Raw genomic sequence first — 72,089 nt, forward strand, 5'->3', positions numbered from 1 at the left:
CTTTCGAGACTGGTGCAAGTCAGCATCTGTGTCCTCTTCCAGTACCTCTGTAGCCCAAATCGCAGATTTTCTTTTACATCTGAGAAATGTTCGCTCCCTCTCAGCTCCCACGATTAAGGGCTACAGGAGCATGTTGGCTTCGGTCTTTCGTCATAGAGGCTTAGATCTTTCCAACAATAAAGATCTCCAAGATCTCCTTAAGTCTTTCGAGACCTCTAAGGAACGTCGTTTGGCAACTCCTGGATGGAACTTAGACGTGGTCCTAAGGTTCCTCATGTCAGACAGGTTTGAGCCATTACATTCAGCCTCCCTGAAGGATCTCACCCTCAAGACGCTTTTCCTAGTGTGCTTGGCTTCGGCTAAAAGGGTCAGTGAAATTCATGCCTTCAGTAAGAACATCGGCTTTTCTACAGAAAAAGCCACATGTTCACTTCAACTTGGTTTCCTGGCCAAAAATGAACTACCTTCTCGTCCTTGGCCTAAGTCCTTTGATATACCTTGCCTGTCAGAGATCGTAGGCAACGAACTTGAAAGAGTGCTGTGTCCAGTTAGAGCTCTTAAGTTCTACTTAGCTCGTACTAAGTCCTTACGAGGTAAATCTGAGGCATTATGGTGCTCAGTTAAGAAACCATCATTGCCTATGTCAAAGAATGCTTTGTCATATTTTATCAGATTTTTAATACGAGAGGCTCATTCTCACTTGAATGAAAAAGACCGATGCTTGCTTAAGGTTAAGACGCACGAAGTAAGAGCTATAGCAACTTCCGTGGCCTTTAAGCAAAATAGATCTCTGCAAAGTATTATGGACGCGACCTTTTGGAGAAGCAAGTCGGTATTCGCGTCATTTTACTTAAAGGATGTCCAGACTCTTTACGAGGACTGCTACACACTGGGTCCATTCGTTGCAGCGAGTGCAGTAGTGGGTGAGGGTTCTACCACTACATTCCCTTAATTCCAATATCCTTTTAATCTGCCTCTTGAAATGTTTTTAATCTTGTTTTTGGGTTGTACGGAAGGCTAAGAAGCCTTTCGCATCCTGGTTGATTTGGCGGGTGGTCAAATGTCATTTCTTGAGAGCGCCCAGATTAGGGGTTTGATGAGGTCCTGTTGTATGGGTTGCAGCCCTTGATACTTCAGCTCCTGGGAGTCTTTCAGCATCCTAAGAGGATCGCTGGGCTTCGTGAGGAAGACAGACTAACAAGGCAGAGTAATCGTCTAAGTCAACTTCCTTACCAGGTACCTATATATATTTGGGTTTTGTTATGATATAACTGTTAAAAACTCTAAGCATATACGCTGTAAACTTTATTAATTCTGGTCTCTACCCACCACCATGGGTGTGAATCAGCTATTATATATTCACCGGCTAAGTTAAATATTTAAAAATGATATTTTAATTATAAAATAAATTTTTGAATATACTTACTCGGTGAATATATAAATTAAAGGCCCCCCCCCCCCTTCCTCCCCGATAGAGACCCAGCGGGATGAGAAGAATTGGAGCTGTTTACATGTATATGCGGTATCTGGCCGATAGTTGGCGCTGGTGGGCACACCCGCAACCTTCATAGCGATCGCTCGCGAGTTTTTGTGTTTTTCTGTCGAGCCGCCGGAGACGTCAGCTATTAATTATTCACTGGATAAGTATATTCAAAAATTTATTTTATAATTAAAATATCATATTTGGTCTAACACTTGCTTAAATAGAGTGCGTGATGTCGCTGACTTCGGTTTTTGAGACCATCAGAGTCATCACAGCTGTTTACACTCACATCCTGCTATGTGTAAGTGTGTTCATCTCCAAGTGGTGTGTAGTTCCTCAAGTTCCTAGCTGGCTACGCAGATCCTCGTTACAGTAGATGGTATTACTACTAAGGTCAAGCATAGCATACATATCAATGTAGATGTCAGAGTTTCCACACCATACTCAAGCTGGTACGATTAGCATGGATGATTTGCAACCACAGGTACGAGGAAAATGGCACCTCTGGTTTGCCAAAACCAGTAAAGGTACGGCTGGTGTACTCTGCTCTGCTGGTTGGACTGGATTCACTGAAATGTCATTACTATTCATCAGTGGTCTTGTTGGCATATGTAGAAATTTGCCATGCTTGAGCCCACATCTTTCAGTGTTACATGTATAATTTATAGGGCGATTCTTGCTTGAATGTCCCTTTGCAAAGTTAAGACACAGAGCCTTTGACATGAAAAGGCTCCTACGAGCTTTGATTTTTCCTGCCTCCCATCATCGTCATATCTTATTTCGCCAATGTTGAGCACACAGAAGGGTGATGTCATTTTATTCGCTGAGGTTTTGATCTGAGAAATGACGGCCCAGTGGGGCCCCTCTTAGGATGTGTTCCATTGTTTATGGTGTTGCCCAACATGGCCATTCAGGGTTGGTGGCAAATCACCATTGATGGCTGTTATCTCCAGTTTTGTCCCCTTTTACTCTTTCTCTGTTTAAGGTTATCCAGACCATCCTGGTGAGGGATCTTCCACTGGCCAGAGCCTCGTTGGATGTCTATCAAAACTTTCCCACCACTTCTCTAGCTTGTGAGCATCTGGTGAGATTTGTCCCAGTCCATCCACTGTAGCGAAGCTTTTGCGGGATTTCAGTCTTTGCCTTGCATCCTGATGATTGTGGAGTGGATGCCAGGGGTCATTAATTTGTTTATTCTTTTCAGTGTTTGCTACCGTTTCTCTTCTAATATGGTGTGGTGGGGCACTGGCTATTTTATATAAAGAGGCCTCTGAACTGCGAACATTGAGTCATACAGTGCCCTTGTCCACACCAAGGGCATCCCTTCTCGTGTCTATTTCCTATTTTTCCGGTATAGGTGACGCCGTACTTATTGAGCGGGCTGTTACTTCGAAGTGACTAACTTGTTTCTTACCAGTTCCTTATTGGTCTATTTCCTTCTCTTACTTTGGATCACTGAAGGAGACTCTAGATAGGGTCAGGGGCTTCATGTGCCACATCCTCAACTAAGTCAACCAAATCCTTAAGCCAGGTCCTACCCTTTGTTTTTTCTTGATGATATGGTTCTCACGCAAACATCTTTCTTGCAGGTGCTGCGGCAATTTCTTCCAGATAGTCTATGGACCGGCTGCATGGTAAACCTCGCTCCCTTGGCCCATATTTTTTAAGGTCTGCTGACAGCCTTTCAGATCATCAGCAAAATCTCTTAGTTCCTATGGGCTCTTTAAGTACGTCCTGTGTGTGATGTTACGGATCCATTTCTGCGAGATTTCATAATTGCTTCCACATTTATCTTCCAAAATTTCCAATGACCGTACACATCCGTCTTCTTGGTCCGTGGTCCCGCAACAATTTGGTAGTCTCTTGACGCTACCCTTATGGTACAGTACTGTAACAGACAGGACAGTTTTGAGGCAGAGTCTGTCTGTGTTTTTGGTATGAAAACTTCTAATGAAGGACCAATATCACCAAGAATCATCATCAGATGTCTGTAACTCTTGGAAGGATAGCTGAAGTTGTTGTTCAACTTTTCTCCAACAACTGCAATTACTGAATTCACCCAACTCACATTTTCAAGTTCTTCTGATGATGCTACCCAAGGTTTCCATGACATTCTTGAAGTTCTGGTAAAGTTCTCGTGAGGGGTACTCTTAACAGGCATAGCTCCTCCACGATTGATGTGTCCCTGAGTAAACACAATGGGTTTATTCAAAGAGGTACCCTTGCTTTCGGTTTCAGAATAATCTGTCGTAAGTTGCTTCCAATCTCCTGACAGACGTATTTGTACTTCCCTCTGTAGCTGCCTTTCCTTCTGAACTTTTAGCTCCTGCAGTAGACCCTCTCTTTATTCTTCAGGATCTGAACAATTCTGTTGTAGCATTCCTGAAGCGATGTCAAATCAGGGGCCGTGTGAGGCACGTCACTGGCCAAAGTGTCATCATCCATTCTGGCAAAATCACCTACTTCTTCACCTTCACTCGTCTTTTCATCTCCTTCACCCGTCTCTTCTTCTACATCAATCCACATGTAGATAGCTTTTTCAAAGCTCTCAGCCTCAGTGAGAATGTTATTATTATTATTATATTATTATTATTACTATTAGCTAAGCTACAACCCTAGTTGGAAAAGCAGGATGCTATAAGCCCGAGGGTTCCAACGGGGAAAAATAGCCCTGTAGTGAGGAAAGGAAATAAGGAAATAAATCAACTACAAGAGAAGTAATAAACAATTAAAATATATTCTAAGAAAAGTAACAACAGTGAAATAAATCTCTCATATATAACTATAAAAACTTATAAAAAACAATTGAAAGAGAATAAGATAGAATGGTGTTCCTAAATTTACCCTCAAGCATGAGAATATTGCAGCCTCTTTAGGATGCCTTGAGCTTGGTCTCTGCGATTAGCGTTTCCTGTGAGACTTAGATCAATTACAGCAATCTGGAGTGTACGATAGTTTACTTGCGATTGAGAACCACGTGACCTGGGACAACAATCATAACTTACTGTTGTGCCTAAAGTGAACGTCACCTTCTAGTCACCAGGGAACTTCTATAGTGTTATTCGTCTGTTGCTGTTACCTGTTCCTTGCCAGCTCCTACTGCCTAAGAGAAGAAGGAAGGATTCACCAAAGAACAGGACAACCAATTTGGCAGTCTCCTGAGACTTCAACCGATTCCTCTTTATGATTTCGTGGGAGGAACAGCCTCCCTTTCCCTTCTCCTCTCCTGCAATGTTCCCAAAACGCTTTGGTGCCACCACCACACTAGATCTTACTCGCCAGTACAGCTCTTCAACCTACATCTTTCCGCACTCAGACACCGATCCATGACTGAGTTTTCCAGACATGAAAATCTTTTATCTCTGTCAGCTTGAAGAGTTGGAACAGGCAACTTCTCAAATCTCATCTCGGCACTCGTACAAACGCCAAGAGGCTATATTGTAGGCAAGGATCTTCTCCACCCCATTCTTATGTGTATTGGTATTGTCTTCATGGAGTAATAGTGGAAGAAGGTGTTAGATACAACCACATTTAGCTTAGTATGACAGTTCTGACTTCCTATGAGTAATGGAATTCCTTAAACTATTGATTGATAGGTTCCTGATTCATGGGCTTTTTGCAAACATCCTCCCCTTGTCGATCAAACTAGAAGAGTCTTCACGCTGATGGGTTGGGCCCTGGTGGAGACTCAAACACGAGGACACGACATCCCGACACCCGAATGAGCTTCCGTGGAAGCGGTTTCCAAGGGCATCCTCCAACCTACAGACATTTTCTATTATCATTATTATTATTATTATTATTATTATTATTATTATTATTATTATTATTATTCTTATTATTATTATTACTAGGTAAGCTACAACTCTAGTTGGAAAAGCGGGATGCTATAAACCCAAGGGCTCCAACAGGGAAAAATACCCTAGTAAGGAAAGGAAATAAGGAAATAAGTAAACGATATGGGAAATAATGAACATTTGAAATAAACGTATTTTGAGAGAATTAAAAAATCTATTTTTGGGTGAGATAGCCATGTCGTCCTGATGGAAGGTTCCTAGAAGTAGCTTTCTAAGGGATATTTGGCTACAGTGATATTCCCAGAGAATTTACCTTTAGGTCTCCAGAATTCTAACTCCTGGCGCAAATATCCTTAAAATTTCTCTTAAGGATATCGCATAATCAGGGGACGTATGCTTGATACGACACATAGCGATCTTCATCCCAAATAGCGTTTTCGTTTCGAGGGGGAAGAGTGGCTAGAATAGAAGGGAAGCCGTTATCAAGGTTACCCTTCCTCCCGTACTACTATTGAGTATCTAGATGGCGCTGTATCCAAGATGGAGCTCATTCCTTGTAGCATTGAGCATGGTGCTACAGATAAAGTAATTTCGGGAGGGATCCTGCCAAGGCCTCTTGGCGGGTCCATCAGGACGACATGGCTATCTCACCCAAAAATAGATTTCGCGTCGCTCAAAATCCGTTTTTTGGGCTCAAGCCTTGTCGCCCTGATGGAAGTTTACCAGAGAATTACTCAAAAGTACTGTAACTGTGGATTTTCATAGGTGCCTTAACCTTGGGGACAATTTTTTCTTTGGTCATCCGGACCATCGAGACAAATGACGTTACCGTTATCCGTCATCACCACTAATCATAGACAATGTTAGTGCTTCCTGCCCCCTGCAGGGAAGAGTCACACTAGACAGTAGAAAAGGGGCCTCAAGGTTTGCATATATTGTCTGAACAAACATAAGTATCCACCAGATATACAAAAGTCTCACGGTTTGTATATATTGTCGGAACAACTAGTGTCAACTATATCCATTGTTTGTAAGCATACAATAACATGAGGTTTACTTAAATAAATAAGTAAGAGAACTCTGGCATTTTTAAACACAAGACTTGCATGGTAGTTATGTATATAGCTTACGTCCCCGACGTCACGACAGAAAAATGAAAAAAAACTTGCGCCAATTGCCGATTGGATAGCCAGGTGTGCTACCGTGCGCCCCCTAGCGAGGTATCTAGAAACCATCCCATGGATATCCATATTTTCCCTGTCGTCTTAGAGACTCAAAATATTAAATTTTATTTGCTAATTTCATATAGTTAACTTTGACTACTTTTTCTATTTTATCATCTTTATTCAGACATAAAACAACGTAATCATCCTATTACAAAAAAGGCAGTCTAGTTATCTAAACCTGCGTCCTATTTCCAGGCATCCTAATATACGAGATGCTGGCCGGCTACCCTCCGTTCTTCGATGACAACCCCTTCGGCATCTACGAAAAAATTCTGGGCGGCGCGTCGAGTGGCCGAGACACCTTGACGCGACGGCGAAGGATCTCATCAAGAAGCTGCTGACGCAGGACCGCACAAAGCGGCTCGGGAACATAAAGGTAACTCGGCCGTCTCTGTACGGATCCACGACACGTCTCGTTTCAGAGAGGACGCTCGCTTTCGTAGACGGAGACATCGTGGGTTGTGTGAGGGTGGTTAGGTTAAATCCTCTCATTTGTATTTAGTCAAGTTATTTGAATTTCCAGGTTGTTTATCTAGGATATTTTTCTTATTAATTTTGAACGGTCGAGGCTTTTCGAAGGAGGCAGCCAGTGCGATTGCGAGAGCTAGGAGAGCTTCTACCATCAGAGTATACCAGTCGAAGTGGGAAGTCTTTCGAGACTGGTGCAAGTCAGCATCTGTGTCCTCTTCCAGTACCTCTGTAGCCCAAATCGCAGATTTTCTTTTACATCTGAGAAATGTTCGCTCCCTCTCAGCTCCCACGATTAAGGGCTACAGGAGCATGTTGGCTTCGGTCTTTCGTCATAGAGGCTTAGATCTTTCCAACAATAAAGATCTCCAAGATCTCCTTAAGTCTTTCGAGACCTCTAAGGAACGTCGTTTGGCAACTCCTGGATGGAACTTAGACGTGGTCCTAAGGTTCCTCATGTCAGACAGGTTTGAGCCATTACATTCAGCCTCCCTGAAGGATCTCACCCTCAAGACGCTTTTCCTAGTGTGCTTGGCTTCGGCTAAAAGGGTCAGTGAAATTCATGCCTTCAGTAAGAACATCGGCTTTTCTACAGAAAAAGCCACATGTTCACTTCAACTTGGTTTCCTGGCCAAAAATGAACTACCTTCTCGTCCTTGGCCTAAGTCCTTTGATATACCTTGCCTGTCAGAGATCGTAGGCAACGAACTTGAAAGAGTGCTGTGTCCAGTTAGAGCTCTTAAGTTCTACTTAGCTCGTACTAAGTCCTTACGAGGTAAATCTGAGGCATTATGGTGCTCAGTTAAGAAACCATCATTGCCTATGTCAAAGAATGCTTTGTCATATTTTATCAGATTTTTAATACGAGAGGCTCATTCTCACTTGAATGAAAAAGACCGATGCTTGCTTAAGGTTAAGACGCACGAAGTAAGAGCTATAGCAACTTCCGTGGCCTTTAAGCAAAATAGATCTCTGCAAAGTATTATGGACGCGACCTTTTGGAGAAGCAAGTCGGTATTCGCGTCATTTTACTTAAAGGATGTCCAGACTCTTTACGAGGACTGCTACACACTGGGTCCATTCGTTGCAGCGAGTGCAGTAGTGGGTGAGGGTTCTACCACTACATTCCCTTAATTCCAATATCCTTTTAATCTGCCTCTTGAAATGTTTTTAATCTTGTTTTTGGGTTGTACGGAAGGCTAAGAAGCCTTTCGCATCCTGGTTGATTTGGCGGGTGGTCAAATGTCATTTCTTGAGAGCGCCCAGATTAGGGGTTTGATGAGGTCCTGTTGTATGGGTTGCAGCCCTTGATACTTCAGCTCCTGGGAGTCTTTCAGCATCCTAAGAGGATCGCTGGGCTTCGTGAGGAAGACAGACTAACAAGGCAGAGTAATCGTCTAAGTCAACTTCCTTACCAGGTACCTATATATATTTGGGTTTTGTTATGATATAACTGTTAAAAACTCTAAGCATATACGCTGTAAACTTTATTAATTCTGGTCTCTACCCACCACCATGGGTGTGAATCAGCTATTATATATTCACCGGCTAAGTTAAATATTTAAAAATGATATTTTAATTATAAAATAAATTTTTGAATATACTTACTCGGTGAATATATAAATTAAAGGCCCCCCCCCCCCTTCCTCCCCGATAGAGACCCAGCGGGATGAGAAGAATTGGAGCTGTTTACATGTATATGCGGTATCTGGCCGATAGTTGGCGCTGGTGGGCACACCCGCAACCTTCATAGCGATCGCTCGCGAGTTTTTGTGTTTTTCTGTCGAGCCGCCGGAGACGTCAGCTATTAATTATTCACCGGGTAAGTATATTCAAAAATTTATTTTATAATTAAAATATCATATTTGGTCTAACACTTGCTTAAATAGAGTGCGTGATGTCGCTGACTTCGGTTTTTGAGACCATCAGAGTCATCACAGCTGTTTACACTCACATCCTGCTATGTGTAAGTGTGTTCATCTCCAAGTGGTGTGTAGTTCCTCAAGTTCCTAGCTGGCTACGCAGATCCTCGTTACAGTAGATGGTATTACTACTAAGGTCAAGCATAGCATACATATCAATGTAGATGTCAGAGTTTCCACACCATACTCAAGCTGGTACGATTAGCATGGATGATTTGCAACCACAGGTACGAGGAAAATGGCACCTCTGGTTTGCCAAAACCAGTAAAGGTACGGCTGGTGTACTCTGCTCTGCTGGTTGGACTGGATTCACTGAAATGTCATTACTATTCATCAGTGGTCTTGTTGGCATATGTAGAAATTTGCCATGCTTGAGCCCACATCTTTCAGTGTTACATGTATAATTTATAGGGCGATTCTTGCTTGAATGTCCCTTTGCAAAGTTAAGACACAGAGCCTTTGACATGAAAAGGCTCCTACGAGCTTTGATTTTTCCTGCCTCCCATCATCGTCATATCTTATTTCGCCAATGTTGAGCACACAGAAGGGTGATGTCATTTTATTCGCTGAGGTTTTGATCTGAGAAATGACGGCCCAGTGGGGCCCCTCTTAGGATGTGTTCCATTGTTTATGGTGTTGCCCAACATGGCCATTCAGGGTTGGTGGCAAATCACCATTGATGGCTGTTATCTCCAGTTTTGTCCCCTTTTACTCTTTCTCTGTTTAAGGTTATCCAGACCATCCTGGTGAGGGATCTTCCACTGGCCAGAGCCTCGTTGGATGTCTATCAAAACTTTCCCACCACTTCTCTAGCTTGTGAGCATCTGGTGAGATTTGTCCCAGTCCATCCACTGTAGCGAAGCTTTTGCGGGATTTCAGTCTTTGCCTTGCATCCTGATGATTGTGGAGTGGATGCCAGGGGTCATTAATTTGTTTATTCTTTTCAGTGTTTGCTACCGTTTCTCTTCTAATATGGTGTGGTGGGGCACTGGCTATTTTATATAAAGAGGCCTCTGAACTGCGAACATTGAGTCATACAGTGCCCTTGTCCACACCAAGGGCATCCCTTCTCGTGTCTATTTCCTATTTTTCCGGTATAGGTGACGCCGTACTTATTGAGCGGGCTGTTACTTCGAAGTGACTAACTTGTTTCTTACCAGTTCCTTATTGGTCTATTTCCTTCTCTTACTTTGGATCACTGAAGGAGACTCTAGATAGGGTCAGGGGCTTCATGTGCCACATCCTCAACTAAGTCAACCAAATCCTTAAGCCAGGTCCTACCCTTTGTTTTTTCTTGATGATATGGTTCTCACGCAAACATCTTTCTTGCAGGTGCTGCGGCAATTTCTTCCAGATAGTCTATGGACCGGCTGCATGGTAAACCTCGCTCCCTTGGCCCATATTTTTTAAGGTCTGCTGACAGCCTTTCAGATCATCAGCAAAATCTCTTAGTTCCTATGGGCTCTTTAAGTACGTCCTGTGTGTGATGTTACGGATCCATTTCTGCGAGATTTCATAATTGCTTCCACATTTATCTTCCAAAATTTCCAATGACCGTACACATCCGTCTTCTTGGTCCGTGGTCCCGCAACAATTTGGTAGTCTCTTGACGCTACCCTTATGGTACAGTACTGTAACAGACAGGACAGTTTTGAGGCAGAGTCTGTCTGTGTTTTTGGTATGAAAACTTCTAATGAAGGACCAATATCACCAAGAATCATCATCAGATGTCTGTAACTCTTGGAAGGATAGCTGAAGTTGTTGTTCAACTTTTCTCCAACAACTGCAATTACTGAATTCACCCAACTCACATTTTCAAGTTCTTCTGATGATGCTACCCAAGGTTTCCATGACATTCTTGAAGTTCTGGTAAAGTTCTCGTGAGGGGTACTCTTAACAGGCATAGCTCCTCCACGATTGATGTGTCCCTGAGTAAACACAATGGGTTTATTCAAAGAGGTACCCTTGCTTTCAGTTTCAGAATAATCTGTCGTAAGTTGCTTCCAATCTCCTGACAGACGTATTTGTACTTCCCTCTGTAGCTGCCTTTCCTTCTGAACTTTTAGCTCCTGCAGTAGACCCTCTCTTTATTCTTCAGGATCTGAACAATTCTGTTGTAGCATTCCTGAAGCGATGTCAAATCAGGGGCCGTGTGAGGCACGTCACTGGCCAAAGTGTCATCATCCATTCTGGCAAAATCACCTACTTCTTCACCTTCACTCGTCTTTTCATCTCCTTCACCCGTCTCTTCTTCTACATCAATCCACATGTAGATAGCTTTTTCAAAGCTCTCAGCCTCAGTGAGAATGTTATTATTATTATTATATTATTATTATTACTATTAGCTAAGCTACAACCCTAGTTGGAAAAGCAGGATGCTATAAGCCCGAGGGTTCCAACGGGGAAAAATAGCCCTGTAGTGAGGAAAGGAAATAAGGAAATAAATCAACTACAAGAGAAGTAATAAACAATTAAAATATATTCTAAGAAAAGTAACAACAGTGAAATAAATCTCTCATATATAACTATAAAAACTTATAAAAAACAATTGAAAGAGAATAAGATAGAATGGTGTTCCTAAATTTACCCTCAAGCATGAGAATATTGCAGCCTCTTTAGGATGCCTTGAGCTTGGTCTCTGCGATTAGCGTTTCCTGTGAGACTTAGATCAATTACAGCAATCTGGAGTGTACGATAGTTTACTTGCGATTGAGAACCACGTGACCTGGGACAACAATCATAACTTACTGTTGTGCCTAAAGTGAACGTCACCTTCTAGTCACCAGGGAACTTCTATAGTGTTATTCGTCTGTTGCTGTTACCTGTTCCTTGCCAGCTCCTACTGCCTAAGAGAAGAAGGAAGGATTCACCAAAGAACAGGACAACCAATTTGGCAGTCTCCTGAGACTTCAACCGATTCCTCTTTATGATTTCGTGGGAGGAACAGCCTCCCTTTCCCTTCTCCTCTCCTGCAATGTTCCCAAAACGCTTTGGTGCCACCACCACACTAGATCTTACTCGCCAGTACAGCTCTTCAACCTACATCTTTCCGCACTCAGACACCGATCCATGACTGAGTTTTCCAGACATGAAAATCTTTTATCTCTGTCAGCTTGAAGAGTTGGAACAGGCAACTTCTCAAATCTCATCTCGGCACTCGTACAAACGCCAAGAGGCTATATTGTAGGCAAGGATCTTCTCCACCCCATTCTTATGTGTATTGGTATTGTCTTCATGGAGTAATAGTGGAAGAAGGTGTTAGATACAACCACATTTAGCTTAGTATGACAGTTCTGACTTCCTATGAGTAATGGAATTCCTTAAACTATTGATTGATAGGTTCCTGATTCATGGGCTTTTTGCAAACATCCTCCCCTTGTCGATCAAACTAGAAGAGTCTTCACGCTGATGGGTTGGGCCCTGGTGGAGACTCAAACACGAGGACACGACATCCCGACACCCGAATGAGCTTCCGTGGAAGCGGTTTCCAAGGGCATCCTCCAACCTACAGACATTTTCTATTATCATTATTATTATTATTATTATTATTATTATTATTATTATTATTATTATTCTTATTATTATTATTACTAGGTAAGCTACAACTCTAGTTGGAAAAGCGGGATGCTATAAACCCAAGGGCTCCAACAGGGAAAAATACCCTAGTAAGGAAAGGAAATAAGGAAATAAGTAAACGATATGGGAAATAATGAACATTTGAAATAAACGTATTTTGAGAGAATTAAAAAATCTATTTTTGGGTGAGATAGCCATGTCGTCCTGATGGAAGGTTCCTAGAAGTAGCTTTCTAAGGGATATTTGGCTACAGTGATATTCCCAGAGAATTTACCTTTAGGTCTCCAGAATTCTAACTCCTGGCGCAAATATCCTAAAAATTTCTCTTAAGGATATCGCATAATCAGGGGACGTATGCTTGATACGACACATAGCGATCTTCATCCCAAATAGCGTTTTCGTTTCGAGGGGGAAGAGTGGCTAGAATAGAAGGGAAGCCGTTATCAAGGTTACCCTTCCTCCCGTACTACTATTGAGTATCTAGATGGCGCTGTATCCAAGATGGAGCTCATTCCTTGTAGCATTGAGCATGGTGCTACAGATAAAGTAATTTCAGGAGGGATCCTGCCAAGGCCTCTTGGCGGGTCCATCAGGACGACATGGCTATCTCACCCAAAAATAGATTTCGCGTCGCTCAAAATCCGTTTTTTGGGCTCAAGCCTTGTCGTCCTGATGGAAGTTTACCAGAGAATTACTCAAAAGTACTGTAACTGTGGATTTTCATAGGTGCCTTAACCTTGGGGACAATTTATTCTTTGGTCATCCGGACCATCGAGACAAATGACGTTACCGTTATCCGTCATCACCACTAATCATAGACAATGTTAGTGCTTCCTGCCCCCTGCAGGGAAGAGTCACACTAGACAGTAGAAAAGGGGCCTCAAGGTTTGCATATATTGTCTGAACAAACATAAGTATCCACCAGATATACAAAAGTCTCACGGTTTGTATATATTGTCGGAACAACTAGTGTCAACTATATCCATTGTTTGTAAGCATACAATAACATGAGGTTTACTTAAATAAATAAGTAAGAGAACTCTGGCATTTTTAAACACAAGACTTGCATGGTAGTTATGTATATAGCTTACGTCCCCGACGTCACGACAGAAAAATGAAAAAAAACTTGCGCCAATTGCCGATTGGATAGCCAGGTGTGCTACCGTGCGCCCCCTAGCGAGGTATCTAGAAACCATCCCATGGATATCCATATTTTCCCTGTCGTCTTAGAGACTGAAAATATTAAATTTTATTTGCTAATTTCATATAGTTAACTTTGACTACTTTTTCTATTTTATCATCTTTATTCAGACATAAAACAACGTAATCATCCTATTACAGAAAAGGCAGTCTAGTTATCTAAACCTGCGTCCTATTTCCAGGCATCCTAATATACGAGATGCTGGCCGGCTACCCTCCGTTCTTCGATGACAACCCCTTCGGCATCTACGAAAAAATTCTGGGCGGCGCGTCGAGTGGCCGAGACACCTTGACGCGACGGCGAAGGATCTCATCAAGAAGCTGCTGACGCAGGACCGCACAAAGCGGCTCGGGAACATAAAGGTAACTCGGCCGTCTCTGTACGGATCCACGACACGTCTCGTTTCAGAGAGGACGCTCGCTTTCGTAGACGGAGACATCGTGGGTTGTGTGAGGGTGGTTAGGTTAAATCCTCTCATTTGTATTTAGTCAAGTTATTTGAATTTCCAGGTTGTTTATCTAGGATATTTTTCTTATTAATTTTGAACGGTCGAGGCTTTTCGAAGGAGGCAGCCAGTGCGATTGCGAGAGCTAGGAGAGCTTCTACCATCAGAGTATACCAGTCGAAGTGGGAAGTCTTTCGAGACTGGTGCAAGTCACCATCTGTGTCCTCTTCCAGTACCTCTGTAGCCCAAATCGCAGATTTTCTTTTACATCTGAGAAATGTTCGCTCCCTCTCAGCTCCCACGATTAAGGGCTACAGGAGCATGTTGGCTTCGGTCTTTCGTCATAGAGGCTTAGATCTTTCCAACAATAAAGATCTCCAAGATCTCCTTAAGTCTTTCGAGACCTCTAAGGAACGTCGTTTGGCAACTCCTGGATGGAACTTAGACGTGGTCCTAAGGTTCCTCATGTCAGACAGGTTTGAGCCATTACATTCAGCCTCCCTGAAGGATCTCACCCTCAAGACGCTTTTCCTAGTGTGCTTGGCTTCGGCTAAAAGGGTCAGTGAAATTCATGCCTTCAGTAAGAACATCGGCTTTTCTACAGAAAAAGCCACATGTTCACTTCAACTTGGTTTCCTGGCCAAAAATGAACTACCTTCTCGTCCTTGGCCTAAGTCCTTTGATATACCTTGCCTGTCAGAGATCGTAGGCAACGAACTTGAAAGAGTGCTGTGTCCAGTTAGAGCTCTTAAGTTCTACTTAGCTCGTACTAAGTCCTTACGAGGTAAATCTGAGGCATTATGGTGCTCAGTTAAGAAACCATCATTGCCTATGTCAAAGAATGCTTTGTCATATTTTATCAGATTTTTAATACGAGAGGCTCATTCTCACTTGAATGAAAAAGACCGATGCTTGCTTAAGGTTAAGACGCACGAAGTAAGAGCTATAGCAACTTCCGTGGCCTTTAAGCAAAATAGATCTCTGCAAAGTATTATGGACGCGACCTTTTGGAGAAGCAAGTCGGTATTCGCGTCATTTTACTTAAAGGATGTCCAGACTCTTTACGAGGACTGCTACACACTGGGTCCATTCGTTGCAGCGAGTGCAGTAGTGGGTGAGGGTTCTACCACTACATTCCCTTAATTCCAATATCCTTTTAATCTGCCTCTTGAAATGTTTTTAATCTTGTTTTTGGGTTGTACGGAAGGCTAAGAAGCCTTTCGCATCCTGGTTGATTTGGCGGGTGGTCAAATGTCATTTCTTGAGAGCGCCCAGATTAGGGGTTTGATGAGGTCCTGTTGTATGGGTTGCAGCCCTTGATACTTCAGCTCCTGGGAGTCTTTCAGCATCCTAAGAGGATCGCTGGGCTTCGTGAGGAAGACAGACTAACAAGGCAGAGTAATCGTCTAAGTCAACTTCCTTACCAGGTACCTATATATATTTGGGTTTTGTTATGATATAACTGTTAAAAACTCTAAGCATATACGCTGTAAACTTTATTAATTCTGGTCTCTACCCACCACCATGGGTGTGAATCAGCTATTATATATTCACCGGCTAAGTTAAATATTTAAAAATGATATTTTAATTATAAAATAAATTTTTGAATATACTTACTCGGTGAATATATAAATTAAAGGCCCCCCCCCCCCTTCCTCCCCGATAGAGACCCAGCGGGATGAGAAGAATTGGAGCTGTTTACATGTATATGCGGTATCTGGCCGATAGTTGGCGCTGGTGGGCACACCCGCAACCTTCATAGCGATCGCTCGCGAGTTTTTGTGTTTTTCTGTCGAGCCGCCGGAGACGTCAGCTATTAATTATTCACTGGATAAGTATATTCAAAAATTTATTTTATAATTAAAATATCATATTTGGTCTAACACTTGCTTAAATAGAGTGCGTGATGTCGCTGACTTCGGTTTTTGAGACCATCAGAGTCATCACAGCTGTTTACACTCACATCCTGCTATGTGTAAGTGTGTTCATCTCCAAGTGGTGTGTAGTTCCTCAAGTTCCTAGCTGGCTACGCAGATCCTCGTTACAGTAGATGGTATTACTACTAAGGTCAAGCATAGCATACATATCAATGTAGATGTCAGAGTTTCCACACCATACTCAAGCTGGTACGATTAGCATGGATGATTTGCAACCACAGGTACGAGGAAAATGGCACCTCTGGTTTGCCAAAACCAGTAAAGGTACGGCTGGTGTACTCTGCTCTGCTGGTTGGACTGGATTCACTGAAATGTCATTACTATTCATCAGTGGTCTTGTTGGCATATGTAGAAATTTGCCATGCTTGAGCCCACATCTTTCAGTGTTACATGTATAATTTATAGGGCGATTCTTGCTTGAATGTCCCTTTGCAAAGTTAAGACACAGAGCCTTTGACATGAAAAGGCTCCTACGAGCTTTGATTTTTCCTGCCTCCCATCATCGTCATATCTTATTTCGCCAATGTTGAGCACACAGAAGGGTGATGTCATTTTATTCGCTGAGGTTTTGATCTGAGAAATGACGGCCCAGTGGGGCCCCTCTTAGGATGTGTTCCATTGTTTATGGTGTTGCCCAACATGGCCATTCAGGGTTGGTGGCAAATCACCATTGATGGCTGTTATCTCCAGTTTTGTCCCCTTTTACTCTTTCTCTGTTTAAGGTTATCCAGACCATCCTGGTGAGGGATCTTCCACTGGCCAGAGCCTCGTTGGATGTCTATCAAAACTTTCCCACCACTTCTCTAGCTTGTGAGCATCTGGTGAGATTTGTCCCAGTCCATCCACTGTAGCGAAGCTTTTGCGGGATTTCAGTCTTTGCCTTGCATCCTGATGATTGTGGAGTGGATGCCAGGGGTCATTAATTTGTTTATTCTTTTCAGTGTTTGCTACCGTTTCTCTTCTAATATGGTGTGGTGGGGCACTGGCTATTTTATATAAAGAGGCCTCTGAACTGCGAACATTGAGTCATACAGTGCCCTTGTCCACACCAAGGGCATCCCTTCTCGTGTCTATTTCCTATTTTTCCGGTATAGGTGACGCCGTACTTATTGAGCGGGCTGTTACTTCGAAGTGACTAACTTGTTTCTTACCAGTTCCTTATTGGTCTATTTCCTTCTCTTACTTTGGATCACTGAAGGAGACTCTAGATAGGGTCAGGGGCTTCATGTGCCACATCCTCAACTAAGTCAACCAAATCCTTAAGCCAGGTCCTACCCTTTGTTTTTTCTTGATGATATGGTTCTCACGCAAACATCTTTCTTGCAGGTGCTGCGGCAATTTCTTCCAGATAGTCTATGGACCGGCTGCATGGTAAACCTCGCTCCCTTGGCCCATATTTTTTAAGGTCTGCTGACAGCCTTTCAGATCATCAGCAAAATCTCTTAGTTCCTATGGGCTCTTTAAGTACGTCCTGTGTGTGATGTTACGGATCCATTTCTGCGAGATTTCATAATTGCTTCCACATTTATCTTCCAAAATTTCCAATGACCGTACACATCCGTCTTCTTGGTCCGTGGTCCCGCAACAATTTGGTAGTCTCTTGACGCTACCCTTATGGTACAGTACTGTAACAGACAGGACAGTTTTGAGGCAGAGTCTGTCTGTGTTTTTGGTATGAAAACTTCTAATGAAGGACCAATATCACCAAGAATCATCATCAGATGTCTGTAACTCTTGGAAGGATAGCTGAAGTTGTTGTTCAACTTTTCTCCAACAACTGCAATTACTGAATTCACCCAACTCACATTTTCAAGTTCTTCTGATGATGCTACCCAAGGTTTCCATGACATTCTTGAAGTTCTGGTAAAGTTCTCGTGAGGGGTACTCTTAACAGGCATAGCTCCTCCACGATTGATGTGTCCCTGAGTAAACACAATGGGTTTATTCAAAGAGGTACCCTTGCTTTCGGTTTCAGAATAATCTGTCGTAAGTTGCTTCCAATCTCCTGACAGACGTATTTGTACTTCCCTCTGTAGCTGCCTTTCCTTCTGAACTTTTAGCTCCTGCAGTAGACCCTCTCTTTATTCTTCAGGATCTGAACAATTCTGTTGTAGCATTCCTGAAGCGATGTCAAATCAGGGGCCGTGTGAGGCACGTCACTGGCCAAAGTGTCATCATCCATTCTGGCAAAATCACCTACTTCTTCACCTTCACTCGTCTTTTCATCTCCTTCACCCGTCTCTTCTTCTACATCAATCCACATGTAGATAGCTTTTTCAAAGCTCTCAGCCTCAGTGAGAATGTTATTATTATTATTATATTATTATTATTACTATTAGCTAAGCTACAACCCTAGTTGGAAAAGCAGGATGCTATAAGCCCGAGGGTTCCAACGGGGAAAAATAGCCCTGTAGTGAGGAAAGGAAATAAGGAAATAAATCAACTACAAGAGAAGTAATAAACAATTAAAATATATTCTAAGAAAAGTAACAACAGTGAAATAAATCTCTCATATATAACTATAAAAACTTATAAAAAACAATTGAAAGAGAATAAGATAGAATGGTGTTCCTAAATTTACCCTCAAGCATGAGAATATTGCAGCCTCTTTAGGATGCCTTGAGCTTGGTCTCTGCGATTAGCGTTTCCTGTGAGACTTAGATCAATTACAGCAATCTGGAGTGTACGATAGTTTACTTGCGATTGAGAACCACGTGACCTGGGACAACAATCATAACTTACTGTTGTGCCTAAAGTGAACGTCACCTTCTAGTCACCAGGGAACTTCTATAGTGTTATTCGTCTGTTGCTGTTACCTGTTCCTTGCCAGCTCCTACTGCCTAAGAGAAGAAGGAAGGATTCACCAAAGAACAGGACAACCAATTTGGCAGTCTCCTGAGACTTCAACCGATTCCTCTTTATGATTTCGTGGGAGGAACAGCCTCCCTTTCCCTTCTCCTCTCCTGCAATGTTCCCAAAACGCTTTGGTGCCACCACCACACTAGATCTTACTCGCCAGTACAGCTCTTCAACCTACATCTTTCCGCACTCAGACACCGATCCATGACTGAGTTTTCCAGACATGAAAATCTTTTATCTCTGTCAGCTTGAAGAGTTGGAACAGGCAACTTCTCAAATCTCATCTCGGCACTCGTACAAACGCCAAGAGGCTATATTGTAGGCAAGGATCTTCTCCACCCCATTCTTATGTGTATTGGTATTGTCTTCATGGAGTAATAGTGGAAGAAGGTGTTAGATACAACCACATTTAGCTTAGTATGACAGTTCTGACTCCCTATGAGTAATGGAATTCCTTAAACTATTGATTGATAGGTTCCTGATTCATGGGCTTTTTGCAAACATCCTCCCCTTGTCGATCAAACTAGAAGAGTCTTCACGCTGATGGGTTGGGCCCTGGGGGAGACTCAAACACGAGGACACGACATCCCGACACCCGAATGAGCTTCCGTGGAAGCGGTTTCCAAGGGCATCCTCCAACCTACAGACATTTTCTATTATCATTATTATTATTATTATTATTATTATTATTATTATTATTATTATTATTATTATTATTATTATTATTATTATTATTACTAGGTAAGCTACAACTCTAGTTGGAAAAGCGGGATGCTATAAACCCAAGGGCTCCAACAGGGAAAAATACCCTAGTAAGGAAAGGAAATAAGGAAATAAGTAAACGATATGGGAAATAATGAACATTTGAAATAAACGGATTTTGAGAGAATTAAAAAATCTATTTTTGGGTGAGATAGCCATGTCGTCCTGATGGAAGGTTCCTAGAAGTAGTTTTCTAAGGGATATTTGGCTACAGTGATATTCCCAGAGAATTTACCTTTAGGTCTCCAGAATTCTAACTCCTGGCGCAAATATCCTTAAAATTTCTCTTAAGGATATCGCATAATCAGGGGACGTATGCTTGATACGACACATAGCGATCTTCATCCCAAATAGCGTTTTCGTTTCGAGGGGGAAGAGTGGCTAGAATAGAAGGGGAGCCGTTATCAAGGTTACCCTTCCTCCCGTACTACTATTGAGTATCTAGATGGCGCTGTATCCAAGATGGAGCTCATTCCTTGTAGCATTGAGCATGGTGCTACAGATAAAGTAATTTCGGGAGGGATCCTGCCAAGGCCTCTTGGCGGGTCCATCAGGACGACATGGCTATCTCACCCAAAAATAGATTTCGCGTCGCTCAAAATCCGTTTTTTGGGCTCAAGCCATGTCGTCCTGATGGAAGTTTACCAGAGAATTACTCAAAAGTACTGTAACTGTGGATTTTCATAGGTGCCTTAACCTTGGGGACAATTTTTTCTTTGGTCATCCGGACCATCGAGACAAATGACATTACCGTTATCCGTCATCACCACTAATCATAGACAATGTTAGTGCTTCCTGCCCACTGCAGGGAAGAGTCACACTAGACAGTAGAAAAGGGGCCTCAAGGTTTGCATATATTGTCTGAACAAACATAAGTATCCACCAGATATACAAAAGTCTCCTGTTTGTATATATTGTCGGAACAACTAGTGTCAACTATATCCATTGTTTGTAAGCATACAATAACATGAGGTTTACTTAAATAAATAAGTAAGAGAACTCTGGCATTTTTAAACACAAGACTTGCATGGTAGTTATGTATATAGCTTACGTCCCCGACGTCACGACAGAAAAATGAGAAAAAACTTGCGCCAATTGCCGATTGGATAGCCAGGTGTGCTACCGTGCGCCCCCTAGCGAGGTATCTAGAAACCATCCCATGGATATTCATATTTTCCCTGTCGTCTTAGAGACTCAAAATATTAAATTTTATTTGCTAATTTCATATAGTTAACTTTGACTACTTTTTCTATTTTATCATCTTTATTCAGACATAAAACAACGTAATCATCCTATTACAGAAAAGGCGGTCTAGTTATCTAAACCTGCGTCCTATTTCCAGGCATCCTAATATACGAGATGCTGGCCGGCTACCCTCCGTTCTTCGATGACAACACCTTCGGCATCTACGAAAAAATTCTGGGCGGACGCGTCGAGTGGCCGAGACACCTTGACGCGACGGCGAAGGATCTCATCAAGAAGCTGCTGACGCAGGACCGCACAAAGCGGCTCGGGAACATGAAGGTAACTCGGCCGTCTCTGTACGGATCCACGACACGTCTCGTTTCAGAGAGGACGCTCGCTTTCGTAGACGTAGACATCGTGGGTTGTGTGAGGGTGGTTAGGTTAAATCCTCTCATTTGTATTTAGTCAAGTTATTTGAATTTCCAGGTTGTTTATCTAGGATATTTTTCTTATTAATTTTGAACGGTTGGGAAGAAGTTCTCATAAGCTAATGAACGGCAGCCCAAGGTGTCATCACTAGAAACATCCCTTGCACTAAGACAATTGCAACTCGATTGCAAGACAAAGAATAGTGGGTTGGAAGGTGGTACGTACAATATCATTATTGCTACTTACTTTGCTTAAAGTGTGCTAGTGAAGGGATTTCTCTTTAGAGAGTTTTGACGACGCAGCTTTTGAGAGAGGAACCGAGTTTAGATGATACTGGAATTCCACCAGTGGTGAGAGCTTCAAGAAGCTGACATACCAACACTATTAGCCGCGACGTCCGCGAAGGCATACCGAGATAAAGGAGCCATAATCGGGAGAGTTGAAGAGATCCTTCATCTTCTCCCAGATGATAGGCAGTGTAGAGAGGATAGATAGAGAGGGGTAATGGAGAGGAAGGAGAAGAGAGGTACTGATAGCCTGAGAGGAGAGGTATTAAGGAAGTCCGAGTTAGAGAAATAATAGATCCAACTGGAGGTCCCTGGATGAGAGGTTAGGAAAAGTTCGTCACAAGTATCAAACAGGTACGGGAGAAGTTCTATGTCTATTTTGAGGGGCAAAACAAGCATAGTCGTTGAGTTAAAGGTAGAGCCATTAAGTTAAAGGCAGAGTCATAAGTTAAAGGTAGAGTCATAAAGTTAAAGGCAGAGCCATTAAGTTAAAGGTAGAGTCGTTGAGTTAAAGGTAGAGCCATTAAGTTAAAGGCAGAGTCATTAAGTTAAAGGTAGAGTCATAAAGTTAAAGGCAGAGCCATTAAGTTAAAGGTAGAGTCATTAAGTTAAAGGCAGAGTTATTAAGTTAAAGGCAGAGTCATTAAGTTAAAGGCAGAGTCATTAAGTTAAAGGCAGAGTCATTAAGTTAAAGGTAGAGCCATTAAGTTAAAGGTAGAGTCATTAAGTTAAAGGCAGAGCCATTAAGTTAAAGGTAGAGCCATTAAGTTAAAGGTAGGGCCATTAAGTTAAAGGCAGAGTCATTAAGTTAAAGTCCGAGCCAAGCACTCATTGCTCATCGCACTTACTGAGTTCTATCTACGTACGATACATTGATCCACCTTACGATATTTCTCCGACGTCTCGGTTGGTTATAAGTCTAAAACTAGTGACTGCTTCAAACGGTAATACGCTGAATTTGCTTTTTTTTAATCTGTTGAGAGTTTGTCAGACTGATATAGTTGAGTCTATGGGTAGTTAATATGTTTATCAAGATGATACAGAATAAGTCTTAAATATTGGGCGACTGTATTGGATGATGTGAGAAAACTCTTGTGTGTATTCACGTATCGTACGTGTCAAGAGTAGAATTCCAATACGCGTATGAGGAGACTTACTGAGCTTTTCTCTAACTTATTCAAAACTAGAATCTAATTTCCACGGTGTTTCAGTCTACGTCAAAACAGAACTAAGTCCATTGTTTTTTTGTAATGCATTAGGAAAGAACTCAATGAACTTTTGTGTAATGTATTATTAAAGAACTTGGATATCATTTGAAAGTGAGTCATAAAGATTGTTATTTGGGAGGTTTTTTCACCTCTTTGGTACTCAAACTTCAAAATTCCTTTTCCTCCTCATGGTCTGTTTCATAATAAAATGTTTGTAGAGAATAGAAGATTAAATGGAAGCAAAATATATGGTCAGATCAGTAGAAAAGTGAATATCAACAGTTGATATTACTGGAGTTCATATTTTGATTGTGATTGGTCAGGAAAAAATTAAATATAAACAGCTGATATCACTGGAGTTCATATTTTGATTGTGATTGGTCAGCAGAAAATCAAATATCAACAGCTGATATCACTGGATTTCATATTTTGCTTGTGATTGGTCAGGAAAAAGTATATATAAACAGTTGATATAACAGGAGTTCATATTTTGATTGTGATTGGTCAGCAGAAAATTAAATATCAACAGCTGATATCACTGGATTTCATATTTTGGTTGTGATTGGTCAGGAAAAAGTAAATATAAACAGTTGATATCACTGGATTTCATATTTTGGTTGTGATTGGTCCGGAAAAGTAAATATAAACAGCTGATATCACTCAAATTCATATTTTGCCTGTGATTGGTCAGTCAAATTCATATTTTGCTTGTGATTGGTCAGGACAAAAGTAAACACAACCAGTAATTATCATTTCCAATTCTATCTTGTTTCTCATAGGCTGATACCACACGATTCTCTCGCTCGACAGAACGGTGCCGAAGATGTAAAAAAACACAGATTTTTCAAGAACACCGATTGGGAGGACGTCTTCCAAAGAAAATTGAAGGTAAGAATCCCTCAGGGTTGCATCATACACTGGCATATTGGTGCTTTTGGTGCTTTCACCTTAGTGTGTCATACAGTTGAGTATACTATCTTCACAATATCGTATTTCAGACCAATATAAACGAAATTTCCCCCTATAAATCAAATTGATTGGACATCTATAATAAGAATGTTTACACCCGTCCCAACCACATAGTCCAGTAGTGTTGTCTATGGGGGACATCTCTATACAACACTAAATAACCAGTAACTTTCTTAGGGCTTGGAATTACTCGTGGCTCCTTCTTCTCTTTATAAACATAACACAAGACTTAAACATCTAAGAAAATGTTCATTGATTCTCAATAAGCTAAGAATAAAGGCCTTATAATTTCTCTAAACTATGAGCAATGAATTAAGGGATAAATGATGAAATACTGTTAGGAATTAAGCACAAGAAATTCTGTGTGAAATAATTTTGGCACAACAGCATTAATCAACAAGTAGATTTCTAAAAGAGAAAAAAATATCAGTGATTATTTGAAGCCTGAATCAAATGAATTGTTCAATTATACAACATAAAATATTTGAAAAGTACTGTATATCATGAATTTTCCAACAGTATATTATTTATTGATATCCCTTTCTTCAGCTGCTGCCTATTGTATGTCATTAATGAATGTCCCAACTCTATTTTATTTTATTATTAATCTTTATTTTCTTCAACCCTTTTCAGCCGCCACTCGTCCCGAAGGTGAGCTACGACGGAGACACGAGGAACTTCGACGACTACCCCGAGAACAACTGGAGATCCTCCGAGGGCGTCTCCGAGGGCGAGCTGGCCATATTCAGCGACTTCTAAGGCTCGGTCGGCGCGAACGTACGATGCCTTATCCTCCTCCACGAGGAAGGAAGCAGGGATGAATACGATGGCCTTGGTGACCATAGATCCTAGAAGTGCAATTAGGCTTAGTCTTCAAATACACGGAAGCAGATAACCCCTCGGCTATGTCACTTTGCGTCAGGGTTTTGATTTCTATTTTTGAGTTTTTTGGTCGGACGATCGTTCGGGAAGCAGCTCGGGTGCCGAGTTTGGCTTCGCAAGATGTGTAGATATTTTATTTAATACTTTTACGTCCCTTTTCTTTTGTAATATACTGTACAGAGATGTGGAATCATTTTCAGCTCTTGTTTTCTTTGCCGTTTCAAAGTCGTCGTTCGGTCCGAGAAAATCTTGCTCAATGATGTTAACGCGTCGCAAGGAACCGGACGTCGACTCCCCCGACGGCGTTTATTTGGCCGTAAGTGCCGTACATCGCATGATACGTACTTTCGTTGTTATTATTTGGATCTCCTGACTCAGCATTTAACAAGTTTCTTTGCTGACTCAGCATTTAACAAGTTTCTTTGCTGACTCAGCATTTAACAAGTTTCTTTGCTGACTCAGCATTTAACAAGTTTCTTTGCTGACTCAGCATTTAACAAGTTTCTTTGCTGACTCAGCATTTAACAAGTTTCTTTGCTGACTCAGCATTTAACAAGTTTCTTTGCTGACTCAGCATTTAACAAGTTTCTTTGCTGACTCAGCATTTAACAAGTTTCTTTGCCAGACCTCCAAACATTTCTAGTTTTCCGTTGTTTTCAAAATGGCAGCTGCTCTTTCTCTCACAGCTAAAAGTACTGCAGTCGGAAAATGCATCAGATGCCGTCGCAAATGAAGGCAAGGTAGTTATAATGTGGCTGTGATTTTTATTTGATGTAGATAAATGACTTAAAATGTAACAAGTTTGATATAATAGAAATAAACATTTCAAGCAGTTACCAGTTCTTTCATTATCAGTCTCCCTACTTTCATACTCCTCTCAGTATCAGCCTCTTCTTTCCCTCCATTATCAGTAAGTTAAGTTATCAGTTGTCAGATGTCCCCTCTGTCATCATTATTCCTAGCCAAGATACAACCCTAGTTGGAAAAACAGAATGCTATAATCCCAAGTACTCCAACATGCTAAATAGCTCAATGAGGAAAGGAAATAAGGAAACAGAATACTGTGCCCGAGTGTATCCTCACGCTTGAGAACTCTAACCCAAGACAGTGGAAGACCACAGTACAGAGGTTATGGCACTACCCAAGACTAAAAGAACAGTGGATTAATTTTGGCGTGTCCTTCTAGAAGAGCTGCTTACCATAACTAAAGTCTCTCTTCTACCTTTACCAAAAGGAAAGTAGCCACTAAACAATTGCAGTGCAGTAGTTAATCCCTTGAGATAAAAAAAAAGGTTTTTGGTTATTTTAGTGTTGTCAGGTGTATGAGGACAGAGGAGAATGTGTAAAGAATAGTCTAGTCCAGGGATGGGGAACCCTTTTTTGTATGAAGGCCATCTTGAAATTCCTCAATGCTCCTTAAGGCCGCATAGAATTTTGTTGGTTATTTTATCCTTCAAGTAATTTATTAGTAATCTAAAGAAAGAGTGACAGGTTTATAGAAATTTAAAGCATTACAATTTCAAATATTTCAATGAAGTACTTTTTATACAAGTGATCGGTAAATGAATTATATTGAAAACTAAATTTTGAAATATTTCATTCAAGTTTGGGTAGTTTTCAAACTACCGTAAGTAAATGAATAATATCGAAAGCATGTCATTTTCAAATTACTTTAGTTAAGCAGGTAGGTTCTTTGTATTGAAGTGATAGATAAAATAATATTTATCTTTTGGAAAAGATAGCTTATAAATATCAACAATATAACCTTTTTCAGATATTTTATATTGGCAAGTAGGTACTTTTTAAACAATCACATCTCATAAAAATGCAACATCCCAGTAAAAAATTGTATCAATTATTTGCTTTCTTAAGATGTTCAATAAATCCCTAGTTTTTAGCCATCATAGCTGGAACACCATCAGTGCATAACTTATTATAATAAGGAAGTAAAATTTAGTCCTCCTTTGTGACATAGCTTATTGAAGCTGTTAAAATTTCTGTTCCTCTTGTCCTTGCGTTAGGGTTACCTAAGGGAAGCTGTTTTTCATACAATCAAAACTCATCAGTGAAAGCACAAATAAAATATTTTTATGCCAAAAATCTGGAACCTGTTGACTCCTCTAAAACTAACACAGATCACAGTGAGGAGATGGACAAAACAGGAAATCTCTCGTCCATTGTACGTCAAATCACTCACTGCAACTGACAAGGAAAAACTGCTAGTTGTATTAAGTTAGGATTCATTGAATTCAAGGAAAAATTGCTTCCATTCTCTGGGAGGTACATTACTGAACAATACTTTCCTATTGTCTGTGTGTACATATTTGTAAGTGTGTACATACAGTAGAATGATTTCAAGCACACAATATTTAGTGTCAAAGCAGAAATATACTACACATACTGTACATATATCAAAGGCCGTAGAAGGCCGCACTTGATGGTCTAGAAGGCCATATGCGGCCTTAAGGCCACAGGTTCCCCATCCAAAACTGAGAGGAATACAATGGTACTATCTGGTCAGTCACAGGACCCAATAGCACTAGTAGTTTTATGCCTTTTATCAAAGGCATCCTCTTTCACCAAACCTCTTCTCTCTATATCATCCTTCACCTTATGAAGTATATGAAAAAAAATCTTATATTATTATTATTACTAAGTTATAACCATAGTTCTCTGTCACCCTCTCAATCTCCCCCTACCTAACAAGTTTCTCCCAAGCTCTCCTCACTCCCTTCCCACCATTCATTCTCAACACATGCCCACACCATCTCAGCCGTAACGCTCTTATCATCTCGGTAATCTTTACTACACCTGCCATTCTTCTTTATTTCCTCATTTACCAATTTCTCAAGCAGTCTCATGTCGGTTCTCTTAAGCTTTCCTTCCTCTTTTCGTCTTGGAGCCCACAATTTCAATTTATATATTAACGTTGGTCTTATTACTGTGCTATATATCGTGACTTTTAACTTGATTGGCCTTTTCTTTTCACATATCACTCCTGCTACCTCTCTCCACTTCCCCCAAGCTGCTTTTATCCTATTCTTAACGTCAGCCTCACGCATCCTCCCTCCTGACTTCTATAATGGGACCAGAGTCCTGCTTTTTCAATGTCTGTCTCGCTTTTTTAAAAGTTAGCAAAATGTCCTGTTTTTTCAATGTGTCTTGCTTTTGTAAAAGTTAGAAAAATGTCCAGCTTTTTCAATGTCTCGCTTTTTTAAAAGTTAGCCAAATGTCCCGCTTTTTCAATGTCCCGCTTTTTCAATGTCCCGCTTTTTCAATGTCCCGCTTTTTTTCTATTAAATTTTTCTGAGTTTTGTCCCCCTTTGTTCATATTTGTCCCTCTTTTTTCGTGCTACAAAAACAAAACGGTATCATTTTAATGTTTTAGTGCTGATATTTTGTTTAATTTTGTCATTTCACTAACTGGTAACTTGCACCGTCTTTTCCGACTGCTACGATACCCAATGATGATCGCTGTTATTGCTAATCTATGATGTATTGGCTTCAGACATGCCTCATTCCTCAATATTTCTTGCCTGACACTTTTTAGGTGCCCCTAGTATACTTCTTGCAGCCTTGTTCTGGATGATTTCTGGGATACCAATATAGCTCTTCCTCAGTGGCAGCAACATGCTACTACTGTAATCAATTATTGGTCTTATCTTAGATGTATAGAGTTGGTTTACCATTGGTACACTTACTGTACACCCACAGAGCCACATGCTACTTTCCAAAGAAGGCGCAATCTTGTTATTGAAGCCTGAACTATTCCCTTAACTTCATACAATTTATGACACCTGTTACTGAGTATGACACCCATGTACTTGTACTGGGCTACCTTCTCTATTCTTTGCCCTTGTATGTGCAGTATCAAGGGGTTGTGTGTGCCCCTTGCTATCATCTTTGTTTTTTCAGGTGATATGACTAATCCTATGCTGTTACATAATGATGTGCAAGCCCTAGTTGCCCTTTTTATTCTCTTATCTGTGCTAGCTTGTACCACTATGTCATCTGCATATATGGTTATTATGATTCCTGGTATATTAATTTTCCCAAGTACATTCATTAGAATATTAAAAAGAGTAGGTGATAGAACACCTCCCTGGTATATGAATTTTCCCAAGTACATTCATTAGAATATTAAAAAGAGTAGGTGATAGAACACCTCCCTGAGGGGTACCAAATTCCATTTTTTCCCATCTTGATTGTATGCCTTCAAAGTAGACACAACTGACTCTATCTGTTAGGTAGTCCATTATAAGCTGTAGGAGTCTTCCTTCTATCATTTCTGCTAGCTCAGTCAAAATAATTATATGGCTAGCCCTATCAAAGGCCCCCTTTAAATCTATGAACACTGTGTATTTTAACCCTAAGGCTGCACTTACTCTATGAATAGTGGTGTGTGCTCCTCCCAGGTATGTAGCCATATAAATTCTTTGACAGCTTTTTCCTAATAAAGAAATTGAGCCTGTTTAGTAACATTCTTTCAAATACCTTGCACAGACATGATGTTAATGAAATGGGTCAAAATTCACCTGGCTTTCCTGGTTTTGGTACTGGTATTATGAGGGACTTCTTCCATGCTTTGGGTATGGGCTGCCCTGACCATATCTTGTTGTAGAGTTTCAGAACTGGATTTCCACTCACTGTTGTGAGGAACCTGATAGCATTATATGTAATCCCATCTAATCTGGGTGCAGTAGACTTCCCACTCCTTAAAGTTTCCTGCAGCTCTTGTTCTGTGAAGGGTTTGTCATCACACTTCCCTATCTTCTTGAGTGCTTCTCTTAACTTCTTTATTTTCTTCCTTATCCTTTTCTCAACTGCCTTTCTAACCTTGATACGTAATGAATCATTGCTTGCATCAGATGCCCACTTTGTCATAAGTTCATTTGCTCTTTCTCTCGGATTTGGATGGAGTGGTTCTCTGTTTTTCTTCCCTTGGGCTATCCTCACTTGCCTTGCGACCTCACAAGGAGGTGTTTTTTCATTGATGCCTTGCATAAACTTAATCCAGTACTTCTCTCTTGAGTTCTTTTTAACGTTTTGCACTTGTCTCTCTAGTCTTCTATATATTGTTAGGTTTTCTGGGCTGGGTTTATTCATCCACTTCTTCTTTGCTTTGCTATACTGCCTGTTTATTCTCTTCACTGCATCATCTGCATTATACCAGCTTGTTAGTGGCTTTTGTGGTTCTCTTCTCTGCTGATGTGTGTGCTCTAGCACTTCCTCTTCTAGCCTTTTTATAGGATCCTCATTATACTGGTCACTGCTTTTGGCTTCATAGCCATCATGCCAAACATTCATACTTTTTCTGATGCTGTCTTCCCATTTTTTTGGTACGTTGATTTTCTTTCGTGCTGTAATCTTTCTTTTAAAGGTTTTGTTCAGTACAATCTCTGCATAGATGCCAAAGTGGTCTGATGTTAGGGTATCCACTATCTCACAGCTGTGTTGCACATCTGTATCTCCAACTATACAGATGTAGTCAATCTTGTTTCCTTTAATATGTGCTGGTTCTGCATCATTTAGAATTCTTATATTGTTTTCTCTGCTCATGAGGTACTTGTACATATGTATGCCATTTACATTCCTCCTCCCTGTTGCAGAGCCTAATTTTGGATGTACTGCGTTAAGATCACCCACTATCAGCAAGGGATTATCTTGTGCTAGTAGGTTATTACTTTCAATGTCCAGGGCCTGTGCTGGGGAATATGTATTGCACACGCGGAATAGCTGCTTTCCACCTTCATCATGTATTCCTATGGTAAGGCAGTCTGTGTTTGCACCTAATCTCGGGTTTGTGCATTTTTTTACAGCTAGGTTCTTTCTGTAGTATGTTATTAGCCATTTACTCATTATTGTTCTGCCATCAGTCCTGTTGGCTTGGACACTATCTTTTGAGACAAAGTGATACCCTGGAATGGCTATATAATCTGTGGGCATGTGCTTCATTTCCTGCAGACATATGATGTCCACCAGATTTTCAAGAGCAAATTGTTGCACTTCAATTAGTCTATTTGCCAGACTGTTTGTATTCCAACTACAGATCTTGAGAAGGTCCATCTTGTTCATTCTTAGAGTTAGTATCTTTTATCATCTCTCTTATAATTCTCTCATCTCCATACTACTTCTGTGGGCAGCTACTGCCACTTTTATTATCATTGCTGGTGTTTCAGATATACTCTTGTGAGTAATTCCTTGATCTTTTTTGCTATGTCCCTTGGCAATGCTATTTTCATGTGAATGTTGTCACAGTTGATAGAGGCGACATCTGTCTTGTAGCCTGAGTAGTCTAAGACATCCTTACTGCTTGAGTTACCATCTGCAATTGCTGGTTTGTTCCTCCATGTTGTAAAATCTTGCCGTAGCTTCTTTATTTCCTGATGTAGCTTTGTATTTTCCTCTCTTAGTTTTTCGTTTTCTACTGTCAGTTGCTTAATCTCTTGTTTGTCTTCATCTGCCTGTGGTTTCTTCATTGGTGCCTTTTCCTTTTCTGATACCAGTTTATCTAGTATTTTGCTCTGCCCTACAAGTTGTTCACTTAAGATTTGTATAGTTGCTCTGAGACTTTAATTTTATCTTCTGGCTGTCTCCATATAGTCATTGAGCCTATTATTTAATACCATCAAGGGACTAACCTCTGTTCTTGGTTTGGATGTTGTAGCTTCTGTAGTAGTCCATGCCCCAGGCAGGGGTGGGAAATTTTCCTTATACATTAGGCTTCCACTCCTGGGAAGGGCATGTCCTGCTGGAGGCCCTGAGATGCCTTCCTGCTCTTCTTTGCTAGTTGCTGCACTATGGGCTTCAGGGGCTCGAGCTGCAGTAGGGTGCTTAGTGCATTGGCTAGAATTTGCATTGTGACTGCCTCCACAGTTGCAACATAAAGGAGCAATCTCATTCCAGCATTGATAAGAGCTCGGCATGTGGCTGACTCATGGTTTTGGGCACAAAATCTGCATCTAGCGGAATTCTTACACTTATCCCTACCATGATTCCACCTAGAGCACTTTCCACACAAAATAGGCCTTTGCACATATTCTCTGATCCTAAGGGGATAAGGATAAATTGGAATTGACAGATGGTCAGGGATGTCTCCCTTCCACCAACCAATTATTTCACCGTTTGTTCTGCTCCATTTATTCCATGCAAGTCCACTGATAGCAGGGTATGCTTCTTGTACTCGTTCCAATGTCAAGTAGCTTGGATTAACATCTAGTATTATAACTTTTTTTGTCTTTCTTTACGCTCAGGTTGATATAGCACTACTCCCTCGTGTCCTGTAGTTGTTAGCATTTGTAAGGTTTCTTTTGCACTTACTAGCCCTATTAGGCCCTTTTTCCCTGGGTAAGCTTTAATTGAGTGCCTCTTATTATACACTTCAGATATCCACTTTTCTTTATCTTTTTCATTTCCAGTGTAACCTCGTGGGAAGTAGAGTGTAGTTGACTCCTGTGCTGTTAAGTTATCTACATTTGCATTTGAAACACTATTTAAACTATTATTTGAGTCATTTCCATTCTCACTGTTCTCTTTAATACCGTTATTTATTACTATTCCACTATTTCTAATCTCGTTAATTTTCACAGCAATGTTTTCCTTCTCTCGCCTTCTCTTTTTTTTCCTCTGTGTCTTGGATTCAGAGTCTTTAAAATTACCTTCACTCCCGTCCTCCTGGTCATCCGTACTCTCGTCAGAAATTCCGCGAGGCGGGTTCCATTGTTTTGACATATCTTCTGAGGGCTCTCCCATGATGGTGGTAGAGATCACGCACGTGGTCCGTCGCGTTAGGTTGGCTTAGGAAGTTTGGGGTTACATAGTCAGGTCTACAGAAAATATGGTCACGTTAGACTTATAGTCCATCCAAAGTATCTTAAATTGTTCCAACTGTTCTATAACTGCTCCTATACTCTCATACATAGCTATCCTGTCCCTTCCTTCCTTCCTCCTCACCATAGCTTCAATCTTATCCACATCTATCCTCAAGCCACCTCTCTCCAAAGTCTCTCGCCGCTCTACAACCCTTCTCTGTAAGAATTCTTTGTATAGTTCAGTACTTGAAAGGTTTCTGATATCCCCAATAGCTGTTAATAACTTTAGGCCTAATACTTTTGAACATCATATCGACCAGTCCAACCAACATCTGCAGGACTCTCTACCTCAGGCACCCAAACATCTCTTGGTATTATTATTATTATTATTATTATTATTATTATTATTATTATTATTATTATTATTATTATTATTGTTGTTGTTGTTGTTCTTGTTCTTCTTGTTGTGTTGTTGTTGTTGTTCTTGTTATTAGCTAAGCTACAACCCTAGTTGGAAAAGCAGGATGCTATAACCCCAAGGGCTCCAACAAGGAAAAATAGCCCTGTGAGGAAAAGAATCAATAAAATAAACTAAAAGAGAAGTAATGAATAATTAAAATGGAATATTTTAAGAACAGTAACAACATTAAAATAGATCTTTCATATATTAACTAAAATAACTTAAAAAAAAACAAGAAGAGAAATAAGATAGAATAGTGCGCCCAAGTGTACCCTCAAGCAAGAGAACTCTAACCCAAGACAGTGGAAGACCATGGTACAGAGGCTATAACACTACCCAAGACTAGAGAACAATGGTTTTTAATGCTCGTACACAAAGATTCAATATGATTGGTGCAATGTTTGTTGAGGGGCGAATATCCTACTGATGAGCTATCTATAAAGGTGCATAAATTTTAAGGAATTTCAGATTAATAAGATTTTCATTATAGAATAATGAAAAACGTACATTGCATTTTCATGTTTTTATGTAGACCAGGCTGACATTCGAGTCTTTTTATAGTTTATATATGACATATCTGTCTTTGACGTTGTTAATAGTTTATATAGGACATATCTGTTTTGACGCTGTTACTGTTTTTAGGATGATATATTATTAATTTATTCCCCTCATTTATTTATATCCTTATTTCCTTTCCTCACTAGGCTATTTTTCCCTGTTGGAGCCCTTGGGCTTATAACAGGCTATCTTGCTTTTCCAACTAGGGTTGTAGCTTGGCTAGTAATAATAATAATAAACCAAAATTTCTCCATTTTTCTTAATTGTGTTGTCATTTGTGATTTTATTTCTCTTTAAATTATTATTGTTTATTAATTGTGATATTGTTTCTAAGCTTATCAGCTGGGTAAACGTACGAAATTATCAATAATTTACTAAAAGGAAATTTTTAACAAATAATTTGTAATAGTTTGCGATGAAATATATTCCGTTTTCTATGGGAATCACTAAAGAATATTGGTAGCACCTTTTGGAATGAATAAAAAATAAAAACTGCGTATTTAGATATTTTTTAAGTAGTTTTGTTGTATCTTTAGCGATAAGATAAATTCATACTATATAACAAATCATATAAATTACTATTTTATTAAATTGTATTATATATTATTAAAATAATGTACAATATTTTGTATATATATAAAATAAAGAGTTTCAATATTTTTTACTCAATTCCGTAAAAAAGTATTATAAAAAATTTATATGATAATATTGACGAATAAATTTTCTAATTTTCATTGTAATATATGAAATAGATTTTAAACGCTAAAGTAATCATATATAAAAATCCTTTTACAGCAAACGTCTCCAGAAATAAAAAAAATATTGATTATATAGTATTATGATCAAATGAAGTTATTTTCTATAAATATGACGATAAAAACAAACATATATTAATTGGATCATATAGGATGTAAGTTTATCGAGAGAATCACAAATTGAATATATCTTTTGAAAGAAATTAAAAATAACACTTCCAGCTCGTTAACTTGGTGGAATGCAAGCAAGACCACCCTTATACAATGAGCTTAAATAAACAATATATATGTGAAATCCATAATAGAAACCAAGCAATAATATTAATCATATATTAAAATATATAATTTTATTGAAAGCATTACAAAATATATATTCATTGGAAAAAATCATTAAAAAGAACACTTATTGCTCGCTAACTCGCTGGAACATCAGTTCTACCCTTAAAAATAAGCCTAAATAAACATAATATAAGTGAAATTAATAGCTAAAAACAAGAAATAATACTAATTAGATGTTAATAAATATAATTATATTGAAATAACTACAAAATATATAACAATTAGAATATAAATTGAAAAGAACAGTTCTATCTCGTTAAAATAATAAGCGTAAATAACATAATATATGTGAAATTGATAGCCAAAAATAAGCATTATTATTAATTATATATTAAAATGTATAATTTTATCAAAAAAATTACAAAATATATATTAATTAGAAGAAATAACTAAAAAGAACACTGCTCGTTCCACTCGCTGGAACGCCAGCGATCAGCTGAGAAATAATAACAGTAATCAGAGTGACTCGGTGAAATGCCATGACTTTACGAAGCTTATTTTAACGAATTACGTCACTTTCCTGTAACTTCCTGTATCATTACGGTAACGGGAGAACTCCTGTACGTCATTTCATGGCTGTAACATCCCGGTACAGGTCAGTTTTAACCTTATTCTGTCTAATTGTTATGTCTAAAGTGATCGTGGGTTAGACCACAGCCTTCTACTATATGTGACGTGAGCTGGTGATGTTAGTCGAAACAAGGCTAGTTTAAGCTATGTACAGTTGGCTTCACTAATTCCGGCACACTGACGTCTCCTTTGCTTGTCGTGAAGTATACCGGAATTAGTGAAGGCAACTGTACATATTTTTTACGACTTTTTACTATTTTATCTTGTTTTTTTTCCTCTCGTTATTTTGAAGGTTTTATAGTTTATATACGAAAGATTTATTTTAATATTATTATTGTTTTTAAATGTCTGTTATTATTTCCCTTGTTTCCTTTCCTCACTGGGCTATTTTTCCCTGATGGAGCCCTTATGAGTCTTATAGCGTCCTGCTTTTCCAATTAGGGCTGTAGCTTAGCTAGCAGTAATAATAATAATAATAATAATAATAATAATAATAATAATAATAATAATAATAATAATAATAATAGTAATAATAAAATTAATAATAATAATAATATTAATAATAGAAATTATAATAATGATGATAATAATGATAATAATAATAATAATAGTAATAAAATTAATAATAATAATGATAATAGAAATAATAATAATAATAATAATAATAAAAATAATAATAATAGTAATGATAATAATAATAAATCAATTTTATTTATGAGGAAAATATTTTATATCTTTGAAATATGAAGATAGATTTACATTTTATGAAATATGATATTTAGTGATGCCTCGGTATTATTGTAAACTGAGGATACTAGAGTCCTAAGGGGGTCACAACCTCCCCCATAGGTAAGTAGGTAAACATATGGCTCCTAGGTTAGGTTAGGTTGCGGAACCTCGGTTTATGTGGTGTTCTTCTGTTTGATTCCCTGGGTGTATGTATAATGACGGTAGTTTAAGGGGGTACGCAGGGGTCGTTAGCCCTCCCTTAAGTAGGTAAGGACATTGCTATTAGGTTAGGTTGTGTGGTGTTCTCGTGTAGAGGTTCTGCAGAAAAATGGACACAGTTTATATTGTACAGCGTTCACATCTTACGAACGACTAGAAAATGGGAAGAAAATTCTCATTTTCTATTCATGTTGGAGGAACTGGCCGCTGATATACAAAAGCTCCTGTTTCCCTCTTTATATGTGGACCTGTTTCCCTTATTAAATAAGGGTTTTTTTAGTCTTTACTTATGCAATTTAACAATGAATGTCAGTTTCGGACGGAGCACATTATTTACTACTGGAAAACCTATATTCTCTATCCCTCTATGGAAAACCTCTATCTATCCCATTCCGATCCGTTGCTGGGCGGAGGGATTTGCCTTTCCATGGGCACTTCCTTAGTTGTCTTCTCTATTATAGTTCATTTATTTTCTTTAATCCTTTTTTTCCCACATTGGGTATATATATTCTTTTCTTCCCACTATTAATTCTTCCTTAAACAGAACGTTTCCTAATATCTTCTTCTTTTCCTCCTCTTTTCCTTTTCCTCTTCTGTAGTTCTATTATTTTCCTTCTCTCGTCGCTGAGATGAGGACAGTAAAGAATGAAATGAAATAATTTTCTGACTTGATCTATAATTTTAACAATTTTACAGAGTCCGTTCTAACCAACTACAAAGATCCTAGTTTTAAAATGGATTTAATTAGAAAAATATAGGTTTTCCTCAAGTATTTCCTTTAAAATTGTTCAAAGTTCCATTAAATAAACAAGGAGCCCTTAATTAAAATTATTAGGAATATTGTACTACAGTACACATTTATCCATTTCTGTAATGTATTTATACAGTAATTCTGAATTGTATTACAGGTAGGAAAACATAGTATGAAGTGTTGCTTATATGACAGTAAAGATTAGGGTAAATGGCACTTTTCATCGCATGTTAATGTTACAAAAACATTATGAAAATAATAACCAAAAATAATATTCCTATTGTTCATGATTGTGTCTTTCCAGATAAGGGAGAATTAAGCCAGAGTGATTCTGTTATCCGCACTCATAAATTCTCGCCTCGGAAAGATCATTCTTTACCCGAGGGGAAGTCCTTGTGCCGTCAGAAGCGGAGACTTTAGCCATGGCCGTAACGAGCGTGGCAGACAAACGGGAATACTACGAGGAGCAGGAAAAGTAAGTACCGATGTTTAGTAGAAGGTCTTGAGTCTATTTGGTAACCGATGTTTACTTATAACTTATGACTGGAGAACTTTCAAAAGAAAGAAATGAGAAATGATTTAAATAAGTGCAAAATGAAATGCGAATCGACCGAGTATTTGTTCCTACGCAAATGCAAACCCTTTGATAGGAATGTGCTTTCAGAACTTTTAGAACTTGACCTAGGTGGCGCTAGTTACTGCCTATTGGCAAGAAGACCCTACCAACCTGACATACACCACTGGGCTCTCACTTTGTTTTCAATAGCTGTAGTTACTCAGGGGATACTTTCCACTCTGTAAAGTTAGAAGAGAGTCTTTACTCATGGGAAGCAGCTCTTCTAGGGTGAAGGACACTCCAAAATCAAACCATTGTTCTCTAGTCTTAGGTAGTGCTACAGTCTCCGTACCATGGTCTTTCACTATTTTGAGTTAGAGTTCTCTTGCTTGAGGGTACACGCGGGCATACTATTCTATCTTATTTCTCTTGCTTTTGTTGTTTTGAAGTTTTCATAGGTTATTCATGAGAGATCTGATTTAATGTTGTTTCTGTTCTTAAAGTATTTTACTTTGATTGTTTATTACTTCTCTTGTAGTTTATCTATTTCCTTTCCTTACTGGGCTACTTTTCCTTGTTGAAGGCCTTGGGCTTATAGCATCATGCTTTTCCAACTAGGGTTATAGCTTAGCTAGTGATGATAATGATAATTGGTTCTGGGGCTCTCTACTGGCTGTTTTAATCCTCTAGATAATTGGTTGGACACTCACATTCTGCGAGGGTTTTCTGGAAGAAGAACGGTTTAGCAGTTTAATGATAACTTTAGCTGTATTAGTTGTCGGTTTATTTGGCTGCTGTTCCCTCTAGATAGCTTTTCTTTTTCTTTTCTTTGACAACGTAATCCTAAAAATATTGGAAGTCAGTATCAATGTGATCCGTTAAAGGAAGAAGTTTCTGCCGTTGTCATCTTTCCTTTTCTGTCTTCCCATTCCTGAACGTTTACCTGATTTTGCCGTTGTTGCTGTTGTTGTTGTTGTTTTTATTTTTATTTTTTTTCTCCCCAGTTGGAGCATCGTCATCAGCCTAAATGACCCTTCAAGGAGAGCTGCAAGTTTCTCCTCCTCTTTTGCCTCTCTCTCTCTCTCTCCTTCGTCTCTTCTCTTTGTAGGTCGGGATGAAGGGGTCTCAACCTTCATTTTCCCTCTTTGAAGTAGGAAGATCAAGAAGACTGATCAATTGGAGTTACGTAATGCTTACTTTTTCTTTATCCTTCACCAAAGACAGAGAGAAGATAATAAACAGGAGTGCACCCTCGTCCATTCACACGAGGCTGGGATTCGCGCCCACTGCAAGCTACTGTGCACACTTGCACTCCTACAGGAGCTTGCCCTCAACTATTTGTGTGTACTCCTTGCACGCTCCCTTTTCTGCTCGCACTCTCTCCTGTGCATGTGCGAACTTATATAAGTGGAAGAATGAAAGTTCTCCAAGAGGACATTCCTAGAGCATCCCCTCACCTGTTCACACAACCTCGAAAGTCCTGCCTGCCATTAAAAAGTGACGTTACTTAACTAGTGAGTGTGTGAGCAGGGCGACTAATCCCCCCCCCCCCCCCTGCTACCACCCCCCCGTAACTAGTGGTGGGTAGTTTTACTGTACTGCACCTGGTTTTTTGGCTAGTTTTCAGTATTCACTGAACTAGTATCCACTGTAAAGAGCTCAGTGTTTGTATAGTCTCTTTATAGTTTATATATGACATATCTGTTTTTGACATTGTTAATAGTTTATATAGGACATATCTGTTTTGACGCTGTTACTGTTTTTAGAATGATATATTGTTAATTTATTCTCATCATTTATTTATTTCCTTATTTCCTTTCCTCACTGGGCTATTTTTCCCTGTTGGAGCCCTTGGGCTTATAGCATCTTGCTTTTCCAATTAGGGTTGTAGCTTGGCTAGTAATAATAATAATAATAAATAGAAATTATTTCCAAATTTGTCCTATACAATACCTACCTTACAGCCTACACTCATGCGCTAAATGTCTCTGCAAGTTAAGGAGTTCATTGCATGAGAACATCTGTTCATTTTGTGGCATATTACATGAGGCATATTGCTCTTGAGGTTATACAAACCTTTCATTGTCTCTGCCAAAGGTTAGATCTCTATTGGATAATTAACAACTCAGTTTGGTAATAACAGACTGGTAAGGGAACTCACTCACTCGCTCGTCTGACTACGTCAAGGTCAATTTGGCTTTGGCCACATCAAGGGTGGATGTAGATGCTGCTGTTCTTACCTCTTTGCTGCTGTTGACTCTATCTTTTTCATTTATTCCTTTGGATAATTCATTTCCTGACTGTTCCACTTTGCTATGGAATGGGTAACAAAAGTCCAGGAAAGCCAGCTGTAGTCGTGGGGACTTGGTCCCCGATGACACGACCTCTCTCTTGGGATAGGTGGATGGTACCCGTGTCGTTCCCGCAGAGCCAGGGACCAGAGTCTTGCTTACGTTCTGGTACTGGCCATTCTGGTAGCCTAGTAGCTGTGCCCTGGTGGGTTATGCTGTCAACCCCTGTCACTCCAACAACACCAGTAGCGAGGCCAGAGGGCCGGGTAGCCTTTGCTGATCCGTCTACTCCGGTAGTCGGCCGGAACAGATGGGAGCTTGTCTCTCGGTCTGTTTCAGGCATGATGAGAAAGTTGTTGCGGCTTCCGGCTTTTGCATGGACTTACTTTGGGAAGAGACGGGGGCACCATTTGATGCCATGTTAGAGGGCTTGTGCTCTCTAGTAGGTGGAGAATGTGGGTCGAAGGGCTCTTGTTATTGTGCCCTTTCGTGTCCTTCAACCCTGACCTGTGGTGCTGGGGCATGGTGTGCTGAGTCTAGTGCCACGCTGTCTTGTGCGTGAGTCCTCCTTCCATGGCCCTGGGCTTGCCGGGCCTTTGTCTTCTCCAAATTATGCGCCTGGTTCTGTCCTTGGGATGGAATAGACGTAATCATGAGTAGAAGCAGACTCCGTAGCATGTGGCATCACCTACATTCGCTGCAGCGGACGACGGTACTCAAGAGCAGGAGGTCGTCGGAATTCTGACCTGCGGTTTGATGCCCACGGAGGCTGCCTACCCTGAGTTGGAGAGTTCTTTTCTGGAGGTCATTGCACTCATTGTGAATGTAACATCTTGGGGGAGGCTACGGTGGTTCCACCAGCGGGGAGGACATCGGTTGTCTATCGGCATTTCGGTGGCCCTCTTGAATCGAAGCCCTGGTTGACCTTGCGTTGGACCAGGTGGATAGTCAGATCTGTGGATCTGGAAATTTGTTTGGTTCAAGCAGGTCCAACAAGGTAACAGGATCTTGCTACGGAAGTTTTTTTTTCTGCCAAAGAATGCCACGTCTTAGCCGGAGTTTCCACTCTGAAGGGGGCCCTCCCTTTATAGAGATTCAAGGCTGACGTTACGTCCTTATTGAGTGCTGAGTTGACGGTCACTCGAGTTCAGGATGGAAAAAGTAAGGTCTGTGCTGTCTTCCATCAGAGAGAAAGACTTCAGGCTTTCTGTAGATCTGAAAGATGCATACTTTCAACTGCCTGCTCATCAGACTTCTTGGAAGTACCTCCACTTCCCCCTCAACGGTACGGTGTCTCAGACTATGTGTGGCTCCTCAGGGGTTCACTCAGGTGTACATTGTGGTAGCCGCTTGGACCCACTCGTGAAGGATGAGACTGCTGGTGTATCTCAATGACTGGTTGATCCTGGCCTCTTCAAAGAGACAGTTGCTTCAGAATCGAGATCGGCTTCTTGCACTTTGCCACCATCTGGGGATTGCGGTAAACTGGGAAAAGTTAAAATATACCTAAGTAGAGGGTGTGAAGTACCTGGGCATGCTGATAGACTCAGCAGCAGCAGACATTTTCCCATAGACGATGGCATCGGCAAGCTTGGGGAGGTTGCACGACTGTTCCTGTCAAAGACAGTTGCTCCAGTTTAACATTGGCAACATCTTCTCAAACATCAGTCAATGTAAGAGAAGCTTATTCTTCTAGGGTTCCTCCACCAGAGATCCCTTCAGTGGTGCCTGAAGGATCACTGGGTAGCAAGCAGGGATCATCTCCCATTATATCCTGCACCGGTATCACAGGAAGTCCGAAACGATATTGCCGGGTGGCTCGACAAGAATAATCCTCATCAGGAAGTCCCACTCGACTTTTTAAGTCCGAATCTTCATCTGTCTTTGTATCAGGAGTGTGGTCCAAGGAATACAGGCATCTGCACATCAACATCCTCGAGATGCGAGTGTCCTTCCTCTGTCTGCAAGTGTTCCAAGAAAGTTTGAGGAAGCACTTGGTAGTCGCTGTAATGGCCTACATCAGCGAGTAAGAAGGCATGTTCTAGCGCTCCCCTCGGCAAGTTCGTGAAGCAGATGCTTATTTGGGCAGGGTTTCACCCTGTAGAATTGTCAGCAAGGTGCATTCTGGGCAAGATGAATGAGCTAGTCCACACATTCAGCCATCAGGGCCAGGCTGCAGGAGCAGAGTGGTCTCTACAGCCTTTCGTGGAGGAAAGGCTTCTTGCCCTGTGGGGTTCACCGGGGATCAACCTGTTTGCAATCCTTGGGCAGTGTTGGAAGAAGCCTGGCAATGCCTCTGGGATCACATGTACATTTACACCTTTCCCCCATTCACCCTGATTTGGCCAGTAATCAACACGGCGTTGATTATGATGACAGGAGTCAGAATGACCTTGGTGGCTCCAAGATGGCCACAGGCCGAGTTGTATCCCGATCTGCCGGCTCTTCTGGTTGAGGTCCCAAGAGAACTACCCTTATGGCCACCTCTTCTTTGTCGGCCGCACCTGCGCAGTTACCACTTGCCCTTGGAGTCTTTATCTCTTCACTGTTGAGTATCTCCTTTGAGCGAAAGGCTTTTCACAAGGCATTACACATGAGATGTCTAGTTTCTCCAGAGGTCCACTGCATCTGTCTACCAGGCTAAGTGGGCCATATCCTGTGATTGGTGTCGTAGAAAGGGATTTCTTCGTCTTCCTTCATCGGGAAAAACATCTCTTGGTTGCAGCCATCAAAGGTTATCTCTAGGCCTAGAGTATGGTGTATCCACTGGAAGATAAAATCCTCTTGGCTTTTTAGGAGCTGTCAATGCTCGTGAGGAGCTTCAAACAATCTTGCCCACCCTGGGATCTTAGGCCCCTGTAGTGGGATGTGACCCTAGTAATCAGGTTTCTTACGCGTACCCCATTCGAACCTTTGAAGAGGACTGAATCAGAAAGGGATCGGACCTCAAGACATTCTTCCTACCTGCCTTACTGTCGACTAAGGGAGCGAGCGAGTTGCACGGTATTTCTTACGTAGCCAAGGAGGTCTCCTTTAGTTTTGTGCCTAACTTTGTGGCAAAGATAAAGAATCTGGCAGCATAGGACCCCAGGTGTGAATCCTCCATTCCCTCCCCCCCGGAGGTGTCAGGCGGTGAGGAAGACGAGAGGATCTTGTATTCGGTAATGTCTCTTGGGTGTTGTATGAAGAGAACCCCACTCCTCAGGCCGGAGTGTAGGAATCTCTTCGATGGGTTTGCCAGATCTAAGAAAGAGCTGTTAGGGAACACGGTGTCTTTCTGGCTTCGTGAGCCTCAACAGAGAGCTTACTATCTGGCTGATGAAGTCAGGGGTATTGCCCCAACTCTCCCTACTTTCAAAAGAAACCAGTCAGTGGGCCAGGTGAGGAAGGCAGGTGTCAGGGAAGGCAGACCACTTTCACATCCTTCTACATGAGAGAATGTATCCGCAAGTCTATTGAGTTCTTGATACTTGGATCCGTGGTGGCTGTTCAAACCGTTGTGTACGAATCCCAGCTCCCTTATGAGGACAGATTGCATCTCATCTATGGTATCTTTTTAACAGAAGTTGGAAATGAATGTAGTATATCTAGCTCTTTTCCTTCTTTCTTCTGCCTCTGTCATGGGGTCAGTGATTGAAGTGTTGCAAGCTGGTCAGACAAGAGGCTGGTGAGTTGCACTTCAGATTTCAGTGTAACCAAAGAGGTGTATCTCCCCATTCTTCATGTGAGTTTTCAGATGGCAAATCTAATACCAACCCATTACTCATTTTCCTGGTGTTAGACTCTTGCTGATATGTCATTTTGGGGAAGTGTCTCTTTGATTTGGTACAAAACAGAAATAGGTACGTCCTGGGACCTATCAGTTTGTCATACCTACGATAAACGGATAGGCCATAGTGTCTCTGCTTTGCTTCTCCACAGAACAAGCCTTGAAGACATTCAGGGAAGATACAGAATCCTCCAGGGGGTTCTGAGGGGCCATCTGACCATCCAAGCAGGCAGTGAGTCTCCATAAGCAAAGGACGAGGGTTTGTATGTCACGGGGGAACAAACCGTCCCTCTGAGTCCTGGGTTGAAGCAGCAAGATTGAATAGAGAAGCGACTGTGGTGCGGGAGGGTCCTTGCACTGCTCATTATCCACTTCAACAACTGATTCCAGCTCATGCCAAAGTGATCTCCCAAATTGGACTCAGGTTTTTATGAATAGGAAAAATACAAATTACTTTTAAGATTTGTTATATTTTATCATTGGTCGATTATGAATTTCGTTTTTATGTATTTTTGAGACTACCTTTTGGTTGCTGGAAAAAATGTCCCCATTATCATTTGTGTTCTGTTTTTGGAATTATTTTCAATTTTGGTTTCAGTGAGCATTGTTTGAGATTGATTGATAGTTGAGCAAAAGATTATGTTTTCATCCGTAACGATTATTGATCTCTGATAGAAACTATGTATTATTCAGACTCATTTTTTCCAGCCCGTCCTGGCTTTACCTGTTCCCGTACAAGATGGTACATTGGTCGTTGTCACGTCCGTCACGGATGGCTGCTGCTGCGTACGCAAGAACGGGTAGCATCCCGGAAGGCGTCGATGACAGGTCTGGTTTGCGTCAGTCAAGATCAGCTGGCTAATGTCTCTGGCCATTCCTTTTCCTCTGGCCCATTTTAGAAGAAGTCTGTAGAGAGAGGACTGTTGTTTCAAGAGATGTCAGTGATGGGGTTTACTCCCTTGTCATCTACATGGTCTCTAAGGTGAATCGTGTCTCCTCGGATTCTCTTGCGTTTCTAATTTGTTCCGTAACTGGAATACAGACCACGCTATTTAATAGGGGTTTGTTCTGTAACTGAAATACAAACCACGCTATTTAATAGGGGTATTACTTTCGGCGTAGCTGAAATGACGAGCCATTAAAATTTAACGAGGGTTTACTACCCACACCGCTAGTTAGCGGGTGTTGGGGAGGGTAGCTTGCTAACCCCCCCCCCCCTCACACACCTGTGCTTGAGCTCGCTTTGCTATCGGCTCTGATGGTGGTCGGACGTGTCCGCTCTCATCCTCGCCGTCATATTGGCAGCCATTTAATTGCTTTTGTTCTTTCTTTTTCTAGTTTCTGTGTATGTGAAGTTGGCCTCTGCGATCATGCACACCTGCCCTGGTTTTCCAGACCGCCCCTTTGGAACGTTCGTGTCGGCGGTCGAGACTGATCCTCATGGCCTTTGTCCTTCTTGTAGGGGCCAATGGTGTGATAGTGTCAACAAGTGTAGTGATAGCTAGGTTGGTAGCATCGCGGGCTTCTGTTTCAGAGGTCCCGAGTTCGCTCCCTGAGGGGGAGGTTAGATGGGGCTAGTGATAGTCCCTGCTGACTTATGGACACCCGAGCAGAATGAGGTAGATCGTCTGAGTGGAGACCTAAAACCTGCAACTTTAACTTTAACTTTGAGTGGTCTGCCTCCCAGTGGGAGAGGCTTTCGTAATGACGGAAGAAGAAGTCCAAACGGGATATTTCTCCTTCGAAGGTTGCTTCGAAGGGGGAAAAACCCAAGGCCTCTTCATCCCTTGCCCAAACCTCCTCCGAAGCTGCCACTCGGTCAGTCTCTTTCGAGAAACCGTCGAGTGGTAGCGTAGACCGACTTATTGGTAACCAACCTCGGGTCTCGAGAGATGATGTTGCATCCCCTAGCGAAGCAGATCCTCCTCTCCCCCCGGGTGGAGGATATGTCACTAACCTCCTTGTTTCAGCTTTGGTCCTCCTTGGGGCTTACGGGTTCGCCGTCCAAGGAAGTTTTGCTTAACTACATCCGATTGGGTGCTGCTGTCAAGCAATCGTCGTCACTGTCAGAGATTGATCCTCTGTCTCTTGTCGACGTTGTTGTTTCAAATGTATCCAATACGGTCTCACCCATCTCCTCTTCCACTCCAAGCTCTACGGTAGCTGACGGCTTAGTTTCTCCCGTTCCTGATCAACCTACGAGGGGGAAACTAAGTCCATCGTCAGTCTCTCCTGCTTTTGTTTCTCTCCCTCGGGGGAGTTCACTTACTGAGACTCCTCTTCGGAGGACTGCAGGTCAGCTTGCTGATCCAACGGCCCCCAGAGGGTGCATTCGTCGGAAGGCTCGCCTTCCTCTTCGCCATAGAGGCCTTCCTTCACCTGCGGTGAGGAGGCCCAATCATCCATCACTGCACCTGCATTGTTCCTGGACCTCTCTGCAGATCGTTCACGATCTCCCTCGGTAGAAGGTCGTCCTTTTAAAGGACACGTTGACCTTCCACCCGACAGACCTGCCGACCTGCCGTCGCCGTTCCTGCATGGGCCTAACAAGGCTTCATCCAAACGTGCTATTGCACGCCAACAACTTACACGCTAAGCGCCCATGAAACTTGACAAGCGCTCATTAGTAGCTCGTCAGGCCCCATCACTACGCGCTGATATTCATCCTTACCCTAACACAGGGCATCAAGAGCGTACGCGCCAACATGCGCATACACTGTAACAAGAGCATAGCTCCATCACGCGACATGCGCGCCCTCATGCACACATATGCCCACGATCTCCTGCGCGCCAGGTCTTGCCTGCGCGAACTGCGTCCACGCATCTTGCGTTTACGCGCCAACAATCTTCTACGCAGATGGGCGCTAACACTCACCTGCGCGCCATAAATCTCCTTCGCAATAGCGCTCTTCCGTGCACCAACATTCTCCTGCACGTGCGCATACGCTCCCAACATCTTACTCTCCTGCGCACCATCCTACACGCCAGGTAAAACCTGTTCGCCAACTTTCCACTGATGGCAGGATTTCTGGCAAGTCAGCCATGCTGCTTTTTCCCGCGCGCCAACCCATACCAACGCACCAGCACTCATCTGCTCACCAGCCTTCTCTCACGCACATCCGTAAGGATATGTGCATGCTCGTCAATCCTCTCCTAGGGATGCGTGCCAACATTCTCCCGTGTGCCCTGCATGAATCCACTGCGCGCCCGCGCGCTAGGGAACTTTCTCCTGTGCGCGCGCCCTACGGCCGACACAGACGTGCGCGAACACACTCCCGCGCGCGCGCCCTACGGCCGGCACAGACGTGCGCAAACACTCTCCCGCGCGCGCGCCCCTACGGCCGGCACAGACGTGCGCAAACACTCTCCCGCGCGCCCGTGTGTTCTTCGTAATAATCCTGCGTGGCCGGGCATGCGCGCTCCACCAGTCTTCCGCGCGTGAACCCCGATAAACTCCCTCGCGCGAGCGTTAATATCCTCCCGCGCGTGAGACTACACATCCCAAACAACTGCGTACGGCAAGGTCGCCATCGCCTCATTCCCCTCCCCGCAAGCGCATGCCACCGCGCATTGTGGGAGAAGGTAAACTTCCAGAGGGGTCCAGGATCCCAAAGCTTCCACAGGCGAACCCACCAATTACTGTATAGTGACTCCTCCCAGGGATCCTTCAATCCCTTTCCTTTCAAGGGGTATGTCTGATAGCACATCTGTCAGCCAACAGCCCTGGTTCGGTGCCCTGATCAGAGCCATAGTTCAGGCTTTCAAGCCTGTCTTCTCTGAATTGGGACACAGAACCATGGCTTCTTCTACCCCTTTGAAGAGAAAAAGAGTTGTTCCAGACGCGGTCTCTTTCCCAAGGGCGAAACTGACTCCACGCAGACCTTTGAGGCAGGTTCCTTCTATTCCTCAGACTGCCTCTCCTTCCCTTTCAGATGAAGGTTTCCCGTCTCCAAGGGAATCAAGCGAGGAGAGACACTTCCCCATCGCACCAATGGAGGAAACCTCTCTTCGCTCTGAGGGGTCCACTCAGTCAGTGACTGGAAGGAACATGCCACCCTTATCAATGTTGGAGTCTTATATCCTTCCCAGGAAGGAACCTAAAGACTCCAAAACATTGCCTAAATCCTCCATGAGGATTAGGATGGAGCCAACTAGCCACTCAGGGAATGACCGCGACTCTCCCCAAGAAGATCCTTCGGGGATAGAAGGGGACTTCGCTGCAAGTCCTACAGCAGAAGGAGACTAGCAAGAGTCAGAACATGTGTTTTGGCAAGTTCTGACTCTAATGTGGGCTCTCAATGGGTTTTCCGATCCAGAGATCCCTCCTTGAGAGGGCAAAGACATGGTCTTAGACCGCGTCTTTGCTACTCAAAAGCCCTCTAAGACCAGTGCAGCCCTGCCCTGGAGTCAAGGGGTAAAGAGTACCAGGGACAAGATCTCACAACAGCTCTCCGAGATGTCCTCCTTCACCCATTCCAGTACCAACAAGCTCCTCCCACCTCCTCGCGTACAGCAGAGGAGGTACTTCGAGATCCTAGAGGAGCCTTGTCTAGCTCTTCCACTTCACCACTCACTGGAAGAGCCAACCAGGGGAGTCCTTCTTGAGAAACTCTAACCGTCAGGTCTCATTCTCGACAGCCGAGATCCTCAATCAGGAGAAAGTCGCGAACTGTGCTATGCAAGCCATGATATCTGGTTGGGGACCTTAGGTATCCTGATACGTTCTGAGGACTTCTCCAAGGAACGTACCAGGAAACCTATGGAATCCTTCCTTCTCTCAAGTACTCGCACGATCGAGTATCTGGCCCACCAAGTCTCGAACTTTTGGGCGAATACCATCCTGAAACGTCGGGATGCAGTAGCTGAGAGATTTCATCAGAAGGTCCCTAGTGCCGAGATCAATAGGCTCAGACATTCCTCCATAGAGAGGTCTGTTCTGTTCGAGCCTAAAGATGTGGAACATGCCGCTGAGAGGGGGAGGAATTCTCATCAAGACTCCCTCCTTCATAGGGCTTTAACATCCAAGCCCTATAAGCCTCCAGCACCACAGCAGTCACGTCCAGTCAAGACCACTACGAAGACAACAGCAGCAAAGACTATGGTGTCTAAGATCTTTCCTGTCAAAGAAAGGAAAGGCAAAATGTCCTCCTGGGGAAGCAAAAATCCTACTAGAGGGAGCATCCGAGACCGCAAACGCTAGGATAGGCAGTCCCCCTGCATTTCCACAAGTGGCGGGATGCCTACAAAGTTGCTCAAACAGGTGGAAGCAACTCTGGGCTGATTCCTGGACAATCTCCGTGATCAGTCTAGGATATCGCGTCCCGTTCATAACTCTCTACCTCCCCTGACGACGAATCCAGTGTTATTGAACTCCCTTGCCATGGGATCGGCAAGGGGGCAAGCCCTTCGGGCAGAAGTCCAGACCCTGTTGAAGAAGGGCGCTCTCCAAGAGGTCCTCGACGGATCCCCAGTCCTCTTCAGTCGACTCTTTCTTGAAAAGAAGGCATCTGGAGGCTGGAGACCAGTCATCGACCTCTCAGATCTGAACAAATTTGTCAAACAAACTCCGTTCAGCATGGAGACGGTGGACACAGTCAGACTAGCAGTAAGACCGCAAGACTTCATGTGCACACTGGACCTAAAGGACTCGTACTTCCAGATCCCAGTCCATCCGTCTTCAAGGAAGTACTTAAGATTCAGCCAAGACAACAGAATGTACCAGTTCAAGGTGCTATGCTTCGGTCTCTCCACAGCACCACAAGTCTTCACCAGAGTGTTCACCCTCGTATCATCTTGGGCACACAGGATTGGCATCCGTCTCCTCCGTTCTCTGGACAACTGGTTAATCCTAGCAGACTCGGTGTCAACCCTTCTTCAACACCGAGACAAACTTCTAAGACTTTGCCAAGATCTGGGGATCATGGTAAATCTCGAAAAGTCCTCACTGCTTCCCACTCAAAAACTGGTATACTTAGGCATGATCATAGACACCAATCTCCACAAAGCCTTCCCATCAGATGACAGGATAGCAAGGCTGAGGAAGGTCGCAAGACCTTTTCTCATACGAGAAGAACTTCCAGCCCAATAGTGGTTACATCTCCTCGGTCACCTTTCATCGCTGGACCGTCTCGTTCCCAATGGTCGCCTTAGGATGAGATCCCTCTAGTGGCGACTCAAGTCCCGGTGGAATCAAGCGGACAACTCCCCGGACATCCAGATCCCCATGGGACCTGCGGAGCTGACGGATCTCCAGTGGTGGGTGGCAGACGAGAACCTACAAAAGGGAGTGGATCTTCTTGTCCTCCCCCCGGATTTGACGGTGTTTTTGAACGCTTCAAAAAAAAGGGGTGGGGGCCCACGTTCTGCACCACACGACCTCAGGCCTCTGGTCAGAGTCAGAAAAGTACCTCCACATAAATCTCCTAGAGATGAAGTTTATTCTGGTTCTTTTCCTCCATAGTGAATTAGACTATACTGTAGCTATTTTCCTCTTGTTGGAAATTATGTGCAATATTGTACAGTGTTGAATCAACTATTATCACAATCAGACAATGCGTGAAAACTGGCCGCACCCCAGATATGAATAAAAGAACCCCAGTCCACAATGGCAGTGGAACAATTGCCCTAGGGGGGGGGGGTAGGCAGTTACATCCTACTGTGGGGGGGGGGGGTGCTGAAGATCTAAGAACTAGAAAAGGCCACCTTAGAAAATAGAACCTTGCAACATATATATAAGCTAAATAAATTAAGCTTAATTCTGCATGAACTTGAAGGTGTTAGTTATATCTGCAATTGAGGAGAGTTGATTTGTGTGGGAATGCGTGATTTTTAAGGTAATGGCCTGATACAATAGTAGTTTGTTCCAACACGGAGTACTTACCTCGAACTACTGTCTTAGGAGTATCTGGGATCTCCTCCCAACCGACCAGAATTTTGTGTAGTTTACCCTATCTCCGTTTTCTATGCGGGGGAACCTCTGGCGGAGTGATACGCGCCATGAGGCGACCTGGGGTCGGAGAGCGTGCTCGCTCAGGTCTCGACCTCCAGTAAGTTTTCTGGTCTCGTCGTGATAACATCTCGCCGCGCTCTCCTTACCCAGTGCGACCCTTTGTGTCCCACGCTAGCCTGATACAATAGTAGTTTGACCTATCTCCCATTTTGAAGTCCTTATCAACATCAATGGAAAAGAGAGAGAGAGATGCTTGGGTCATTTTAAAGTAAAACGGGTAGAATTAATGTGATTTTCGTAATGGAGAAACAATTTTCAATTGTTCACTTTTTTATTTGGATTATCTTTTGGCGAAGCTGGAAAATAATCCAAATAAAAATCTCCAAGTTTGTATTAGGGAAAAATACAAATTATCTTCAAATTTGTCTTTTCTTGTGTCTGTAGCAGAAAAGTCATATAAAATATTTTGACAGATTTTATCAAAACTATTTAGACTTTACATTCTATAAGTATTTATAGGATTTTTTCTTTCATCTTAACATTATTATACGTTACTATAGTGTTTAATAGTTGAATTGATATCGTTTCTCTTTCCAGAGTGAACCATTCTTCCACTGCAATTATCAAGCCCCAAACCAAGAGCAACGAGGCAGCGCAGCGAGAAATTGAGGAAGCCATGAGGAGAGTCAAAGAGGCCCAGAAGTTTATTGCATCGGCCATTGACCCTGTCATGTCTTTCTTGGACTCCTCCAAGGATAAAAAATCACGATCTAGATAACAGTAAGTGTCTCTCTCTCTCTCTCTCTCCTCTCTCTCTCCTCTCTCTCTCTCCTCTCTCTCTCTCTCTCTCTCTCTCTCTATGTTATGCAAAATACATACTATTTTACTATTTTACAAATTCTCGGCATCATCAGACTCCTGAGTTTTTATGTATTGATGCAGAATGATATCAGAGGTAGTTTCCAAAGTGAGTTCTCTTTGCCACCATGAGGGATCCATTGTCTTCCCTTTTGACTATCTGTTTTAATATTGCATAGCTAGTGCAGTTCTCTAGCTACTGATCTTACTTGATGTCTCTGCTTTTTACCATTGCCTCAAGGTAAGAGTGACCTAAGTGTAGAACAGACATAATGATATAGTGAAACCTCGAGATACGAATGTTTCTTTATACGAAAAACTCATCTTACGAAACGACATACGAAGATTTCTTCGCCTAGTATTATGAAATCCACTCCAAAAAGAATCAATTTTGAATCCTTAGGTATTAATTTATTTGTTATTTTCTTTACTCACAGTATTGGTATTTCTCTCTCTCTCTCTCTCTCTCTCTCTCTCTCTCTCTCTCTCTCTTTGTATTTTAATAATGTGACAGTATTGTTATTTACTCACAGTATTGGCCTCTCTCTCTCTCTCTCTCTCTCTCTCTCTCTCTCTCTCTCTGTATTTTAATAATGTGACAGTATTGTTATTTACTCACAGTATTGGCCTCTCTCTCTCTCTCTCTCTCTCTCTCTCTCTCTCTCTCTCTCTCTATTTTAATAATGTGACAGTATTGTTATTTACTCACAGTATTGGCCTCTCTCTCTCTCTCTCTCTCTCTCTCTCTCTCTTTGTATTTTAATAATGTGACAGTATTGTTATTTACTCACAGTATTGGCCTCTCTCTCTCTCTCTCTCTCTCTCTTTCTCTCTCTCTCTCTCTCTCTCTCTCTCTTTGTATTTTAATAATGTGACAGTATTGTTATTTACTCACAGTATTGGCCTCTCTCTCTCTCTCTCTCTCTCTCTCTCTCTCTCTCTCTCTCTCTCTCTCTCTCTCTTTGTATTTTAGTAATGTGACAGTAATAAAGTTGTGCTATGCTTGGAAGTGTGTGAATTTTAAGGAGCAAGCACAATGTACAGGGTGCTTTGGATTCATTGGGCGTCAAGAAACAAATGTAGAAAAACATTTAGGGAACAAATAGACAATAAAATGTCTTCTAAGTCTTTCTAATTGAGGAACAAAAAATGGGGAGGTTAAAGAGTTTGGAATTAGCCTGACAAGTCAGGTAATATAAACCACAATGTTTTCAGGTTAATTTTGCTCCTTACAAATACCACAACATTGCTGAAGTTCTCATCTTGTCAGTGTATCTGATTTGATTATTTGTAACAAATTGGATCTGCAAAGAAACAGGTACTTCAGCCTATAAGTGTAGTCTAGCTTAAACCTTCAAAGGTTTAATTAGCCTAGCCTAATCTAAAGAGGTTTCGTTACCGTCGCCTTTGTATCGCATGCCATTCTTACCCTAAAATTATTTCTTGATATGTCTAACACAGTCTTTTATATTAAAAGTAATTTATACAATCAAACTTACTCAGACCAAGACTACCTGAGTAGCTTACAACTTGGACAAGTTAATAAAGTGAATTACTTACCATGGTTTTAGTGGACCCCAATATTTTTTCAGACTTGACAGTAATAGGAGGGCTTAGAAGTCCTTTAAAGGTAGAATTTTGTTGACAAATTCCACAAAATTGACAAGACATGTTTTCTCAATCTGTATAGTCTGTAGTGTGATTACAGATACATTATATCTACATTTGTAGCTTAATGTTATTGGCCACTTTGAGACTACACAGCCTACTCAGGGCATAGAGGCTTTCAAGGCTAGCTAGTATACTGCAAGTGGTAAATTTCTAGATTTGTCCCCAAATTCATGAGGTAATATTAAATTTTTCAAATTTCTTAACTATGCTAAGAATACCTCAGTACCTGCTAATAAAATATACAGTTCTTTGTTGGCTTCTGTACGTTGTGTGGGGCTTGATGTGTCAAGCAGCTCAAATAAGGGATTTTGTCGCCCAGTGAAATGCTCCTTAAAGCACCATTTCTAAGGTATAAATACTGCTAAATATACCAGAGAAAAAGTTGCATGGAATGCCAGGAATATACCCAGCTCACTCACCCTTATAGGGTGCGGGTTACTACTGGGGCGTGTTAAAACCACTACCAGAGGTCCCTTACCAATTAGTCTTCTCCTTTCTCAACATCTCCCGTTACTACGAGGTGCCGTTCTGTGGGATTTTATCAGATCCTTTGTTATCGAAACTACTCCTACCTGGAGACATCTCTTGGAACTTGGATGGGGTTCTTAAATTCTTTCCTTCAATTAGAAACAAGTCTCTCAATTGTGTTTAATGACTTTTAAAGTTAGAGATCTTCTTTCTGGTAGCTCTTGCATTCTGGCAATGTTATATTCTCCTCAAGTGGAGCTATTCTTAACCTTTTACAAGTTATGGGTAAAAATGACCCCTTTTAGAGGAGTTTTAGTCAAAGAATGATTTCAACACTAAAAGTCTACCTTGGCATTTCCAGTTTCCTGCTCTCAATTCCTTCATTGAGGACAACCTGGATGAAAAGACTCTTTGTTAAGTCTGATCTCTGAAAACCATTTCAGTAAAAATGTCATTGTCTAGATCTAGAGCAATGTTAAGAAACTGTTTTGCTTTTTGCATAATAGAGCCATCTCTTTTTTTTTTGTTAGTAAAGACTGATTATCGGGTGCCCACTATAATCTAGGCGGCAACTTAGTTTTATCATTATCAAAGGTATGAATGCCTTTTTGAAAGATGCAAATTCCTTTGGATGCCAATTTTTAGGTCCTTTGGTTGCTACATGGGACATCTTAAGGAGATCTATCTTATGCAAATACTCCCTTTGGGAAACAGGGATACACTTAGTTATGTAAAAGAGAAATACCTGATTTTTTAAATATTAAACTTAGCCGGTGAATATATAATAGCTGACGTCTCCAACGGCCCGACAGATCCAAAAACTCGCGAGCGATCGCCGTGAAGGTTGCGGGTGTGCCCATCAGCGCCGACTATCGGCTAGATACCGCATATACTTGTCAACCACTCCAGTTCTTCTCTGTCGGTCTTGCCGACAAGTTGGTTCCGCTCGCTTTAGACCTCGAGTTTTCTACCGAATTGGTGAAGTACTTTGTTTTGGTTGTTTTATTGGCGTTCGCTGTGTTGGTGTGTTTCTTCAATAAAACTCTTGAAACCCGTTTTTTGGCTTGTGTTTCTTGTTGATGAAATTGGCTTTGACTTGGATTTTCTCTGGTTGTTCAAAATGGCTGACCTTTCTCCTGTATATCGCAAGTGTGCGAGAGAATGTAACAAATGTCTTCCCAAGGCCTCTATCGACCCTCATACTGTTTTTTCTAATTGCCGGGGTAAATCCTGCCAATTAGGAGATCGGTGTGAGGAGTGCATGGTCTTGTCGGAATTTGAATGGCTTGAGTATGAAAAATATACTCGTAAGCTCGAAAGAGATAGGGTGAGGAGAAGCTCATCTAGATCTTTGGAATTTTCCTCCTCCCATGCCCCTGAACTTAATCCTTCCCCTGTAGTGGTTGTTCCTGAACCCCCTGCTAGCACTCATGAACCGTCTATGCGGGATATGTTTTTAGCGATTCAAGCTTTAGGCGAGAAGGTTGAGTCCTTAGCCTCGGACAGAAACCAGCTAATGTCCGATGTAAAGTTGTTGAAAAGTGGTAAAGCAGAAAATCTAAGTGGTAAAGTGAAAAGTGCGCAAAATGTATTTAGTGTTGCGACTGAGGGTTCGTCTGCTCGTGCTTGTTGCTCCCCTAGTCCGAGACCTCTTTCAGGCTCCCCTGCACCAGGGAGAAGTAATGTCGTAGGACTTAAGGGGGCGAGAGGTGTAAACCAGCGTACAGACGTTCCCTCTTTGGTATCAGACGTTTCTCGTCAAGAACGTCCTTACCATAAGACGGGTGAGACTAAGTTCTCCTCGTCCTCTGACAACTTGTCGCAAAAGAAACCTTGGCGCAAGGTATCTAGGCCCTTAAAGCGCAAGTCAGTCCCTTCAGGACAGGTCCAGCGTCCTGGCTGTAGCCATTGGGGCAGCTCTGACCACTTGCAGTCATCGGATGACTGTTCGCCTGTTAAGCGAAAGCGTAACACGGAGTCCGAGGGTTTCGGTAGAGGCAATGTTTTGCCAGCGCAGACGTTACCGACGTCACGGCCCGTTCCGACTCCCGTTGACCCAAAGTGGGTTGTCCTTCGGGACATGCAGTCTAAGCTTTCCTCCCTTATGGAAGATTATGAGCATGGACAGGTTCACGATGATCCTTTGCTTGCGGTTCACCAGTGCGATGAACGTGACTCTGGCCTTCAGCCGCCTAAACGAGTGTTTTCTCGTCCGTTTGATGTTAGTACTAACGTTTCTAGTGCTTTGAAACGCGATGCTAGTCGTGTTCCTCGTCTTTCACGTCAGTCACGTGACGTGGAACCCCCTTTGCTACAGTCTCGGACTGACGTTCAGCAGCTGCCACCGCAGCCCCGCACTGACGTTCGCCGACCGACTCCGTTGCCTCGACGTGACGTTGAGCGTCTGTCACCGCAGTCGGAAGTTGTTTTGCCTGCTCAGACCCTGCAGTCAATGCAGTCTCGACGTGATGTCGAGCGACATTCAACTCAAACTGTTGTTGCTTGTCTGTCACAAGACTTTCAGTCTTTACAGCCGCGGCGTGACGTTGTTTCCTCAGCTGTTGCTGCTGCTCCGTCGCTTGTTGACATTGCCTGTCAAGCGTTGCCTCCTCGGCATGTCTCTCCGTATCACGAGACTCGGCAGTTGTCGGACGAAGTTCCGTCGGATGAGGAAGTCGCTGATCCCCTTCCAACTGATATGCCTTTGGGGACTTTTTCAGATGGAGAGGAGCCTAAAGTTGCTCAGCCCTCTCTTGATTTTAAAAAGATCATGCTGATTTTTAAGGAACTTTTTCCTAACCATTTTGTGACTGCTGCTCCTCGTTCGCCTCCGTCAGAGTTCACGCTGGGCCTAGCTGCTTCGATGCTCTTCTAAGAGAGCTTTGCGTTTACTAGGCGACTGGTTGATGACCAGGAGGAGTTTGAGGAAGACAGCCTTTGCTTTTCTCCCTTTTAAACTGGCTTCTCGAGCGAGCGTCTGGTATGACACGGGAGAAGTTCTCGGCTTGGGAGTTCCTGCCTCTGCCCAGGGAGACTTCTCAAGCCTCGTAGACTCTCCCCGTCGTCTGGCCATGAGACGCTCAAAAGTTTGCTGGTCCTCTTCGGACCTTGATCATCTCCTCAAAGGGGTCTATAGGGCCTTTGAAGTTTTTAACTTCTTGGATTGGTCGCTGGGAGCCTTGAGCAGGAAGATCTCTTCAGCCGACCGTGATGTATCTGTGCAAATTATGTCCTGCATGGACAAAGCTATCCGTGATGGCTCTAATGAACTCGCTGCTACGTTTACGGCAGGAGTCCTTAAGAAGAGGGAGACTCTTTGTTCGTTCCTGTCTGCAGGAGTAACTCCCTGTCAAAGGTCGGAGCTACTCTTTGCGCCGGTATCATCTGCCTTGTTCCCACAGCAGTTGATTAAGGATATCGCAGCATCTCTAGTACAAAAGGATACCCATGACTTGATGGCTACGTCAGCGCGTAAGGCTGCTCCTTCATCCTCTTATGTCGTTAGACCTAAGTTCGATACTCCAGCGACGAGATTTATCCAGCCCTTTCGTGGCAGAGCTCCCAGTAAGGGAGGCGCTCGTGCCGATAGTAAGAGAGGTAAGAGGAGAGGATCTAAGTCCTCCCGTGGCAGAGTCTGACTGCCCACGTCCTCAGACAGCGGTAGGGGCCAGATTAACCAACTTCTGGCAGGCCTGGGAGAAGAGGGGTGCAGACCGGGAGTCTGTTTTGTTGCTAAAGGAGGGGTACAAAATACCTTTTGTACGGAGACCTCCTCTAGTAAAAGTCTCTATAGACCTCTCTCCCAGGTATCGAGAGGAGTCAAAGAGACAGGCACTACATCTACAGGTGTCTCAGTTGCTAGAGAAGGGAGCGGTGGTGAAAGTCTCGGACCTTCTATCACCGGGGTTTTACAACCGTCTCTTCTTAGTTCCAAAGCATACAGGAGGTTGGAGGCCGGTGCTGGATGTCAGTGCTCTCAACGTTTTTGTTGTCAAAACAAAATTTACGATGGAGACCACCAAATCCGTTCTAGCAGCAGTCAGAGAGGGAGACTGGATGGTCTCTCTCGACCTGCAGGATGCGTACTTCCACATTCCTATACACCCGGATTCTCAACCGTATCTGAGGTTTGTATACAGGAATGTGGTGTACCAATTCCGAGCACTGTGCTTCGGCCTCAGCCGTGCTCCTCTTGTTTTTACGAGGCTCATGAGAAATGTAGCAAAATTTCTACATTTGTCGGGGATTCGAGCCTCCCTGTACCTGGACGACTGGCTGCTTAGAGCGTCGTCCCGTCATCGCTGTCTGCAGGGCCTTCAATGGACGTTGGATCTTGCAAAGGGGTTGGGCCTGTTGGTGAACATAGAGAAGTCTCAGCTGACTCCCTCCCAAACGATTTTCTATTTGGGGATGGAGATACAGAGTCTAGCTTTTCGGGCTTTTCTGTCTGCCACCAGGATAGAGCAGGCCTTGCTCAAAGTCTGTCTTATGCTAGAGAAAGACCATTGCTCTGTGAGAAGTTGGATGAGCCTCCTAGGGACGCTATCATCCCTGGAACAGTTTATCTCTCTAGGGAGACTTCACCTTCGCCCTCTCCAGTTCCATTTAGACTCCCATTGGAACAAGGACAAAACTTTGGAGGCGGTCTCGATCCCGATCTCCGAACCAGTCAAGACTTGCCTGAGCTGGTGGGACAGCAATATACGTCTTCGAGAAGGTCTGTCCCTGGCAGTCAAGAACCCAAACCACGTGTTATTTACAGACGTGTCGGATTTGGGTTGGGGAGCGACTCTGGACAGTCTGGAATGTTCGGGTCTTTGGACGACAGATCAGAGGAGCCTTCACATCAACTGCAAGGAGCTGTTGGCTGCTCACTTAGCACTGACGAGTTTCGAGAGTCTACTTCGAAACAAGGTGGTAGAAGTGAATGAGGACAACACCACGGCCTTGGCGTACATCTCCAAGCAAGGAAGCACTCACTCCCACGCTCTGTTCGTCATCGCAGGAGCCCTCCTCATCTGGTCAAAAGATCGAGGCATCTCACTTGACGAGGTTCGTCCAAGGGAAATTGAACATCTTGGCGGACTGTCTCAGTCGGAAGGGTCAGGTGATCCCTACAGAATGGACCCTCCACAAGGATGTGTGCAAGAGTCTTTGCATGACTTGGGGTCAGCCCACCATAGACCTCTTTGCAACCTCGCTGACCAAAAGGCTCCCAACTTATTGCTCTCCAGTCCCAGATCCAGAGGCGGCCCACATAGATGCCTTTCTGTTGGACTGGTCTCACCTGGACGCTTACGCATTTCCGCCGTTCAAGATCATCAACAAGGTGTTACAGAAGTTCGCCTCTCACGAAGGGACAAGGTTGACGTTGGTTGCTCCCCTCTGGCCCGCGAGAGAGTGGTTCACAGAGGTACTTCTATGGCTGGTAGACGTCCCAAGGAGTCTGCCCTTACGGATGGATCTCTTACGGCAGCCTCACGTAAGGAGACTTCATCAAAGCCTCCCCGCGCTTCGTCTGACTGCCTTCAGACTATCGAAAGACTCTCAAGAGCTCGAGGATTTTCGAAGGAGGCACCCAGAGCGATCGCGAGGGCTAGGAGATCATCTACTATCAAGGTCTACCAGTCGAAGTGGGAGGTCTTTAGAGAGTGGTGCAAGTCCTCCTCTATTTCCTCTTCCAGTACCTCTGTAGCACAAATTGCGGACTTTCTCCTGCATCTGAGATATGTTCGCTCCCTCTCTGCTCCCACCATTAAAGGCTACAGGAGCATGTTGGCTTCTGTTTTCAGACATAGAGGCTTGGATCTGTCAAATAACAAAGATCTCCAAGACCTCCTTAAGTCTTTCGAGACCTCTAAGGAGCGTCGTATGTCAACTCCTGCTTGGAACTTAGACGTGGTCCTGCAGTTCCTAATGTCAGACAGGTTTGAGCCATTACATTCAGCCTCCCTGAAGGATCTCACCCTCAAGACACTTTTTTTAGTGAGCTTGGCTTCGGCTAAAAGGGTCAGTGAGATCCATGCCTTTAGTAAGAACATCGGCTTCTCTACGAATAAAGCTATATGTTCTCTTCAACTTGGTTTTTTGGCCAAGAACGAACTGCCTTCTCGTCCTTGCCCTAAATCTTTTGAAATACCTAGTCTGTCAGAAATCGTAGGTAATGAAGTTGAAAGAGTGCTGTGCCCCGTTAGAGCTCTTAAGTTTTACTTAGCTCGAACTAAACCTATTCGAGGTGGTTCTGAGGCCTTATGGTGCTCCGTTAAGAAGCCCTCATTGCCCATGTCTAAAAATGCTTTATCGTACTTTATTAGATTTTTAATCCGGGAGGCACATTCTCATTTAAGTGAGAAAGATCGTTGTTTACTTAAGGTCAAGACGCACGAAGTGAGAGCGATAGCAACTTCGGTGGCTTTTAAGCAAAACAGGTCACTGCGAAGTATTATGGACGCGACCTTTTGGAGGAGCAAGTCGGTGTTCGCTTCATTTTACTTAAAAGACGTCCAGACTCTTTATGAGGACTGCTACACCCTGGGTCCATTCGTTGCAGCGAGTGCAGTAGTGGGTGAGGGTTCTACCACTACATTCCCTTAATCCCAATATCCTTTTAATCTTCTCTTGAAATTTTTTTAATCTTGTCTTGGGTTGTACGGAAGACTGGGAAGTCTTTCGTATCCTTTTTGATTTGGCGGGTGGTCAAATGTCGTTTCTTGAGAGCGCCCAGATTAAGGGTATTGATGAGGTCCTGTTGTATGGGTGGTTGCCCTGGATATAACAGCTCCTGGGAGTCTTTCAGCATCCTGAGAGGATGGCTGGGCTTCGTGAGGAAAGCGGACTAATAAGGCAGAGTAATCGTCAGAGTCAGCTTCCTTACCAGGTACCTATATTTAAGTGGGTTTTTTTATGATATAATTGTCAAAAACTCATGAGCATATACGCCTTTATTGCATTAACCCTGGATAGGTACGGTCCTCGGACACCCCTTTAAGGGTATACTCGGACGCGAACGACCCCGACGCCAAAAAAAATTCTTGAAAAATCAGTTTTTGCAGTAACCTCCTTTTTTCTTTTGCCAAAAAAAACTTCAATGAATGCTTAAAACAACTGTAAAGATAAATACTACTCATCTGCAGAAAAACTATTTATTATAAATATTTTAAAAAATTAAGTAGAAAAAAAAAGACCTGACATAAAAATTCATAAAAAAAAAGTTTATACATATATACACAAATCCTTTTAGGAATTGATTCTTGAATGTTTAGGACACATCTTGATGTATTTTGGATGAAGTCAGACTCATGGAGGTGAAGATCTGAAATGAGAAAAAAAGGGTAACTTTTTTTGGCCAAAAAAAATTGTCCAAATTTCATGAATTTTTTCGGGTACCCAAATGAAATAGGAAGTGGCTAATTTTTTTAGGGAATAAACATATGTTATCCTAAAATAGAAATATGTAAAAAAATCTTCATTATTTTGTAAATTACATTTATATCAGGGGCCATATCTAAAGGTAATTTTTTGAGTACTTGGAAATTTCGTAAAAAAATACATATATTTAATATATAATATGATATTTATGCAGGTAAAAATATACCAAAATATCACAAATTCTATAGGGAACAAGAATATATATAGATAGGGCAGCTTACGCTTCGGATATGTCCACAAAATGGCCGCCAACCACACTGACTCAGACTCCCTAATCTGCCACTTGAAATGTAGGAAGGGTATGTCAATTTCAAGGTGTTATTTACTAATCTAATTATTATTGGATATGCATAAAAATTGTATGGTGGGTTGCTGGATAATTGTCGATTATTTTACGACAATAAAATTAAAACTCTGACCCAAAAAATTTGTTTTGAAGGGAAATAAAATCGAAAAAAAAAATGTAAAACAATATTTTAGCTAAAAAAATTTGATGATATTCAATCAAAAAAAAAGTAAACAAAATTTTCCGACAAATAAACATCTAGAGGAATCATTACTCTGTGATAGTTCCTTAGTACGTAGTAATTTTGAAAGAATTGGGAAAAAACGAAAAAATGGCAATCACCGGAAAATCGAACACATACCTATATATACGCCATATCTGGCTAAAAAAAAGATAGGCATGGGTAGCCAGATCATCTAGAAACACTTTCCAACACTATGAAAATATAAGTTTTGCGACACTACTTGCCAATTCCTTACGGTAACATGACTAAGCAAAAAAATGCAAAACAAATAAAAAGGGGCACTCGTGGAAAAATGGCCATTCTAATATACAGCATTTCAGAAAAAAAAAATTTCAGCCACGTGCTAGGCAAACCATCAAGGCATATTTTCCGACAAATAAACATATAAATGAAATATTACTCTGTGATAGTTCCTTAGTACGTAGTAATTTTGAAAGAAATGGGAAAAAACGAAAAAATGGCAATCACAGGAAAATCGAACACATACTTATATATACGCCATATCTGGCTAAAAAAAAAATAGGCATGGGTAGCCAGATCATCTAGAAACACTTTCCAACACTATAAAAATATAAGTTTTGCGACACTACTTGCCAATTCCTTACGGTAACATGACTAACAAAAAAATGCAAAACAAATAAAAAGGGGCACTCGCGGAAAAATGCCCAACATTCTAATATACGGCATCTCAGATAAAAAAAAAAGACATGCACGTGTTAGCCCAACCATCAAGGCACACTTTCTAACACATAAACATGAAAAAAAAATCAATAATATACGGCAATTCCTTACTACGTAGTAAATTTTTACAAATATTGAAAAAAAAACAGAAATTGGCAACCGCAGTTAAATACCCAATATACCAATAACTACGTCGTATCTGACAAAAACAAAATCACGCATGGGTAGCCAGATCATCTAGACACACTTTCCAACATTAAAAAAGCAAAAGTTTTACGACACTATTTCGCAATATCTTACGGAAAAATGACTTGGCAAAAAAATTAAAAAAAATGAAAAAGGGGCACTCGCGGTAAAATGGTCCTCGTGGTGATGAACGACATTTTAACTAAAAAAAAAAACATGCACATGGTAGCCAAACAATCCACCAAGACTTTCCACAACTGATAACCTATACAAGTTGCACCATTCTACGACAATTTCATAATACGTAATAACTTTGATAATTATGCAAACTACCTCAGAAGGGTAAACTCGGACGCGAACGACCCCGACGCGTCTCAGAAATCGGGGAAGGAGTACAGCTTCAGCAATGCACATCTGGACACTACTAGAGCGTGTAGGGGAGACACCTCCTGCAGGTCGATCACCCACAAATTCAGTCACAGGGGTGAGTCACGTGAGAAAAACCTGTTTTTTTTTTACGCTCGGGGTCGCAAACGACCCACCGTACCTATCCAGGGTTAATACTGGTCTCTACCCACCACCATGGGTGTGAATCAGCTATTATATATTCACTGGCTAAGTTTAATATTTAAAAATGATATTTTGATTATAAAATAAATTTTTGAATATACTTACCCGGTGAATATATAAATTAAAGGCCCTCCCTTCCTCCCCGATAGAGACCCAGCGGACTGAGAAGAACTGGAGAACTTGACAAGTATATGCGGTATCTGGCCGATAGTCGGCGCTGGTGGTCACACCCGCAACCTTCATGGCGATCGCTCGCGAGTTTTTGGTATCTGTCGAGCCGTCCGAGACGTCAGCTAATATATATTCACCGGGTAAGTATATTCAAAAATTTATTTTATAATCAAAATATCATATCACTGGCTTATTTTAAACTTCTATTCCAAAGTTTCATTTTAACCAGAGTAATTTTATTTGTAATATACAAAAGATATACAGTAAACTTATAGATTTGAAACTGAAGAACTAATCTTGTCGGCCATTTTGAGAGAGAAGAATAATGTACTAATGTATGGAATAATCAAAACTATTTTATAAGATTCTATGGTTTTGTATAGGCAAGAAGGGCTGAACTTAGTGGCCTATTCATAGTAAACACTAGAAAGATTTGAACTACTTATTTAAGTACGGCCGTACTTATTTGAATTGTTACTTAACGAAGCAAGCTGTTCTTCCTCCTATCAGACCAATGATGAATATTTTAAATACTTTATTACAAAAATCTTAAAACAAAGGTAGAGACCATTTGATAACTTATCTCTTTTATTGCAGAGAATCTTCCTTCAGTAATCGGTGCGATAGAAAAGATCTTTAGCAAGGAGAATTCAAGAAGGCTTTGCAAGTGCCCAAATGCAATATAGATCAATTGGAGGTTGATTCATTAGTCGTAAGTGTGAAACATCTGGTCTCACGAAGCCCTCGGTCAACTTCAAGTCTCTCTCAAAGCCGCCGATGGATTCCAAAGCTCTCGGGCTTCAAGAGTCTTCAGAATCCCCCTGTGGACTCCAGGAGTGTTAACGAAGCTCTCAGCCTACTCCAAGAGTCATAAAAAAGCCATGAAAAGTTGCAAAACAGATGGAAAATCATGACTCGCCTCACCGCTGCCAAAACAAAAAATTTATTTTGTCACTCGGGTAGATTGTATAAAAAATGTCGGCACCAACGGTATTGGGTTTTATCACAAGCTTTAATTCATTTTAATTATTTATTTAATCTTTTTAATCCCTTCTTCTTCACATTTAGATGTAATAGGAATGTGTGTTGTGGAGGAAAGTTGGATAATTCAACTACACAATAAAATAAAAAGAATTAATGTTACTCGGATAAGATGGAGTATAACATTTCCATTAGGCAACTAGTAAATGGGGGTGAGGCAAATCAACAAGTGTCTCTTTCACATACCTCACAATGCTGAGAAGATCAATCGAATAATTTTCACATGTCATAATGGGAGTAAATATATCCGCAATTATCCTTCAGGAAAAAACCCAGTTAAGTAATCGCTCCTGAAACAACAAAACATACCACAAAGCATCATGCAAATCAAACTTATATAAATTTGGCATATATTACATATTGACAGAATAGAAAGAAATCCCACCCATTACAGTCCTCAAAGGGAAAATCAAAGCAATACATAACAGTGTAATGAAATGGAGAATTAATTGTAGGTTACTTTGAAAATGAAAGGTTGATTAGCTTGATACTATAAATATATACTTAATTCACATATTAGTCTTATATAAGAACTGCAATGGGTCAGCAAATGAAAATATTGATGGTAACCTACCGTGGCCCCCCTTAGGGCCGATAATAGTCGCACGGGTATTAGTCTAACAACCACACTCCTAGGCCTAACCTATTAGACTACTAACATGAACTATGCATTACTAAGACATAGAATGTGGGTTAGTTTAACCTAACACAAGATCAAACGATCATACATGATATTGAATGCTCGGCAACAATACCGCACCATATAGCGTAAAACACTACTGTGAAATAAATAAATGGCCTCTAGAGCATGTAAGCCATCACAACTAGAGGTATGTAACTATCCTCAGATGAGGACACTATGCTTGCTATCAACTGGAATAGATGACTATATCAACAGGCCCCTCACATATACTCATCTATCCCCTAACGATAATATAATAAACTCGGAGTGTATTCACTGCTAAACCCCGGCGACAACAGGTGCCAAATAAGTCGAGATGTTCTCTCAGGCACGTTTGTAATAAGACGAAAAAATTGTCGTGATTTCTCCCATACCTTAACCCTTAAGCTAATGTTCGTATTTTCTGCCATACCTTAACCCTTAAGCCAATGTTCGTATGTTTTATACAATTATGAAATAAATACTTGGACGTAAGGTAGTTAACAGGGGGGACATTTCTAGATGGAAAAGATAATTAATAACAATAGAATGATACAATAACTGGATTATTAATATCTAAAATAACCAGTTATTCTCTATACAATTAATGTTGAAGTCGAATCAGAACTCCGATGTCCGAACACAACTTCCAACAAAGAACATGTTTTCAAGGATACCTTGATAATTTTAATGAAATAAGAACATCCTTATATTGTTACAATAATAACAAACTCCAATAATGAAATAAATCTATATTTCAAATATTAAATATACTGGAAATCAAGAACAAGAAATAAAATAATGGAGACCTTTCATGTGACGTCATCAGACGACTACTAACAGCAGAACTGATTCTGTTGAGTCGAACATTCGACACACACTCCCAACAAGCAAAATAAATTCAAAACTTTAAATTTGATCATTATCAATAAGATATTGACGGAGCTTGGCAGCTTTTAAAGCTGCTTTCCTTAAAGGATGCACTTCACTCACACTATCTCCATGAATCTGTTTGGTTTCACCACTAACGTTAGGTTGTGATTCTTCACCCTGCACTATTGTGGAGTTTATAAGTGGCGAGTGGATTTCCAAAGGAACCAATTTGTCTATGGTACGCTTACTTATAGATCCATTGTACAGAACATCCACTACTCTTATGATGTTTTCTTTATCTGGATACAATTTAACAATACGACCTAAAGGCCACTCATGTTGCGGACCTGGCCGTTCAACAATAACTACGTCCCCTACAAGTGGAGCTTTATCCTGACATGCTTGTGAGCCACCGTAATGTTTCTCACGTAATGCAGTTAAGTATTCATTTCTCCACATATTTTCAAAGTGGTTAAGAATAACAGACACTTGGCTGTAACGTTTATTGAATTCGCTATGATCCAAAAAGTTTGGATCTTCTTGACTATCTAGCTCTACTGATGGCATAGGATTTATGATCCTACCACACCATAAATGAATTGGGGCAAGAGGTTCGATGGGAGTTTCTGCATCTATGTAAGTTAAGGGACGATTATTCAATTTACACTGAATTTCCTTCAACACAGTTTCTAATTCATCTGCATTAACTCTTTTCTTGAACAGCACCTTTTTTAGACAGGACTTGGTTAGTCCAATGAGGCGTTCATAGAATCCCCCCTGCCAAGGAGCACGGGGTGCAATGAACCTCCATTGTATATGATTAACAGCCATATATTCCTTTACATCTCTTTGCATCAACAATTGATCAAAAAATTTGGCACTGGCCAAGAAATTACTACCATTGTCAGAAATCACAGTGACAGGGGCAGAATAGATAGCACAAAATCGTCTAAAAATATTAATGAACGTTAATGCACTCATGTTATATGCTAACTCTAAATGAACTAGTCTTGATGCAGTACATGTAAAAAGTACTATATAATATTTATGAGGTTTACCATCTTCAGTTTTGGTTATGGTAATGGGACCTGAAAAATCAATGCCAGTATGAAAAAATGGCCGCGTAAATTGAACTCTTACAGCTGGAAGTGGAGGAGGACCAGGGTAATCAAATCTCCTACCTTCAACTCTTTTACAATTTACACAATGTCTTAAGAACTTCTTAATGGTTGATATCACCTTTGGTATCCAATATTGTCTGCGAAGATAGGACAAAGTTTCTTTAACTCCACCATGCAGACATTTTTCATGAGCAAAATCAATTAAGAGATTAGCTAAATGACTCTTGGAAGGTATTAAGATAGGAAATTTGGTACTCTGGTCTAAATTAGAATGGTGTAGTCTACCACGACTATGAACAAGACCAGTAGACTCATCATAGTAAAGACCTATGTCTTTAATAAATTGCAGTTTATCCTGCTCAAGACCGTTCAATTCCTTCCTAAGGAAGGCACAAATTCTGGGATAATGTGTATCTTGAACATATCTGATCCAATACACAAGAGGATCGACTAATCTAATACCAGATTTAACACACATAATGAAATTATAAACAATTCTAGTAACATTCAACAACTTCCTAAGCGATGAGTAGTTATTATAATCAAAAATAGGTTCTGGAATAGGCACTTCAGGAACAATCTCTGAAACAATTTCACAAATCATTACTAAAAATCTCTGTTCAGGCCATTTTTCAGGACAGGATAACCATGAAGGTCCATGGGTCCATAGACGAGACTTACGAAACTGAGTAATACTAATACCCCTGGTTAGGAGATCTGCAGGGTTCTCTTTGGTGGATACATATAAAAACTTGAAAGAGGATCCTATTTCCTTTATTTGAGCTACTCTATTTTGAACGTAGGTAATTTTACATTTATTATTTTTAAGCCATTGGAGAGCAACTTCTGAGTCTGACCAAATTATGACTTCTTCAATAAAGAAATGATGAAAAAGGTCTCTGATACAGCATGCAAATTGAGTACCTAGCTGTAATGCCGTTATTTCTAACTGAGGTATAGTACGAGTTTTCAGTGGGGTTACTCTGGCCTTGCTAGCTACAAAATTAGATTGATTGTTATTACTGAGATAACAAACTGCACCATAGGCAGTAGTACTGGCATCTACAAAAACATGAAGTCTATAAGAGTCTCCCATCCAACAGATACATCTAGGAAATTTGAAGGTTGGGAGCTCTGATAATTCACAAGCCAAAGTATTCCATCTGTCAAGAAATGAGGGTGGTAATTTTACATCCCAACCAATATTTTCTTTCCATGCTTCTTGAATTAATATCTTCCCTTTAATCAAAATAGGCACACACATACCCAAAGGGTCAAAACAAGAAGATACAAGAGACAGTAATTGTCTCTTCGTAACATACTGTAATGTTTCAAATTTACACAGATTTACAAATAATGAATCACTTGAAAGTTCCCAACTCAAACCTAATATTTTGTCCACAAGTGGAAATTCCAATGACTCCTCTGTATTCTGGCTTATATGATCCTTAAGTAATTTTGAATTACTGTTCCATTGTCTCAGATTCATTCCAGCCTTACTCATTTCAGCATTGGCCACATCATATAATTCCACCAACTGCTGTTCATTATCAGCATTGTGCTGAAAATTATCCACATAAAAACTAGATAATAGAACACCTGAATAGGGTGAATGTGATCTTTGAAAATGATACTGTAAGGTCATCTGCAATAAAAAAGGGCTGCAAGTAGCACCAAAGAGAACCGATTTAAACCTATATGTTTTTACTCTACTATTTTCGTCAAATGGATCTTCTAACCACAAAAATCTAGTAAAATCTCTGTGATGCTGTTGCAATCCAATCTGCAGAAAGGCCCTCTCAATATCAGCTATGCAGGCAAATTTATTCATTCTAAACCTGACTAACAAATCAAATAATTTCTCCGTTAATGACGGACCGGTCATGAGACAATCATTCAATGATGCAGAGGATTTACTCGGCTTTGCACTACAATTATACACCACTCTAAGGGGTGTAGTGGAGGAGTTCTTTCTGACTGCATGATGTGGAAGATAGTGGGTGTTGGGACTTATTACAGGATTTTCAACCTCCTCAATAAAACCCAACTTTAATTGTTCCTTGATTATGTTATCATAACATTTCAAATGATCTGGTTGATGCTGGAACCTTTTTAGTTGATTATACATTTGACCTAATGCTACATTATAATTAGTTGGGAGAAATGGATGATTATGCTTGAATGGCAATTCCACCCAGTATCTTCCATTTCTATGCAAAACAGTAGTTTCATATTTTGAAATAGTTTCTACATCACTTGGCGAAACTTGTGAAGGAATGATTCCAACTACATCAAGATCCCACAATTTATGCACAGGAAGAGTATCATCAACCACGGCAGAGCTTATTGTGCGAGGATCAACCAACAATGGAGCATTTTCTCCTAACTCGACACTCACTCTAGCAACAAGGGCACTATTACAATGAATATGATCCGTACCTCTATGTGGAATGAGGCCATAAACTAAATAGCCACCTGGAGATTCAAGTAAATCTACATTATTCACTTGTCTCATACCTGATAAATAATTTCCCAGGAAATCTGCACCTATAAGCATTTTTATATTGTCAATCCTATCTGATTTTATATCTCTATCTGCAAGATGATAACCTATCTTATCAAGATCTTTCATCGTGTCACAAAGGCCAGGAGTTATTATTGGTTCAGGCATATCCTTCACAACAATCAACGTTACTCTCTTTTTCCTATTTCCCAAAGAAACTACAGGGTTAACAATCTCATAATCCCTGGAATCACCCATACCATCAAAACTATTCAAAATCATATTTACAGTAGAAACTGTTCTGAGGCTTAACTTATGGACCAAATCTTTATGAATGAAGGAACGTTGACTTCCACTATCAAAGAGGCACCTGACTGAGATTAATTGACCATCTTCTGATCTAACAGTTACCATTGCAGTAGGAAGAGCTACACTATAGTTTTGATGAGAAGACTGTTTATTAATTATAGACATCACTTGATTCGTTGTTACAGGGTCACCATTCAATTTATCACTGTTAATATCCTTACTAGTTACTGTGGACTTACCAATATTTGGAGTACCAACTGAACCTGGAGAACTAATACAAAGGAACGAATGATGTTTTCCTCTTCTACAATGAGGACACATATTAAGAATGGTGGCACACTCAGCTGACTGATGTACCTTAGTACATTTAATACATCGATTCAATACCTTCAACCTTTCCCTCCTAGCATTTAGAGAGCTATAAATCGTACAGTCAAAGGGTCTATGTTTTCCCTTACAATATATGCAAGAATAATTACTAAGTGTAGCGTAAGTACCTACAGTACTTGAACCTTTAAATGGAGATGAAGGTTTTGCTGGTGACTGGAAACGAATTTTATTGACTTCTGGTGTTCCCTTATTAGCATTCCCTTTACTTTCATGTTCCATAAAATTCAATAAGTGTTGAAGACCTTCCTTTATCTGACTTACACTAAAGTACATGGTTTTATAAAGACCAAACATAAAATCTTCTACCTCTTTTGGTAGTTTTAACACGATAAGTTCCCTCAATATCATCTCATTTGACGACACATCAATCTCAGAATCATGACCTATTTGCATGAGCAAGTTCTCCAAATCAACCTTAAAATCAAATATTTCACTTCTAACATATTTAGGCTTCCCTAAATTAATCAAAGACCTAAGTAAAGTTCGCCTTATCTTCTTTGGATCCCCATACATTTCAGTTAGCGCCTTAATGGCATCACCATAATCAGAAGCTTCACCCTTAAAACCTGCAAGTAGCTTTTGAGCATTGCCCTTAATACATTGGGTTAGATATACATATTTAGTAACATCATCTATGTCTTTCTTTAAATGAATAGATGTACTAAATAGATTCCAAAATCTAGTCCAGTCTAGAGGGTCTCCTGAAAACTCTTTCAATTTTATCTCAGGCAACTTTACCTTAATCATAGAATTAGTACTACCATGCGGATTACTTTGAGAGATTGGGGAAAATTGTTTCATATACAATGACAGCTTAAGTTGAATTTCATGATATTTATCTTGGAGGTCAATATGTCTAGCCTCCCTCTCATCATGACCACTTTCATCAATATATTTATCAACAAATATGTCCCATCGAGATTCGTAACTGTTCCACCTTTTCTCTAAAGAAGCACTTTGAAGTTCTAAATAGCGAACTCCTGCATCACTGGTTAGGGCATCGGTCATATAATTTAGACCTCGCGTGATATGACCACGCAAACTGGTCAGTGACCTGTATTCAGCCTCCATTGTTATATCTATAGCAACCTTTGCACAATAAACATATAATAAATATCTAACCAGAATTAGGTTAGGTTAATCACAAATTCGAAGGAAATATATATATAATATTGAAGTATGTGAAAGTGACATGATGATTGCCAATAATAGAAGGGGTTGCAAAACGTTAAGGAACCAACTATAGTATCCGGTTCGAAGGACCATTTTTAATCTTACTGTGGAGGAAAGTTGGATAATTCAACTACACAATAAAATAAAAAGAATTAATGTTACTCGGATAAGATGGAGTATAACATTTCCATTAGGCAACTAGTAAATGGGGGTGAGGCAAATCAACAAGTGTCTCTTTCACATACCTCACAATGCTGAGAAGATCAATCGAATAATTTTCACATGTCATAATGGGAGTAAATATATCCGCAATTATCCTTCTGGAAAAAACCCAGTTAAGTAATCGCTCCTGAAACAACAAAACATACCACAAAGCATCATGCAAATCAAACTTATATAAATTTGGCATATATTACATATTGACAGAATAGAAAGAAATCCCACCCATTACAGTCCTCAAAGGGAAAATCAAAGCAATACATAACAGTGTAATGAAATGGAGAATTAATTGTAGGTTACTTTGAAAATGAAAGGTTGATTAGCTTGATACTATAAATATATACTTAATTCACATATTAGTCTTATATAAGAACTGCAATGGGTCAGCAAATGAAAATATTGATGGTAACCTACCGTGGCCCCCCTTAGGGCCGATAATAGTCGCACGGGTATTAGTCTAACAACCACACTCCTAGGCCTAACCTATTAGACTACTAACATGAACTATGCATTACTAAGACATAGAATGTGGGTTAGTTTAACCTAACACAAGATCAAACGATCATACATGATATTGAATGCTCGGCAACAATACCGCACCATATAGCGTAAAACACTACTGTGAAATAAATAAATGGCCTCTAGAGCATGTAAGCCATCACAACTAGAGGTATGTAACTATCCTCAGATGAGGACACTATGCTTGCTATCAACTGGAATAGATGACTATATCAACAGGCCCCTCACATATACTCATCTATCCCCTAACGATAATATAATAAACTCGGAGTGTATTCACTGCTAAACCCCGGCGACAACAGGTGCCAAATAAGTCGAGATGTT

General features: G+C 41.3%; 1 protein-coding gene and 2 long non-coding RNA genes across 3 annotated transcripts; 2 read left to right on the forward strand and 1 right to left on the reverse strand.

The window, feature by feature from the left end:
- Positions 1–21,004: 21,004 nt before the first annotated feature.
- On the forward strand, positions 21,005–24,987 carry LOC137633656 (uncharacterized). Its single transcript, XR_011042340.1, has 3 exons — positions 21,005–21,200; positions 23,596–23,673; positions 24,388–24,987. It is a non-coding gene; the product is annotated as an uncharacterized lncRNA (long non-coding RNA).
- A 10,025-nt stretch (positions 24,988–35,012) lies between these two features.
- Positions 35,013–51,167, forward strand: LOC137633658 (uncharacterized). Its single transcript, XR_011042342.1, has 4 exons — positions 35,013–35,154; positions 37,133–37,303; positions 44,153–44,426; positions 50,991–51,167. It is a non-coding gene; the product is annotated as an uncharacterized lncRNA (long non-coding RNA).
- Positions 51,168–65,567: 14,400 nt separating this feature from the next.
- On the reverse strand, positions 65,568–70,925 carry LOC137633751 (uncharacterized). The gene has a single exon (XM_068365997.1). It carries the CDS (start codon positions 70,923–70,925, stop codon positions 65,568–65,570), a length of 5,358 nt encoding a protein of 1,785 aa, XP_068222098.1.
- Between the last annotated feature and the right edge of the window lie 1,164 nt (positions 70,926–72,089).

This window comes from Palaemon carinicauda, chromosome 43, assembly GCF_036898095.1.
Source record: "Palaemon carinicauda isolate YSFRI2023 chromosome 43, ASM3689809v2, whole genome shotgun sequence".
Lineage (NCBI taxonomy): Eukaryota > Metazoa > Arthropoda > Malacostraca > Decapoda > Palaemonidae > Palaemon > Palaemon carinicauda.

Excerpts from the sequence above, each read along its gene's own strand:
- LOC137633751 (XM_068365997.1), bottom strand. The coding sequence starts at position 70,925 with ATGGAGGCTGAATACAGGTCACTGACCAGTTTGCGTGGTCATATCACG.